General features: G+C 38.3%; 5 protein-coding genes and 1 pseudogene across 5 annotated transcripts in view; all 6 read left to right on the top strand.

The window, feature by feature from the left end:
* Positions 1-10,653: 10,653 nt before the first annotated feature.
* Positions 10,654-12,081, top strand: LOC104810588 (pectinesterase-like). The gene is made up of 3 exons (XM_010536935.1): positions 10,654-10,721; positions 11,573-11,592; positions 11,693-12,081. Exons 1-3 carry the CDS (start codon positions 10,654-10,656, stop codon positions 12,079-12,081), a joined length of 477 nt encoding a protein of 158 aa, XP_010535237.1.
* Positions 12,082-24,218: 12,137 nt separating this feature from the next.
* LOC104810395 (pectinesterase-like) lies at positions 24,219-27,131 on the top strand. The gene is made up of 3 exons (XM_010536683.1): positions 24,219-24,947; positions 25,272-25,740; positions 26,256-27,131. The coding sequence occupies exons 1-3, from the start codon at positions 24,342-24,344 to the stop codon at positions 26,948-26,950; spliced, it is 1,770 nt and encodes a 589-aa protein (XP_010534985.1). The 5' UTR covers positions 24,219-24,341; the 3' UTR covers positions 26,951-27,131.
* A 1,976-nt stretch (positions 27,132-29,107) lies between these two features.
* LOC104810587 (protein TAPETUM DETERMINANT 1-like) lies at positions 29,108-29,588 on the top strand. The gene is made up of 2 exons (XM_010536934.1): positions 29,108-29,162; positions 29,257-29,588. The coding sequence occupies exons 1-2, from the start codon at positions 29,108-29,110 to the stop codon at positions 29,586-29,588; spliced, it is 387 nt and encodes a 128-aa protein (XP_010535236.1).
* A 467-nt stretch (positions 29,589-30,055) lies between these two features.
* On the top strand, positions 30,056-30,536 carry LOC104810586 (protein TAPETUM DETERMINANT 1-like). The gene is made up of 2 exons (XM_010536933.1): positions 30,056-30,110; positions 30,205-30,536. Exons 1-2 carry the CDS (start codon positions 30,056-30,058, stop codon positions 30,534-30,536), a joined length of 387 nt encoding a protein of 128 aa, XP_010535235.1.
* Positions 30,537-43,779: 13,243 nt separating this feature from the next.
* LOC109116568 lies at positions 43,780-45,302 on the top strand (annotated as a pseudogene).
* A 17,511-nt stretch (positions 45,303-62,813) lies between these two features.
* LOC104810394 (pectinesterase-like) overlaps positions 62,814-63,477 on the top strand; it is a 4,142-nt gene continuing 3,478 nt past the window's right edge. The window contains exon 1 of the mRNA XM_010536682.2: positions 62,814-63,389. Within this exon, the coding sequence (XP_010534984.1) occupies positions 62,841-63,389 (549 nt within the window). The 5' untranslated portion in view covers positions 62,814-62,840. The remainder of the gene's footprint in view (positions 63,390-63,477) is intronic.

The following is a 63,477-nucleotide window of genomic DNA, read 5'->3' as shown; positions in this document are numbered from 1 at the left end:
CCCAGCCCCGACGGTACAGAATCGTGGTCCGTCTGTTCCATAGTCTTGAACGGACAGTCAACGTTATTATGCAGACCGTCCATTCTAGGTCTAGAACGGACGGTCCGCATGCAAATCCAGACCATCCGTTCCATGCTTCGGGTTTTTCGTAAATGAGACCAAAATTAGGGTTAAATCACCTTATAAGAAAGAGATTAAAAACCTTAATCAAGGAGGTGACTTTGGGAGCCGTCTGGAGCAGACTTTTGACAGATTTTTGGTGAGAACCAAAAAGGTCCAAGAGTTTCTAAGTCTCGTTTTCTCGAAGCATCATACCGAATAACTGATTCGGGTCCTAGCAGTTCCAACCGTTGGAATCCATCCCGATGTGTGGATATGTGTAGAGGGCGAGGTAATCTTCCTGCCTAAAGTGATTGAACGAATTCTTCAGTTGATACAGGCCCCGGATCGATTGAGGTAAGCATTCTAACGTTTCTACGATTCATACATGCATGATTCTAGGGTTCATATAAATTTTTGTTTTACATCCGCTGCGCAATCCCTAGAATCGATCTCTTAGGAATAGGATTCGTTCCATAGATCCCAGGAAACCCAAGACGATCGACTTTCGTCGATCCCTCGACTTTCGTCGGAATTTAAAACACAACTTACCTGACTTACATCACTTACCTGATGCACCGGAGTTAGTCACATGTCGCCCAGAATCTGATGAAGCTCCCGTCGATGACTCCTCAAGGCCTTGTCGCCTTGTCCCACCATCAATCATGCTTATCCAAACCTGAAAATACTCGGTAAACGTGTTAGAACGTTCACACCGATACAACCCGAACTGAATTCCGAACACGCGTCGCCTGACAAGCAAATGCCACCCTCGGTTGTATGACCCCCTAGATCGTCTAACTAACCCTCCCTTGTAAAGTCCGAGACCTCACCTGCTAGCAACCTGAGAATTATACCCGACGTCTACCCGTCTCGTTAGTCTATCCTGACTTCCCCCGAGACTAACCTGAATCATACTATCGAACCCGCTAGATACCTAGCCCAGGATCCCCATAGAGTCTACACTCTATGAGTATGCGACTTCTACCCTCAGACCCTAACCTGCCAACTAAGATTGTCCCACGGTTTTGTCCCATAAAAATGCTCCTAGTCCTCTATGAATGCTCCACCGAGAATGAGACACGTGAGTGCACGTGCTCCATCTCGAGAGGGAGTGTCTTAGCGCCAACCTACACCGACTCTACCCGGTGAAACCCGACACCTCCCAGCTCACACCATCTCCTGAGCATCCTACCCGAGGAAGCTCCACCTAAATGTGGAGACCTCACCTCCTGACCTACCACCGAGAACCGAAACGACTTCGGTTTACTCCTCCGAGGTCAACGCGTCCTTCTACCTCGAACTCTCCCTACCTCGTCATCCGGGATCTACAAAACCTCTATCTAGTATCCCTACCTACCCGCGGAACCACTCACTCCACCTAGTCCTTGGCCTTCTCCTGCAACCCGATTTCTCGGGTTTGCCCGAGACCTCTAGTCCTTCCACCATACCCCCTTTTGGGGTATACCGAGTTAGAATATCTAACTCCATCATCCTAAGACGATAAAACCCGAGTCTAAAAAACTGACTCTACACGGAAGAGACTTAACCGACCCTAGGAGTGATGTAACATGACAAAAGGGATGATACCGAACCATAGAGGACTTAACCCTAGGTATATTTCTACCTAGCCGTGCTTGACATTCTCTAACCCTAGTCTATCGGTCCTAAACCGAATCTTTGCCGCCGACGACACCACAAACCTCAGATCTCCTCTTTTCGAGTGCCGATCTCGACTCCGTTTGTGCCTCACACTTTGTGAAGCTCTGATACCACTTTGTGAAGTGTGTATCGAGTCCTCACCGGTTTCGCTCCGACTCTCGTACGTGCACGAATCGAAAGAACACAGAGGTTTTAACGAGTTCAGTTACCGAGATAAATCTCGGGCCTACATCTCGGTCGGACGGTACCGGCGAATCCACTAGAGGAGGAGAGAAGAGCCATCGGAACCAAGTACAGACGGCGCTCCACATACCGGAGACTCGCCTCAACAAGAACAGTCCCGAAATCACCAAGAAAAGACTCACCTGGCCTTTTCCGACGCTTACCTCCCTCGCCTTTGGCGAATCACCACCGATCTGAGCTTCGCCGTCGCCGGGAAGCATGCCCGCCTTCGAGATCCCCTTCGTCTTCTCCGTTCTCTCTCTCTCGCTCTCACCTCGAGCCACGCGCTCACGTGAAGAGTGACAAAACCGAATAGGGTATTAACTCTAAAACATGAAACACATCGTTTGGCCAAATGGGCCGCTTTTCTTTCTCCGCCAAATGGGCCGCTGGGCCGAGCGAGCCCTATTGGTTTAGTGCTCTATGATGTACTGTTTATGAGCTTTATTTAGATACATTTGATGTATTAATACTTTCTATGGTTTTATGAGAGTATTTGATTCATTGCATGTTCTTGCATACTAGATCTGTTATGAAATCCATGTATCATTATGAATGATACTAAACTCCCTAGTCTTGTGTCTTTATGGGAATGACGACATAATAAGACTAGTACGATGTGTGATTGATGATCATGGCGTTGATCATAGGTATTGGATACGGTCACGATCATAGGTATTCGTTGGAGAACAGAATATTGGATTGACCCGCATGAGATTGTCACATCGACTAGTGTCTTGACTTGAATCTCATATGGCGGTTCCATGATTGGATCCTAAGACCTGAGATATCTACAGAATCCAGCATGAGGAGTTGCGCGCTTTGAATACGTCAAACGTCCTGCGTAACAGGAGGACTATAAAGGTGTGTATCAGGCACGAAACAAATCATGTGCTGGATTGTAGATAGTCAAGACAGGATTTGTACCTCTCGTAAAAGAGAGAGATATCGCTGGGCCCCTCGTGTGAGCGAGACTGTAGAAATGTGTGGCCGCACTATAGACGAACGTCGTCTATTTCAGACAGTCGAACTTAGTGAACGAGAAAGCAGGCGAATCAGATAAGGTGGCTTGTCCATGCCTTATGTTCGACATATGATATCGTGATACAAAAGGATCATCAACCGGAATCATCTCTGACATTCGTAAGATCACGAACAAACTCTATTCGAGATAGGTAGTCAGTGTCTTGCTAGAGACCGCCTATGACTTGTATATCCGGAATAGAGATTTTGGATTATACTGCTATATCGAATGAGCCTACAGGGTCACACACGTAGGGAAGGACGAAACGCACGAGAAAACGACCGAAAAACCAAGACGGAAGGGTCTGGAACGGATGGACCAGAAGTCCAGAACGGACGGTCTGCCAGGTCCAGACCGTCCACGAATAGTCGCAGACCGTCCGTTCTAACACTTGGAACGAACTGTCCGCGTTGACAGCAGACCGTTCGTTCTGGCTTGTCTGGAACGGACGGTCCACGTGAGCAGACCGTCCGTTCTGGCTTGCTGGAACGAACGGTCCACGTGTAATTCTGGACTGTCCGTTCCGGGTTTCGGGTTTTTCGGAAATTAGAGTGAATTAGGGGTTAAATCACCTTATAAGAAGGAGATTAAAACCCTAATTGTTCAAGAGACTGAGAGAGCCGTCTGGTGTAGACTTTGTAGAGTTTTTGGTGAGATCCAAAAGATCCAAGAGTTTCTAAGTCTCGTTTTCTCGAAGCATCATACCGAATAGCAGATTCGGGTCCTAGCGAACAAGTTCCAATCGTTGGAATCCATCCCGAGGTGTGGATACGTATAGAGGGCGAGGTATTCTTCCTCCCTTTCGTGATCAGACGAATTCTTCAATTGATACAGGCCCCGGATCGATTGAGGTAAGCGTTCTAACGTTTCTACGATTCATAGAAGCATGGTTCTAGGGTTTATTAAATTTTTGTTTTACATCCGCTGCGCAAACCCTAAAATCGATTTCTTAGGAATAGGATTCGCTCTAGAGACCACAGGAATTCCAACAGTGGTATCAGAGCCTGGTTGCTCTGTTTTGATTTCGTAGAACCTAATCACGCACGTTTTAGGATTTGAGTTGTTTGAATCCATGTTTGTTTTGATTTCTATGCATGTTTGATGATTGAATCTAGTGTAGATTGCATGTTTCATGTTGCATAGAGTGAGGAGTTCGAATTTTGGGTGTACAGAAGAATTCAGATCAGTTTCGGGTCTGATCGGGGCCGAGAACGCCGGAGAACGTGATCTGATCACGTAGACGAACCCTAGACCGTCAAGTGAGGTGGTATGGCTACGACAATTACTCAAAGACCTCGGAATTGAGACAAGGTCGGCTACTCCGTTACACTGCGATAATCAAGCAGCAATTCACATTGCCGGCAACTCCGTATTTCACGAAAGGACAAAGCACATCGAAGTGGATTGTCACTTCATCCGAGAAAAAATCACACAAGGTATAATCTCACCAATCTTCACGAGGAGCCACGACCAACTTGCAGACATTCTCACTAAGGCGACAAGCTCCTTCGTACTCAACAAATGTCTCTCCAAGATTGGCCTTATCGAGTTTGGTTTGGTCGGCCAATCTTGAGGGGGAATGTTAGTAAACAAAGTGAGCAAAGGGAGATCGACGAAAACAACGTAATGATGTATGGTGGACAACAACATAACAGCAACACGTAAATAAGGCAAGGAGACAATTAGCAAGGAGACACGTACAGATTTGATACTCTTCCTTTTATTTGTATATAAAAATATTGCATTGCCATACTTAGTGTCGATACAATGTAGAATATATATCACTTGTAAATGTATGCAGCATATACGCGAATATACACAGCAACCCTTTTTTTTTCTATTCTTCGTCTTCATCATCTTTTCCCTTTCAGATGTATTGATCAGATTCCTCTGTTCTTACTCTGCATTATTTCATCTGTTGAATCATTCTCTTTAGATATAAAGTAGCACACTCAATTTCAAAAATTACCGTCTTTTTAATGTTTTATTTGTTTCTTACAAATTATAACCTAAACGAGACAACCATTCTAAAATTTTGTTATATAAATGATTTAATGTGCATATTGTCCTATATCCACCGGTTGAGATTGATAATTTGATCAACCATATCCATATATATGTAGATCCACGTAGAGCGTCTGTGTAGCATGGCACTGGCGATCCTCAAGAACGAGACGGAAACTGACATAGAAAACTCCGAGCTAAGTGATGGAACCAGCACGAGTTCCAAGATCATCAAGGAAGTTGTCGGCGATGTTGACGGAGATGGATGGCCGTTGTGGTTGTCCGAAGAGGACAGGTATATGAAAGATATTATCAAATATTTACGAGAATATAATTAGGTGGATGGCCAAGTGGTTTATGACCTATTATATTTACGAACATTGTACGTTGTATTTTAGGCTTTCTTTCTAGTTTATGGAGAAGAATATGGAGATAATTATATATATATATGACATTAGAAAATTCTAATAAAGACTCTTAATGAGACCAAATTAATTTTATTATAATCTTTCTTACTCCCTCAATAAATGTTTTGGAGAATATTTTTTGTTATTTAATAGATGTTTTGGACTTTTTAGGTGATATTTTAAAGAATTTTTCATATAGTTTGAACAAGTCCTCGAGGAAATTAATTAACTTTTTTTTTTGGTAAAAAATTAATTAATTTGGTCTTGAGTCAAAATTCTATCCCTGATGACAGGCTGCTCCTTGAGTCAGCAACAGTCACACCCAACGCGGTGGTGGCCCAAGACGGTACCGGAAAATAGCAAAGCGAAGTATGTGATAAAGATAAAGGCCGGAGCTTACAAGGAGTACATTGACGTGCCGTCGACCAAGCCGAGGTTAATGTTTGTCGGAGATAGCCGTTTGAATACTATCATCACCGGAACACAGGAGTAATAAAGGTGGATTTGACACCTTCGAATCTGCAACAGTCGGTACGTTCACAAAGATATTTCATCGTACTAATTTTATAATAAAGTATTTACTCTTTTTAATATGCATGGTTTTATACACAATATAAGCCAAATCGGGTGGTTCAGCCAGTGTTATAACTAAAGATCTATAGAGATAATAATTGTGGTAAAAGACAAGAATTTTGGCTGTAACCCTAATCGGCTAGAATGTTGCCGAGAGGTGGAAGAGAGAAGATGAGGAAAATAATTCTCTGCATACTTTTTCATTATTGATACTTTACACAATAAATAGAAAATATACATATGTATGCAAAAGGAAACAAATATACTAATTACATAAAAAATAAGTAATGATTAAATAATAGGAAAGACCAAGATATGAGACAATCACAATGATTTCGATGCGCTTATGTCTCGGTTGTGACCGTTCTTTGAGTTTCCGAGGTTGTTGTCAACATGTCCGAGTTTGCTTCTTCGTCAAGATTCCCCCTCAAGCTTGGTTTATGAAGATCCACAACACCAAGCTTGAAGAGAATGCTTTCATGGTTTCTCACATTTGGTGCCTTGGTGAGCAAGTCGGCTAATTGATCTCCGCTTCTAATGTATGGTGTTGTAATGATTCCTTGAGTGACCTTCTCCCGAATGAAATGACAGTCGATTTCGATATGTTTGGTCCTCTCATGGAATACTTGATTTGCTGCAATGTGGATAGCCGCTTGGTTATCACAATGCAACGGGATGGCATAGTCCGTGGCTATACCGAGATCTCCGAGAAGTCCTTTGAGCCAAACGAGTTCGCTTGCCGCCGTGGCCATTGCTCTATATTCTGCCTCCGCACTCGATCTTGCAACCACATTTTGTTTCTTGCTTTTCCATGTCACTAGGTTTCCTCCAATGAAGGTACAATATCCCGAGGTTGACTTCCTATCTTGTTGGTCTCCGGCCCAATCCGCATCGCAATATCCAATAATGTCCACTTGATTGTTCCGGTTCATCCAGATCCCTTTGCCGGGTGATCCCTTGAGATACTTTAGTATTCTTTCCACCATCCCCCAATGGCGTGTGGTAGGTGCATGCATGAATTGACTTACCTGTCCCACAGCAAAAGACAAGTCAGGTCTAGTAATTGTAAGGTATATAAGCTTACCTACAATCCTCCGATATCGTTCAGAATCTTCAAGTGGTTCCCCCTCTTGTTGGTACTTGTAGCTCACTTCTATGGGCGTCTTTGCCGGTTTAGCTCCAAGTTTTCCTGCACTACTCAAAAGATCAAGTGTGTACTTTCTTTGGGATAAAAATAACCCATCAAGTGATCGAGTTACCTCTATTCCGAGAAAGTACCTTAATTCACCCAAATCTTTAATATCAAATGAGTTATGAAGAATATATTTTGTTTTTACTATCCCTTGTGAATCATTACTTGTGATGATTATATCATCCACATAAACAAGTAAAACGATTATACCTTTTTCGCTCCGTGATGTGAAGAGAGAATGGTCACTCTCGCTTCGGTAAAATCCATGAGTAGTCAATGCATCATAAAGTTTGGCGTACCATTGTCTTGGTGACTGTTTTAAGCCATATAACGCCTTCTTGAGCCTGCATACTTTGTTCTCCCCAAGTGAACCATGAAATCCCGGGGGCAAGGTCATGTAGATCTCTTCCTCTAAGTCTCCTTGGAGGAAGGCATTCTTTACATCCATCTGCCAAAGTTCCCAATTAAGGTTAGTTGCAATGGAAAGTATAACTCTTACCGTGGGGAGTTTGGCAACCGGCGCAAATGTGTCTGTATAATCCTCTCCGTAGGTTTGAGTGTAGCCTTTTGCTACTAATCGAGCCTTGTATCGTTCTACATCTCCATTACTCCGGTATTTGACTTTGTATATCCATCGACATCCCACCGGCTTTTTATTTTCCGGTAGAGCAACTATGTCCCAAGTACCATTTCTTTCCAAAGCCTTTATTTCCTCTTGCATGGCCTCTCTCCATTCCTTCTTTGCATTTGCATCTTCGAATGTTTGAGGTTCACATTCCTGATCTAACTTGCTAAGGAAGACACGATGATTAATAGGCAAGTGAGTAATAGAGCAGAACTGTTGTATAGGGTGAGTTACCGCATATCCATTGAAGTTCTCCCTTAATTTATACGTCGGTTTCCTCGTCCTTGAACTTCTGCGCAGCGGTGGTGTGCTCATTGTGTCATTAGAAGTCTGCGACACATATGGAAGTGCATCGTCTTCTCCATGTTCAGAGAAAATGCGTTCCTCTTGCCCGGTCAGGTGGTTATGGACCTCCTCATCTGACATCTCAATCTCCTGCCTGTCATCATTGTTTAAGTCGAAGGGAATTTCGAGGGTACCTGTTTGTCTTACGTCGGGATCTTCAGTCTGATTTAGTTCGAGTGTTGTTGGAGTAGTTTCGGCTTGTGTTGTAGGAGTATCTTCGGTCTCAAGTAAGTCTTTTAGTGTGTGTGAGTAGTTCGGTGTCGAGCTTGCTAAATCTTCAAACTCCTTCCAGCTTTTCTTTTCGAAATAACTAACCTCTTCCATGAACTTCACATCTCTCGACACAAACAACCTTCTTGTTTCCGGTTGATAGCATTTGTACCCCTTTTTCTTAGTTGAATATCCGAGAAAAACACACTTGATGCTCTTTGGATCCAACTTGTTTCTGTTATCCTCTGGGACAAATACATAGCACAAACAACCGAATACACGTAAGAAATCAAGAGAAGGTTGAGTGTCGTTGAGTACCTCGAAGGGAGATTTGTCGTTGAGAATCTTGGTGGGTAGTCGGTTGATCAAATAACAAGACGTCATAACTGCATCACACCAAAAACGTTTAGGCACGTGATGATGAAACATCATAGCTCTCGCCACTTCCATAAGATGACGGTTCTTCCTTTCCGCTACTCCGTTTTGTTGCGGAGTGTAAGCACATGATGATTGATGCTCAATGCCGTGCTTGGACATATAATCTTGAAATCGAGAATTTATATATTCTCCCCCATTGTCTGAGCGAAGGCACTTGAGCTTTGCATCGTATTGGGTGATGATGTACGCATGAAACCTGAGAAAAGCATCAAACACATCTCCTTTTGATTTCAAAAGGGTTAGCCATGTATATGTCGACTTTTCGTCGATAAATGTCACGAAATACTTATAATTCTCTCGAGAAGTACACGGTGCAGTCCACACATCTGAATGAACCAAATCAAAACAATTCTTATAAATAGAGTTTGAACGAGGAAATACATTCCGACAATGCTTGCCCAAGATGCATGCCTCACAACTCTTATGATCAAATGCAACATGTGGTAGTAAAAGTTTTAAAGCAGTAAAATGCGGATGACCTAGTCTAGCATGCCAAATGGAATTGAGAGCCGTTTCTTCAACTTCATAATTGCTATCTAAAATGTAAAGACCATTAGCAGCTTTTCCTTTGGCGATGATGCGTCCGGTCTTAATATCCTGAAAATACACTCCGTTAGGACCAAAAACAGCTTTACAATCAAGGTCTTTAGCTGCTTTATACACGGACAAAAGATTGTTAGTGAACTCAGGAACATACAAAGCATCTGTTTCTTTATCACATAATTTTAATTTGCCCGTGCCTTTAATAGGAACATTATGACCATTTGCAACCGAAATAGACCCATGAGCATGTTTAATATTTGACAATAATGCCGGGTTATAGATCATGTGGCTCGTTGCACCCGAGTCGACAATCAACTCATTATTAGCAAAGAAGTTAAGAAAAGACGTACCAAAGTCTTTAGAAGCAATCATCTTCGAGATGTTTGAAGTGAGACTGTGGATCATCTTTTCCATGTCAGTTTTTGTGACATATTCGGTTGCTTGCAATGCATTATCGGTGGGTAGTTTACTGTCATCCTCCACAGAATCAGGCGGATGTTCACCTGCAAAATGAGCTCTCTCGGAGTGTGGAGCAGAGGAAGCAAACCTGTGAGGCTTAAGTTGCGGGTGAAGGACCCAACATCTGTCCTTGGTGTGTCCTTTCTTCCGGCAGTAGTCACAGGTAAGGTTTCGTCTGTCTCCGACATGCCTGTTGTGGCCAGCCCTTGCCGCAATTTCCCCGTGTCCCCGAGGGAGAGAAGCCGCGGCGTGAGCAAGCTCACTCGGACCAGAAAAAAGGTGTTGCCCGCCTTCATCTTTTTTAATTCGTGCACATACCTCAGTGAACGGTGGGATCGTGGCTTCACGGAGGATAGCTTGAATGAGATGCTTGTAATTGCCATTGAGTGCAAAAAGTAAGGCAAATGTTTTGTCTTGTTCGTGGTTCTCCTTCTCTTTTGTATCCGTCGGCGGCGGACGTAGCTCACATAACTCGGACCAAAGGGCCGTGAATTCACCGAGGAGAACGTTGAACGATTTCTCCTCTTGTCGTAGAGAATATATTCTTCGTTTGACTTCATAAATGCGGCTCACATTGGATGTGTTCCCAAAAACATCCTGCAAAGTATCCCACAAAAGCTTGGCAGACTCGATGTGGTTGAAAGACGCCATGATTGTACTGTCAAACGAGCTTTGCAATACTGTAATGACCGTATGGTCTTCTTGCAGCCATTTGGAATCCGCCTCGGAGAGCGGTGTAGTTGCAGTTTCGATGATTTCTTTGGCAATGGTGACATGATTCCACCAACCTTTGCTCTTAAGGAACATCTTGGCCGATCTCGACCAGCTCATGTAATTATCGCCGTTTAACATGACGGGAATCAACCTGAGAGATGAAGAATCCATGGGGAGTTTCTCGACAAAGATGTCGGATATGAGGTAATGAATAAAGAAGAAGAAACAGGGTACGTAGGATCAAAAAGTGTGATGGATTATGGATCAGTCAGGCTCTGATACCATGTGGTAAAAGACAAGAATTTTGGCTGTAACCCTAATCGGCTAGAATGTTGCCGAGAGGTGGAAGAGAGAAGATGAGGAAAATAATTCTCTGCATACTTTTTCATTATTGATACTTTACACAATAAATAGAAAATATACATATGTATGCAAAAGGAAACAAATATACTAATTACATAAAAAATAAGTAATGATTAAATAATAGGAAAGACCAAGATATGAGACAATCACAATGATTTCGATGCGCTTATGTCTCGGTTGTGACCGTTCTTTGAGTTTCCGAGGTTGTTGTCAACATGTCCGAGTTTGCTTCTTCGTCAAGAATAATGATATATATATATATATATATATATATATATGCTTTTGAAAAAAACTGAAATGCTAATTAATATGAACGAACTTTGATGATATCTGAACATCCGGATTAACTTACTTCATTGCTTGTTTGTTCATAGCCACATAGCAATAGCATATGTCCTTTTGCCAAACATCCATATGTTTTGTCTTTTTTTGATCGTTTCTTGTAAGTTGTTTCATAGGAACATTTTTATCATCGGCGCGTAATTGTGTGGTTCGTGCCTTACCCACTTTTGTCGAGACCACAAATATCTCACCTCCAATCAACACATGCATTGTTGCCCTATTTTTTTATTTTTGTATTTTTTTAATTTCAATTTTTTTTTCTCATCTGATATTCACGTGGATTTTATGTTTAGGATATAATTTTACGTGTTCAAAATTCCGATAGTTTTTTTTTTTTGCGTGTGCAAAAGGTACGACATATCTCATATGTGTATAATTTTACGTACGTAGTAGTGACATGGGTTACAGATTTTATATAAACATGTGTAGCTCAATATAACAATGCAAGTGTTTCTCTTTTTTCGGTACAGCCGTGACGGGCGACCACTTCCTGGCTCAAGACATCACGTTTGAGAACACGGCCGGTGCCGTGAACGAGCAGGCAGTGGCTCTCCGGGTAGGTGCCCAAAAATCAGCCTTCTACCATTGCGGCTTCTCGGCCTACCAAGACACTCTCTACGTCCACTCCAAACGGCAGTTCTTCCGCAACTGTTTCGTGGCCGGCACGGTCGATTTCATCTTCGGCAACTCGGCCGTAGTCCTCCAGAACTGCGACATCGAAGCACGCATACCTGGCAAGGGTAAGCAGAACATGGTTACGGCCCAAGGTCGGATCGACAAGAACCAGGACACAGGGATCGTTATCCAGAAGTATTGTCGGATGAAGTTATCAACGCCACGTCTGATCTCTGGCCCGTGATGGATGAGTACCCATCGTATCTGGGCCGTCCATGGATGGAATACTCACGGACGGTCGTGATGCAATCTTCCATCTCGGAGGTTGTTAGATATGTGATTCAAGAGCAGTTTCAATCGGTTATTTGGAAGTTTTTAATTCTGCAGTTAAGGTTGGGAAGTTTCTATCGGTTACTAAATTATCTCTATAAATATGTGTATTGATAGTTTTTAGAAATTATTGCAGAATTATTTTCTGTAATCAATTGGGTCGGTTTCAAAGCATTGTTGAGAGGAAACCGAGTTATATGGGGTTTGTTTGTGTATTTGTGTATGTATTTATGTTGTGTAATAAAGAAAGAGTGTTTAACTTTGTGAAAAGTTATCAGAGGTGATCAATCCCGAAGGTTGGCACCCGTGGAACTCGAGTAACTTCTATTTGGACACTCTTGACTTATAGAGAGTATTCGAACAGAGGACCAGGGGCAAACACGAAATATAGAGTTAAGTGGAAGGGTTTCAAGGTAATTACAGACCCCAAAGAGGCTGAGCCGTACACCGCCGACGAGTTCATCGACGGAAGTAGCTGGGTACCGGAAACTGGTTTTCCTTATCAACCCGGTCTCTGATCTATGGCATGTTGAACCGGTTAATTATGTGTTATACGTCTCTATGGGTTTGAGCTGTGCATGTATATTTACGTATGGCGATCTACATGAACCTGAGACCACGTGGTCCTCGAAATAAATAAAAGCTTGTATCGTTTTTTTTATAATATCAATTATTTCGTTGTACCATTACTGTTAAAAAGATTGCACATGTATGTTATAATATATATAAGTTTTCTGTCACATGTTTTTTTTTTATTGGATTTCGTCACATGTTTGTAACATATAAAATCTATTGTAAAATTGTGGGCAATAAAAATCAAAATCTTTGACAAAAAAAAACATATAAAATCTAACATGCTTAACTAGAACTCAATTCAATTAGAACATCTTGGTCCGTCGAGCAGTTGAATATATCTCTATTAATACTAAAATTCTCACATGTGTTTTTATTTTTTATTATTGTTTCTAAGTTGTCTTTAAGACTATTTTATCCATGGAGCATGTTATGTGGTTCATGCATGGCATGTCTGTTAGCGAAGATACAAGTGACAGACCAACTGAAGACACATGGACGACAGACGAAGATAACCATGCAAGCCTATACACGTAAACATGTCTCTCCTCAATATCAGGAATGAATTGGCTTCAGTTTTGGACGACAACCGTTGGAGTTATTGGCTAAATGATTCTCTTCCTATTTTGAATTATTTTAGCTTCCTTTTCTTTGTACAGACAATATTTCTTTCCTTGCTCTGTTTTCTCCAGAATTGTACATATATGTAATATGTTGTATTATAGAAATACATACAGAATTCTTCATTATTTTTTTGTGATTCAAAGCCTCGGTACTATACTTACCGAGAGAGAGAATTCGAACCCTAAATTTCACATGGTATCAGAGCAGCCGATATCCTTGATCTAAACTTCCTCTTTCTTCTGCGTTGGCTGTTCTTTGCTCCTTCAATCTTCGCCGATTTTTTTTTTTTTTTTTTCAGTTTCACTACACCATGGAAAACTCGTCCCTGAGACTTATTCCCGCTGTCTTGAATGGAGACAACTACCTGAGTTGGTCTCGCTCTGCCAGAATGTTTCTCAAGAGCAAAGGATGGTGGAATCACATCCTTCATACCAAGGAGATTGTCGAATCGGCCACCACCGCTCTTAGTGCCGACGACTCGAAATGGCTCCAGGAGGATCATACCATCGTCACAATCCTCCAAAGCTCCTTCGACAGCTCGATTTTGGCTTCATTTAATCACATCGAGTCGGCTAAACTCCTTTGGGATACCCTGAACGATGTATATGGTAATAACAATTGAAAGGCTTATTCTCATTAGGTAAAGTGTCGTTTACATATATACACAGCAAGAGGGAGCAATGACAGATTCGCATAACAACCGGATCCTACAATTATGGAAGTTTCTTAATATGCAAGATATTGTGGTCTAACACGCCCCCTCAAGATGGAACACCGGAGGTGACGCCAATCTTGACACAGAGATCGTGGAACGACGTCCGAGGTAGCGGCTTCGTGAGAGCGTCGGCTAATTGGTCTTTCGAGCTGACGTGAAGAACACGTAAAGTACCGGACTCCACTTGTCCTCGAACGAAAAGGTAGTCGAGAGCTAAATGCTTCATCCGTGAGTGAAAGACGGGATTTGCGCTAAGATATGTAGCTCCGATGTTGTCGCAGTATATAGTTGGAACCGTCGGCAACGTGAAACCAAGCTCGGAGAGTAAAGAGACTAACCAGCGGATTTCGGCAGAAGTGTTGGCAACTGATCGGTATTCAGCCTCCGTCGAAGATCGCGAGTGACCGGGAAGTTTCTTTGAAGACCATGAGATAGGGTGTTTCCCAAGATACACAACGTACGCCCCCGTCGATTTGAGATCCCCAGGATCTCCCGCCCAATCGGCATCGCTGAATGCATGTAATGTCATGGGATTCGCAGCGGAGAGGAAAATGCCCGTGTCGCGAGTGCCGGACAGGTACCGTAAAACCCGTTTTGCTGCAGCCCAATGAACATCGGTCGGAGAATGCATAAACTGAGATAACTTGTTGACCGAGAAGCTAATATCGGGACGTGTGAGAGCCAAATATTGAAGACTGCCCACAATTGCCCGAAATTCTGTGCCGTCCGAGAGAGGAGAACCATCCGTGAGGCGGAGCCGAGAGGAGGACGCCATCGGAGTGGCAACTGGTTTGGACTCATTCATCTCGGTTTGATGCAAAAGGTCGGCAATGTATTTTCGTTGACAGAGAAACAACCCTTTCGCAGAATGTGTTGCTTCAATGCCAAGAAAACACGATAATGGCCCAAGATCCTTGATTGAGAATCGTTCCGCAAGGCTAGCAATGAATGTCTCAATCTGATCAGCTATGTTGCCCGTGACAATCAAGTCATCAACATATACTAATACGAGGATGCAGACCTTTCCGTGGCGAAGGATGAACAAAGAAGTATCGGCCATGGAGTTTACAAAGCCCTTATCAAGGAGGAAACCACGGAGCTCGGAATACCATGCCCTCGGAGCTTGTCGAAGTCCGTATATAGCTTTGTTGAGCTTACACACAAATGATGGTCGGTCCTTGTCAACAAATCCTGGAGGTTGAGACATGTACACTTCATCGGTGAGTCGCCCTTGTAAGAAAGCATTGTTGACGTAACCGCAAGACTGAGTACGAGTCGTATGGTCGGCGGCTTCACCACCGGGCTGAATGTCTCATGAAAGTCTACGCCCGGTCGTTGGTGAAACCCCTTAGCTACAAGTCGTGCTTTGTAGCGATCAAGAGAGCAATCCGGTTTGGTTTTGGTGTGGAACACCCATTTACAACCGACTATGTTCATCGTCGAATTAGACGGAACCAAATCCCAAGTGTTGTTGCGAACAAGTGCGTTAAATTCCTCACTCATAGCCAACCTCCAATGAGCTACACACAAGGCCTGTGCAACAGTGGTTGGTTCCCTGTCAACATTCAGTAGAGAAACCGTTAGCGTGAGTTTTTCAATCGTTTGGTGATGCGGTTCTTTCCCCGAGTGACCATCGGATGCTTGTTGATGGCAGGGATTTCCAGTTCTGCAGCTGGAGCTGGCGGCGTCGGTGATGCAGACTCCGATGTGGTGGGGATTTCCGGTATTGTTACAGATGAAGGAGAGTTGCCGGGGTTGTCGATCGTCATCGGGTGTCTAGTGGGCGGAGCGTATGAGTGAGCCGGCATGACTTGGTTTTGTGACGAAGATGGTTCGGGGGGAGATGATGTTGGTCGACTCAAGAATTTGGCTATGTCCGAAAAGGGATGTATATTTTCGTGGAACACTACATGTCTTGAGACATATAGTCGGTTGGTGTTGATGTCAAGGCATAGAAATGCACTTTGGGATGAAGAGTATCCAAGGAAGACACACGGGTTTGATTTCGGAGCAAGTTTGTGGGGAGAATAAGGACGGAGCCATGGATAGCACAAGCAACCGAAGCAACGTAGTTTCTCATAATTAGGTGTAGACCCGAACAGTGAGAAGAAAGGAGACTTCATAGACAAAACGGGAGTGGGTAAACGGTTTATGAGATATGTTGCGGTTGTGAGTGCAAACGACCAGAAGGATAACGGGAGAGATGCATGATGGAGCAAAGAAAGACCGGTTTCGACAATGTGTCGATGTTTTCGTTCAGATATACCATTGTGTTCGGGAGTATGCGGAGGAGTTGTGTAATGTGAAATACCGTGAGAGGAAAGAAATGATTTGAGGGCTATGAATTCGCCCCCATTGTCGGTGTAAAGAGAGATGATCTTGGTGGAAAAACGGTTTTCCACAAGATTTTTGAAAGAAACAAAGGTCTCGTGAACGTGAGATTTTTGTTTGAGAGGATATAGCCATGAGTAACGAGTAAAATGATCAACAAATAGTACGTAATATTTGAATCCATCCGTGGATATAATCGGTGATGTCCAAACATCGGAAAATATAAGTTCTAGTGGGCGAGATGAGGAGACGGTTGAATCATGAAATGGAAGTTTGTGGCTTTTATTTCTCAAACACGAATCACAAAACGAAAACGTAGAATCCCGACACAATGGCAATTTGAACGAAGACACAACACTTTGAAGAATTTGAAGAGAAGGGTGACCTAGACGCGAATGCCACTCGGACAAAGTGGACTTTTGACTCGATAAAACAATAGGACGCGAGGTTGAGGAGAATTTCGGCCACTCATAAACGCCACCACTATTTTTTCCTTTGAGAATCGACGCCCCCGTGCTTAGATCCTTCACCTGAAAAGAATGCGGGAAAAATTCCACCGAAACATCATTAGTCTTGCATAATTGAGAGACCGAGACTAGATTCTTCTTCATGGAAGGCACACATAACACATTTGCAAATGATAAGGAGCGAGTAGGATATGTGAGAGATAAAGAACCAGTGTGAGAGATTGGGAGTCCCGATCCATCGCCGATAACGACGTCATCACCACCGTGGTATGGATGATGAAGTGATAAATTGTTGAAGTCAGAGGTAATGTGATGAGAGGCTCCACTGTCCAACAACCAAGGGGACGAGTCATACGTTGGTAGGACCGTATGGTGGGCTCGAGGTTGCCATTGTTGCGGCGACTGCTGCCATGGAGTCACGGCCGGCGGTGCATTGCCACCGGATTCAGAAACCGAGATGAGCCGGTATTGATGACAACGTTGAGCGCTGTGGCCGAAGACACCGCAAGCTTGGCATTTCCCTTGGTAACCCCTTGATGAGCCCGAGCCGATCCGATTCCATGACTGTCCGCGGTAAGGTGCCTGACCACGACCGGTTTGGCGAGGTCGGGAGTGAACCGTATTGGCTGTGACAGGAAAAGGAGCCGAGAGAGTACCAATAGTTTTTGCAGCGGATAGTTTTGCTTCATGATGAAGTAACTTCTCATGGAATTCTTCGATAGACACCGCAACGTCTTGGCTTGTATAACATCAACAACCGGTTTGTACTCTTCCGGTAGTCCATTGATGAGTGCATCGAGAACGTCTTCATGGTCAAGAGGTTTGCCAAGGATTGCTAATTCGTCAGCTTTGTTAGTGACATACCGGATGTATTCGTCGATAGTTTGCGTGCCTTTCACGCAACGCCGGATTTGGTCTCGTAGTTGCAGGAGATGTCCTCTCGAGGGTTTACCATAGATGTTGGCAATGGTTTTCCATGCCTCACGAACAGATGTGGACCTCGCGACCAACGGCTGTAGGTTGAGAGAAATCGTGCCAAGGAGTGCGCTAAATAATAGCCGATCTTGTTGCTTGAACTCAGAGAACGCAGGGTTGTCAATGGTTATGCCAGCATTGGTGATCTTGGCGGGAGGAATGGTTTCATCATCGGAGATGAAACAATCAAGCTTGTGGCCTTCAAGGAGAGAGCGGATCTGGAGACTCCATGTGATATAATTGGTGGAGATCAACTTTGTGACATTGATCATGTTCACCGTGAGCAGCGTTTTGGACGGATTACTTGCGTCGAAGGTTGCGGTGGCAGCATCAGGAGCAGTATTTGTGGTGGTGGCCATGATAATCGTCGAAGGGTTGATCGCCGGTGACGGAGACGATCGTTGGGTTCAGAAAAGAGAAAGAAAAAAACAAAAAAGTGTGGCGGCTAGGGTTGTCGTGTGACTATAGCTCTGATACCATAATAACAATTGAAAGGCTTATTCTCATTAGGTAAAGTGTCGTTTACATATATACACAGCAAGAGGGAGCAATGACAGATTCGCATAACAACCGGATCCTACAATTATGGAAGTTTCTTAATATGCAAGATATTGTGGTCTAACATATGGCAATGCCACCAATATCAACCGGATATATGAAGTGAAGCACAAGATTTATTCCCTTCGACAAGAAGAGAAATCATTCAATACCCTGCTGGGAGAATTCACAGCCCTATGGGCTGAATTTCGGGAACTTCGCACAGCTCCTACTGATGCAACAGAGATTGCATACCAAGAGCAAGACAAGATTTTTGCCTTATTATTTGCCCTGAATGGCTCTTATCAAGTGCTGGTCCAATCGATCCTCCGAGAAACTAAACTTCCCTCCTTCAACGAAGTTTGTGCTCGGATTAAGAAGGAGGAAGGGGGAAAGTCGTTATTCCCTCGTCCGAGTGATCTTACCCATAGCGCAAGAATTATTCCTGCAAATCGTGAAGAGATCGCTCAGAAAGCCATCGCATACAAGCCATCAGGAGACCGCCGACCGAGTACCTGCGAACACTGCAAAAGGAAAGGTCATATGAAGGATAAATGTTGGGTTCTCTATCCTCATCTCAAACCGCAGCGGTTCTCGAGTCCTCGTCCGCCTTCCTTTGACAGAGCCAAGCTCGCCGGTACATCTTATGTTGAAGCCTCGGAAGGAGACATGATTGTGCCATCCGAGAGAGCATGGAAGGCATCTAATGATATTTATGTTACTAAGCAAGATATGGAGGCCATGATGCAAAACTTCACGTCCAATATATCGAAGATAATAGCTTCCAAGGAACCTGGTAACATGTCTCTCACATCTATCACTAAAAATGATTTAATTGTGGATTCGGGTGCCACATCTCATATGATATTTAATCCAAAACTTTTATCTAATGTTCAGCATGCTAGAGGGGAAATTTCTGTCGCTAATGGCCAAACGTGTCTGTTAAAGGAATTGGGAAATTAAAACTTTGCGATAAGGAAATTGATGCATTGTATGTTCCTGATTTTACTAACAATCTTCTGTCCGTTTATCGAACAGCTAAGGATCTAAATTGTCAAGCGATTTTTGGTCCTAACGGCTTATACTTTCAGGATATTAAGACTGGAAACATCATTGCTACGGGGCGAGCTACAAATGGGCTTTACCTCCTAGACACGCATTCTGACGTTCGAGATGTTGCCTTTAGTTCTATTTGGCATGCTAGATTAGGTCACCCGCATTTTCAAGCTTTGAAACTCATTTTACCAAACGTTACACTTGATAATAAAGATTGTGAGTCATGCATTTTGGGCAAACATTGCAGAAGTGTATTTCCGCAATCAAACACTATTTATAATACATGTTTTGAGTTGGTTCATTCTGATGTTTGGACAGCGCCGTGTCATTCACGAGAAAACTACAAGTATTTTGTTACTTTTATCGATGAGAAATCGAAATATACGTGGCTAACTCTCTTGAGCTCGAAAGAACAAGTGTTTGAGTCTTTTGTCAGGTTTCACTCATATGTCAAGACACAATATGGAGCCATTCTCAAATGTCTTCGCACAGATAATGGAGGGGAGTATCTCAATGCTCGTTTCAAGAACTATTTTGATACTCATGGGATTGAGCATCAATCCTCATGTGCTTACACTCCCCAACAAAACGGGGTAGCGGAGAGAAAGAATCGGCATCTCATGGAGGTCGCTAGAACCTTAATGTTTCACCGTCATGTGCCTAAAAGATTTTGGTGTGATGCGGTGATGACGGCGTGTTATTTAATCAACCGAATTCCAACCAAAATCTTAGCCGACAAGTCACCGTTTGAGGTATTAAACCGAACTCCTCCATCAATTGATTTTCTAAAGGTATTCGGGTGTGTGTGTTACGTCTTTGTTCCAGAAAACAAACGCAACAAACTGGACCCCAAGAGCATCAAGTGCATATTTCTAGGATACTCAACAAAGCAAAAGGGTTTTAAATGTTATCAACCCGAAACGCATCGCCTCTTTATATTAAGAGACGTACAATTTATGGAGCAGGTTGGATACTTTGAGAAAAATGAATGGAAAGAACTAGAAGATCTGACCAATACATCGCCGGATTACTCAAACACTCTGAGAGAACTACTCACGGACGATACCTCACGACGACCACCGAATGAACAACCTGCCGAAAATCCTGGCGATGAAGTAGCGACACCTCATCCCACCGAAACAGGTAACTCTAGTGGAATCCATGATGATGTTGAAGTTTCTAATTCTGTAGATGCAGGAGAACATGTCCACGTGCCCATTCATGCAATGGGACCAATGGTGGAAGAAGAAGAAAATCAGATGAGTGCTCCTTATCCAAGACAAAACCTGAAACTTCACCAACAAGTAACTGTGCCTACACTTCGAAGAAGCTCACGGACCAAGAAACCATCGTACAAAGTGAGGGAAAATCAACTTGGTTGTATGGTAACGCATCCCATCCAATCTTTCTGTTCAAACATGCATTTATCCACTAATCATCGAGCTTTCCTAAGAAAATAGATCAGGAAGAGGAACCTCATACTTTCGAAGAAGCCAACAGCCAAGAAAGATGGCGAAGAGCGATGGAAGAAGAGATTTCAGCATTACAAAAGAATGAAACTTGGGAGATCGTGACGATACCTCAAAACAAGAAGCCGGTGGGATGCAAATGGGTATACAAAATCAAGTACCGAAGCAACGGTGATATTGAAATATACAAGGCTAGATTAGTAGCAAAGGGATATACACAAACATATGGCGAGGATTACACAGACACATTTGCACCTGTCGCCAAATTACCCACGGTAAGAGTAATACTTACGATTGCTACGAATCTTAATTGGGATCTTTGGCAAATGGATGTTAGGAATGCTTTCCTCCAAGGAGACTTAGAGGAGGAAATATATATGAATTTGCCTCCGGGATTCCAACCTTCTCTCGGCCCCGACAAGGTATGCAAGCTCAAGAAAGCATTATATGGACTCAAGCAATCCCCGAGACAATGGTATGCCAAACTCCATGACGCATTGACAAACCACAATTTTACGAGAAGTGAAAGTGATCATTCACTATTTATATCACACACTACGAGAGGTATGATCGTTCTACTTGTCTACGTAGATGATATAATCCTAACCGGTAATGATGTGCAAGGTATTATGGAAACAAAACAATTACTTCAATCATCTTTTGATATTAAGGATTTGGGAGAGCTAAAGTACTTTCTTGGGATAGAAGTAACTCGTTCGCATGACGGACTATTTCTATCCCAACGAAAGTATGCACTTGATCTTTTGAGCAATTCAGGACAACTTGGAGCCAAGCCAGCGACAACACCGATTGAAGCAAATTACAAGTATCAACCGGAGGGAGAACCACTCGAAGACTCCGAACAATATCGGAGAACCGTAGGTAAGCTCATTTATTTGACAATTACTAGACCTGACTTATCCTTTGCTGTGGGACAGGTAAGTCAATTCATGCACGCACCTACTACTCAACATTGGAGAATGGTGGAAAGAATTCTAAAGTATCTTAAAGGATCTCCGGGCAAAGGAATTTGGATGAATCGGAACAACCATGTCAATGTCGTTGGATATTGTGATGCGGATTGGGCCGGGGATCAACAAGATCGAAAATCAACAACCGGATACTGCACGTTCATTGGAGGCAATCTAACGACGTGGAAAAGCAAGAAGCAAAATGTGGTAGCAAGGTCAAGTGCCGAGGCGGAGTATCGAGCGATGGCAACGACGGCGAGTGAACTCGTATGGCTTAAAGCTTTACTCGAAGACCTCGGGATTTCAATCGACAAACCAATACCCCTACATTGTGATAATCAAGCGGCGATACACATTGCGGCGAATCCGGTTTTCCATGAGGGGACGAAGCACATAGAAATAGATTGTCACTTTGTTCGGGAGAAAGTCACCCAAGGAGTCATCACCACACCATACACAAAAAGTGCGGAACAATTAGCCGATATGTTTACGAAGGCCCCTAATGTCAAAGGTTATGAAACTATACTCTCCAAGATTGGTCTCGTGGATGTTCACCGACCAATCTTGCGGGGGGATGTTAGCGAAGATACAAGTGACAGACTAACTGAAGACACATGGACGACAGACGAAGATAACCATGCAAGCCTATACACGTAAACATGTCTCTCCTCAATATCAGGAATGAATTGGCTTCAGTTTTGGACGACAACCGTTGGAGTTATTGGCTAAATGATTCTCTTCCTATTTTGAATTATTTTAGCTTCCTTTTCTTTGTACAGACAATATTTCTTTCCTTGCTCTGTTTTCTCCAGAATTGTACATATATGTAATATGTTGTATTATAGAAATACATACAGAATTCTTCATTATTTTCTTGTGATTCAAAGCCTCGGTACTATACTTACCGAGAGAGAGAATTCGAACCCTAAATTTCACAATGTCCACGTCCACCATTGTAAAGGACTCAATTATTTCATCCTCCGTCACCATCGTTGCTTTTTATTTTTTCCATTTTTGCGGGTTTTCTTTGTATTTCTTTTCTTAAATCCCATCGTTCCATTTTCACGAACAATATTCATCGCTGAATGGTATCTCATTACTTCATCTAGGAACACGTAATTTTGCCCATATGTTCATGGGAGTCCCGTTTAGAGTTACCTCTATTTTATAAATATTATAACACTCTTTTTGGATACTAATTCAATCACATTTCATAAAAAAAAAACTTGACCTAGAATTAACAACACGTCTTATGATTCTTTTTTTAATAGAAAGTGTGCTAGTCTCATATGTAAATACAAACCATGTGTAGAATTTTGTATAATTTGTGTGTTTGTAGCTGTAGAAATAAAGGAGAAGAGCTTTGGAAACGGTTTGGGAAATAAGATTGTTTCTATTTCAACATTAATATTTTTAAATATATTTTAGTTATTTAAATTTTATTTTTTTTAATTAGGTATTTAGCTCTCGTGGTCTATGGTGTGTTGGGGGTGAGCCAAATAACTTTTGACTCGCAAACGGGTCGGGACGATCGAGGCGGGTCCGGCCCAACACCTTTTACACCCCTATATGATTCTCTTGCCTCGAGAGGTGTATATTGATTATGAGAAAACAAATAGGTAAAACCTCTAAAAAACCTTCAATTTGTAAAAATATATACAAATAAACCTTCAAATGAAAAACTATCATTCAATCTCCAAACTTGTAACTTGTCACTGAATAAAACCTCGAACTTGTAAATTATTGCTCTAATAAACCTTTGACCAGTTTGACCGTAATTTCAGGCGATCGGAAATCTACGTATTGACGGATTGCTGATGTCACCTTATACACGTTATCAATTTCAATTTAAAAAATGACATCAGCAATCCGTCAATATGTGGATTTCCGATCGTTTGAAATTGTGGTCAAACCGGTCAAAGGTTTATTAGAACAATAGTTTGCAAGTTCGAGGTTTTATTCAGTGATAAGTTACAAGTTCGGGGATTGAATGACAGTTTTTCAAGTTGAAGGTTTATTTGTACATATTTTTGCAAGTTGGAGGTTTTTTTAGGGGTTTTACCCAAACAAATATATTGATTTGGAATGATTATTAAAAAACACAAAATTAACCATAAACCCTTCCATCGTAGGTATGACCGGTTCCTTCCCGTAAGTATCAACCATTATTTCACGTTATATCGTCACCATATCGTCACTTGTCTGGCTTGTGCCCGTACGGTAAACCCACTCTTACGTAGCGCACAGTAATATATAATATATAACATATATAGTCCAACGACTACGATTTTTTTAAAAAAATTTCGTATAAATAAGTAGAATTCATGTGGACCTAGAAATTGAAATTCCAGTTACATTTGCATGAAAAAAAAACGTGAGCAATGTTTCTTTTTGGGACCTTTAGTTTCAATTTCAACTATAAAATGAAATCTTTGTTCCTGTAGTAACCAGTCTGCATGAAACTCCACAAGCACAAAACAAAATGTCAGAAATCAACAAAAAACTCATACCATTATCCACAGCCGCCGCCACATTGCTCCTCTTCTTCGCGTTCGTCGGAATATCCCCCGGAATATTCGCCGGAACCTTCGGAAACGGCGGGGAAAAAACCGATATCGGTGTCCCAAGCCGTGTTGAGGGCCATGTGTAATTCGACACCGGACCCGGATCTCTGCTTCTCCGTCGTCTCTTCAGCCTCCTCCGGCGGCTATAAGCTGACGTCGCAGAAGGACGTTATCGCTGCGATTCTGAACGCGGCAGTCGCGGCCGCCAGACGCAGTTACGTGGACGTGGAGAGCGTTATTATGGCGAGGTCAGATATTCCGGCGAAGACAGAGGTTGCGGTTAATGTCTGTCTGGAGACAATCGAGTTAGGGTTAGAGGATCTCCGTGACGCGGCGGAGGCTTTCCGGTTGTACCCTACGAAGGAAAATCTCCAGCGACAGGCTCACGATCTCAATATACTAATAAGCTCAGCCATGACTTATCAAGAGACTTGTCTTGACGGTTTCTCCGGTGACCCCTTCGATAAGTTGGTTCGCGAAATCTTCTCGGACAGTTTGGTACGTTTCTTTTTTTTTTTTGGATTAGTTAACTGTTTTCATACAAATATGAAACGAATACGTAACCTTTTACCAGAAAATGGGTCACTATCCATATTGGGTCCCGACACACTAATCGTTGATTGTTACAGTTGGATGCTGACGTAAAAACTTGCCGTGCTATTATTCAAAATTTCAAATAACCATTCTCAAAACTTTTTTACGTTGTGGGTATTCGGTTATACACACAAATCTCCAAAAATATCTTAGAAAATGATTTGGTATCTTAGTGATGATATCTATAATCTAACCGTTGAGATGGTTTAACGATACATGTGTTCTTAGATTAAAGTAGAGCGCTTGTCAAGCATCATACTCCACATGATCAAGAGCATGACGGAAACCGACATAGCCAACTTCGAGCCAAAGTCCAGAACCTCCACCACTCCCGATCTGATCAAAGAGGTGACGGAGACAGCCGCCGAGGTGGTCGGAGACGGGTGGCCGTGGTGGCTGTCGGAAAAGGACAGGCGGTTTCTCGAGTCTTCAGAAATAAAACCCGACGCGGTGGTTGCGGCCGACGGGAGCGGGGATTTCACGATGGTGGCGGAAGCGGTGGAGGCTGCGCCGAATAACAGCAAGGTGAGGTATGTGATAAAGATAAAGGCCGGAGTTTACAGAGAGATCGTTAGGGTTCCGTCGAAAAAGAAGATGTTAATGCTCGTCGGAGATGGCCGCTTAAATACGATCATCACCGGAAATTTGAGCGTCGGCGGTACACCAAACATGAGCACCTTCAATTCTGCAACAGTTGGTATGTTCCTTTTTTTTTCAATCTATTAGCAAATATTTGGAATCTCCTAAGTTTGGGTGGACAGTTTGGTTAATAATTGAATAAACGAGCCAATGCGAACTGATTAATTTATAATCGTAAGTGAAACAAAACCATACCTTAATCTATTCAATTATCGTATAAATCGAGTTGAAGTCTTCTAAGTTTTGTGACATCGTCGTAAACAACGGGTTCATATAATAAACTTACAGCCACTATTTTTTTCGTAGAGTTTTAATTTTTAATTTTTCATATTAAAAATATAAGATGTCCATAATTCTAAAATGAAATAACTTAAATTGACATGGTTTATAATAAATGCCCAATTTGATATTCTTAGTCCACAACAATAACCTCTAACCACAAAAATCGAATAATTAAGAACACGTGGAATTTTGTCATCGACTTTGTTATAAATTTACGCAGTAGGACAAATATGATTACCATTTTTTTTCTTAATTCTTGTTAGAAAATTATTTGATTACATAATACTGCAGTCGTGACGGGCGACCACTTCCTGGCTCGAGACATCACGTTCGAGAACACGGCCGGTCCAGCGAACGCCCAGGCCGTGGCCATACGGTTAGGTGCCGACCACTCCGCCTTCTACCGTTGCGGCTTCTCGGCCTATCAGGACACTCTCTACGTCCACTCCAAACGACAGTTCTTCCGCAACTGCTTCGTGGCCGGCACGGTCGACTTCATCTTCGGAAACTCGGCCGTCGTCCTCCAGAACTGCGACATCGACGCGCGCATACCTGGCCGAGGTAAACAGAACATGGTCACGGCCCAAGGTCGGACCGACAAGAACCAGGACACAGGGATCGTTATCCAGAACTGTCGGATCAATGCCACGTCGGATCTCTGGCCCGTGATGGATGAGTACCCATCGTATCTGGGCCGTCCGTGGCAGGAATACTCACGGACGGTCGTGATGCAATCTTCCATATCGGAGGTGATCAATCCCAAAGGCTGGCGCCCGTGGAACTCGAGTAACTTCTATTTGGACACTCTCACTTATAGAGAGTATTCGAACAGAGGACCAGGGGCAAACACGAAATATAGGGTTAAGTGGAAGGGCTTTAAGGTAATTACAGATCCCAAGGAGGCTGAGCCGTACACCGCCGACGAGTTCATCGACGGAAGTAGCTGGGTACCGGAAACCGGTTTTCCTTATCAACCCGGTCTCTGATCGATGATACTATACCTATACATACATGCAACGATATATATATATATATATATATATATTTGTCCTATATATTGTGTGGTGATGGTGTTGTGAGTAGTTCAATATCTCCATATGTTTGTTCGAGGGAGCTTGAGACCTCGTTGTCTTGGTAATAAATAAAAAGCTTGTGTCGTTTCCTTTTGTGGCATATAGTTATAAGAGAAATGTTTTTCTTGTATGCTCATTAATAATAATACATGAAAACTTAATTAATCACAAAAACGTCATCATATAGTAATGTCATGCGCATGTATATTTTCTGAATGAATTTTGATACCAACTATTCATCAATATTCACCACTTAAATCCGATGGACCGGAAGGATATAGAATATGAATCTCTCTCTCTCTCTCTCTCTCTCTCTCTCTCTCTCTCTCTCTCTCTCTCATATCGTTCACAAAGAGGCGAGTCTACGTGGGAATTGATATAGTAGAATATATATATATATTCACGAGCATAAAACTAACTAGTCGTATTCGAGTGGGCCAAGAGAATATAATCTCTCTCTTTCTTTTTTTTTTTATCAAACTACGCACGTGGATAATGTGAGATCTTCGGCTTGTGGTCACTACTAATGCTTTATTTGAAATTATATCTCTAACCTCACTGTCAATAATTGTTGACAGTTACATTTTGATAAAATGTATAATCTAACAACGCAATGATTTTGTATCCATATTATATGATATATCTCATGGTTGTTACCAGCATTGGTCAACCATCCACATATATATGCTACGAGAAAAAAAAAAAATCATAGTTGCAGTAACAAATATAGAATATTGAAATAAATCCCAACTGCGAATTGGGTTTGGTTGTTAATGTTGCTGCAGTGAGTCCAAATCCAATCTTTCGTGAAAGTCCAATGGGCCGAGAAACCAAGAATGGGAAATCCAATAAGCAATTGAATGGGCCGAAAGGCCCAAATCGAGAAGAAACCCTATAACGAGGTGTATTCTGTTTGTTTCCCATTATAATGTTCTTTTTTCCCCTTATTTGCACAGTCCAGTTGATGAATTTTTAACATATATATACGGAAACTAAAATTCTAGTGTAGATTTATTTTAGAGAAAATCTTAAAAAAAACATTTGAACTTTTCAATTTTGTCAAAAAAACTAAATTTTGATTTTGTAAAATAAAAATTAAACCTTTTAAATTTGTAAAAAAAACACACACTTAATTCTTCGACTATTATTAAAATAAACAAATAAACTGATATGACATAAAGACATCAAATTATTATAATTAGTTTTTTCTTACAATTATATATATTTCATATATTTTTTGTGAATCAGTTAAAAAGTTTAGTATTTATTTATAATCGCATAAAAGTTTATATATTTTTTTGGATCATTTAAAAAGTTTAGTGTTTTTTAAACTCACTTAAAATTTAATGTTTATTTAACAAAAATAAAAATTTAGTGTTTTCCGTCAAAATTGTAAAGTTCACTGTTTTGTTTTTATTTTCCTTTATTTTATCAAAATTGTAAATATATACCTAAATCTAATAAAGTGTCTGATACACAAAACAAAATGTATAATTTTTGGGTCTACAAAAAATGGGTAAACTGAATGTACCAGACACCATATATTGAATTCATCTTATATGATATTTTTTAAAAGCGTTTTCAGTTATAGAAAAATTCCTAAACTTTATCGGAAATTTTAGTTTTGGATTCCTGTCAATAATCTTTTTGACGCGTATTATTTAATCATGATTATAATAAGATCTAAGCTTACAAAAACGCAAAATGGAAATAACTCAACGTTGAAAATTTTCCAAAACTGTTTAAGGTCATTATGTATTGGTATATTGACATATCTATAAATATATTAATATGTTAATATCCCACAATATAAATATGTAAATATAAATATATCTAAATATTCTATATTTTATACATATTTATGAATATGTCTGTAAAACATTAGGAAACTTTCTTCACTGAATTTCACGAATAGGTTATAAATAACCGAACTTATCAAAACTTTCTTTGATAACTCTGATTTGCTAGCCGAGAAAGAGAGAATCCATCAGCTTCTATTGTCTGTTCGATTCCACCGAGTGGAAATCCCTGAGTCACTCGCGAACGAGTCATCTGAGCAGACAACTAATGATGACCTCCGTGGTTTTATGTTTCCTCATCGCCATCCCCGTCGTCTTCTCCACAGGTAAGAAATCACAGTACATCATCGTGTCGTCATCATGTGGATTCAACTTTTGAATATTTGATCACTGAATCCTTTTTTTTTTTGGAAAAAAAAGGAGCAGGGAAAGTGATGGAGGGAGGAGGAAGGTGCAGGAAGAACAACATAGTGATAAGCCAAGAGAGCACTCAGCCATTGCCGAATGGAATTCCGACATTCAGAGTGGAAATAACTAACCAGTGCGTGACGGGCTGCTCCATTTCGGACATCCACTTGAACTGCGGCTGGTTCAGTTCCGCGACCCTCATCCGACCTAACGTCTTCAAACGTCTCAGTTATAACGACTGTCTAGTCAACGGCGGTCAACCCTTAGAATTCGGCCACACTGTGTCCTTTCAGTACGCCACCTCTTTCCTCTTCCCTCTCTCTGTGTCCTCCGTCCAGTGTTGATTCCTCTCCGATCTATATTATTATTAGGGAGAATCCTCGTAAAATACTTGTATTTTTCCTTATCTCAATTTATTTTTAATTACTGAATAATACCTGTACAATTGGTTTTTTTCCAAATAAATCATATATTTTTAAATTATTGGCAAAAAAATACCTACCGTCACGTAGACAAACGGAAATCCTACGTGGCGACGAAATTCTTAACCTCTCTTCTAATCATCGCGCCATGTCATCGCCACATCAAAAATTAAATAAAAAATAAATAAAAAAATAAATTACTTAATAATAATAATTACTGAATTTCACGAATAGGTTATAAATAACCGAACTTATCAAAACTTTCTTTGATAACTCTGATTTGCTAGCCGAGAAAGAGAGAATCCATCAGCTTCTATTGTCTGTTCGATTCCACCGAGTGGAAATCCCTGAGTCACTCGCGAACGAGTCATCTGAGCAGACAACTAATGATGACCTCCGTGGTTTTATGTTTCCTCATCGCCATCCCCGTCGTCTTCTCCACAGGTAAGAAATCACAGTACATCATCGTGTCGTCATCATGTGGATTCAACTTTTGAATATTTGATCACTGAATCCTTTTTTTTTTTGGAAAAAAAAGGAGCAGGGAAAGTGATGGAGGGAGGAGGAAGGTGCAGGAAGAACAACATAGTGATAAGCCAAGAGAGCACTCAGCCATTGCCGAATGGAATTCCGACATTCAGAGTGGAAATAACTAACCAGTGCGTGACGGGCTGCTCCATTTCGGACATCCACTTGAACTGCGGCTGGTTCAGTTCCGCGACCCTCATCCGACCTAACGTCTTCAAACGTCTCAGTTATAACGACTGTCTAGTCAACGGCGGTCAACCCTTAGAATTCGGCCACACTGTGTCCTTTCAGTACGCCACCTCTTTCCTCTTCCCTCTCTCTGTGTCCTCCGTCCAGTGTTGATTCCTCTCCGATCTATATTATTATTAGGGAGAATCCTCGTAAAATACTTGTATTTTTCCTTATCTCAATTTATTTTTAATTACTGAATAATACCTGTACAATTGGTTTTTTTCCAAATAAATCATATATTTTTAAATTATTGGCAAAAAAATACCTACCGTCACGTAGACAAACGGAAATCCTACGTGGCGACGAAATTCTTAACCTCTCTTCTAATCATCGCGCCATGTCATCGCCACATCAAAAATTAAATAAAAAATAAATAAAAAAATAAATTACTTAATAATAATAATTAATTAATTAAATAAAAATCATAAAATAAATAATAAATATATATATACACATACACATATATACATATATATATACATATAAACACACATATATATACCATATATAAATATATATATATATATACATACACATAAATATACATATATATGAATAATAAAATAAACATATACATACACATATACATATACACATACACATATATATATACACATATATATACATATGTATATAAATTATATATATATATATATATACATATCAATACACATACACATATATATAAACGTACATATATATATACATATACATATATATACATTCGCATATATATACATATACATTATACATATATATACATATATACATATGTATGCACATATATATAGTTCACAAGGTCCTTTATCTCGAACTCAGAACCAAGTACATGTTTCAGTCTCTTAATATCGACCTTATCTTTAGAAGCTATTAGCATGTCATCAACATAAAATAGAAGATAAATGTTGATTCCCTTTTCAGACTCTTTCACATATACGCATGGATCATAACTGTTTCTCTTGTACCCTTGTCCCTGTATGAAACTATTAAACCGCTTATTCCACTTTCTAGGTGATTGTTTTAGACCATGTAAAGATTTCTTGAGTAGACACACTAAATTCTCCTTCCCTTTCTCTATGAACCCTTCTGATTGATTCATAAAATCTGTTCACCTAAGTTTCCATGTAAGAAAGCTGTCTTGACATCCATTTGTTCCAGTTCCATATAGCAAAACTCGGATTGATATGCAAATATATATACATATGTATATATGTATATATATATATAATGTATATGTATATATATGCGAATGTATATATATGTATATGTATATATATATATGTACGTTTATATATATGTGTATGTGTATTGATATGTATATATATATATATATGTGTGGATGTGTATATTTATATATGGTATATATGTGTGTGTGTGTTTATATGTATGTATATATATGTATATATGTGTATGTATATATATATTTATATACGTATGTATATATGTATATATGGATATATATGTGTATGTGTATATATATATATTTATTATTTATTTTATGATTTTTATTTATTTATTTAATTATTATTATTAATTAATTTATTAATTATTAATTATTTATTTTTTTATTTAATTTCTGACGTGGCGATGACATGGCGCGATGATTAGGAGAAAGGTTGAGAATTTCGCCGCCACGTAGGATTTCCGTTTGTCTATGTGGTGGTTATTTGACGGTAGGTATTTTTTGGCCAATAATTTAAAAGTATATGATTTATTTGGAGAAAACTACTAATTGTACAGGTATTATTCAGTAATTAAAAAAGTACAGGTATTAAATTGAGACCAGAGAAAAGTATAGGTATTTTACAGCGATTCTCTCTTATTATTATGAGAAAGGCCCCGATCGAGGAGAAACCTAGAACGACGACGAGTATTGTCTAGGTTAACCGATCAAAATCAAATAATTGTAATCCAATCCATAACTTTTCCAAAATAGACAAAATTGAAACTTAATCGAACAAACCGAAAAAGGTAATTTTTTTTTTAAAATCAACTATTTTCTTAATAAACTTCAAACTCAAATAAAATGAATCGAAAAAATATTGAATTAAATTTAATTTTGAAAGCCAAAAAGCTTTATTTAAAAAAAATCAAAATAAAAGAAATTAAATATAATCAAATCGAACCTGAATTAAACCGAAAGAACAAAGACTAATTGTATATCTCAATGCTCTTATTGCAAAACAGTCTTTCAATATTGCGGTATATTTAGGAGTATCAAAACAAGCGAGTTGAGACGTGAATTTTTTGCCTCATTTAAAAACGAGCCTGGTGAGTTATAACGACTGTCTAGTCAACGGCGGTCAACCCTTGGGATTCGGCCACTGTCTCTCTTTTCAGTACGCCAACACTTCCCAGTTCCCTCTCTCTGTCTCCTCCGTCCACTGCTGATTCCTCTCCTCTCCCTTTAGTTTTTTATTTTTTAACACAATAATAATTATTATTATTATTCAACATTGTAATCAGGCGTGGATCTAGGTTAGGAGCTGTAGGGGCACCCCCCACTCTAATTCAAAAAAGTAAGTAATTTTTAGGCAATTTTTTTAAAATTATGAAAAAAATTACCCTATGCCTCCATAAAAATAGCATTTGATTCTATAAAATGATATATATAAAATCAATGTCTCCATTTATATTTTTTTCTAAGTCCGCCACTGATTGTAGTGGGAAGCCGGTTATAATTATCGTGAGAACAGGTTGTACCGATGACCCTGAGATTGCGATCACCGGCCGAACCCAGAGAGCGAATGTGGATCGAAGAGAAAAACAGTAGACGAGATAGTGTTTAGCGAGTTCAGTTACCAAGTTTTAACCCGGGCTTATGTCTCGGAGAAGGAAATGGGTTGATTGCCAAGAGTTGTATTCGAACAGATATACAGAAGCGATCTAAGCTTCAAGAACCAAAAACAAGAATGAAAACTATCAAAGAAGAGATAAGACAATGATTGATATCGAATACCCAAATCTGATCCACCTTTAATGTTGAGCTCACAGACATTCTTCTACAGAAAGACCGTTATGCCCCTCTTTACTTTTCCTTTAGCATGTGCGACGTCGTTCCTCTTAGCCTTGAACCCTCTGGCGCCTTTAGAGGGTTTCAACCTCATTCTCCCATGATTCAACCTGAGCTTGCAAGACATCAAATCTCCACCTTGTCCGCAATACAAACATACAACACATTCCTACTCTTGGCCAAACCTACCATCAACCCTCTCTTGCCACCTAACCGGAATTACTCCCCTGTTAGGTGAAGTAATTTTAACATTTTTCTAAATTTATCAACAACAACAGTTTTTGTGAGTCTATCAGAACGATTATCTTCAGTATGAACTTTAGAGACTTTTATTATACCTCGAGCTATTATGTCCCTAATGAAATGCAGCCTAAAATCTATATGTTTTGTTCTTTCATGATACGCATCGAGTTTTGTTTAAAACCTAGTTCTGTCAGTTGCCCTTTTAACCATATACCTTCCTTTATTGCTTCAGTTAGGGCTATATATTCAGCCTCTGTTGTTAATAAGGCTACTACATGTTGCAAGGCTGACTTCCAACTCATCACAATGCCTCATACCAAGAACACATATCCTGAAATAGACCTCCTTTTATCTAAATCAGCAGCGTAATCTGAATCACAAAAACCTTTCACTTCTATGCTTGAACCTTTCTCGTAACTTAGACTCAGCTTCGATGTGCCCCTGATGTACCTAAGTACCCATTTTACAGCTTCTCAGTATTCCCTTTTAGGGTTACTAATAAATCTGCTAATTATTCTTATTGGATAAGCCAAGTCCGATCTTGTACCTATCATTCCATACGTTATACTTCCTACATATGGTACAGTCTCCTTGAAGCTCACATCTGACTCATCAGTATTGTTATTCGAACTTAGCCTAAAATATGCAGCTAAAGGAGTATTGACAGGTTTAACATCCTCCATGTTAAAAGCTCCTAAAACTTTCTGTAAGTATTCTGCTTGAGATAAAACCAAGGTTTCTTTTGCTCGATCCCTTCTTATATTCATTCCTAAGATCTTCTTTGCGGATCCAAGGTCCTTTATCTCGAACTCAGAACCAAGTACATGTTTCAGTCTCTTAATGTCGACCTTATCTTTAGAAGCTATTAGCATGTCATCAACATAAAGTAGAATATAAATGTTGATTCCCTTTTCAGACTCTTTCACACTGTGTCCTTTCAGTACGCCACCTCTTTCCTCTTCCCTCTCTCTGTGTCCTCCGTCCAGTGTTGATTCCTCTCCGATCTATATTATTATTAGGGAGAATCCTCGTAAAATACTTGTATTTTTCCTTATCTCAATTTATTTTTAATTACTGAATAATACCTGTACAATTGGTTTTTTTCCAAATAAATCATATATTTTTAAATTATTGGCAAAAAAATACCTACCGTCACGTAGACAAACGGAAATCCTACGTGGCGACGAAATTCTTAACCTCTCTTCTAATCATCGCGCCATGTCATCGCCACATCAAAAATTAAATAAAAAATAAATAAAAAAATAAATTACTTAATAATAATAATTAATTAATTAAATAAAAATCATAAAATAAATAATAAATATATATATACACATACACATATATACATATATATATACATATAAACACACATATATATACCATATATAAATATATATATATATATACATACACATAAATATACATATATATGAATAATAAAATAAACATATACATACACATATACATATACACATACACATATATATATACACATATATATACATATGTATATAAATATATATATATATATATATACATATCAATACACATACACATATATATAAACGTACATATATATATACATATACATATATATACATTCGCATATATATACATATACATTATACATATATATACATATATACATATGTATGCACATATATATAGTTCACAAGGTCCTTTATCTCGAACTCAGAACCAAGTACATGTTTCAGTCTCTTAATGTCGACCTTATCTTTAGAAGCTATTAGCATGTCATCAACATAAAGTAGAAGATAAATGTTGATTCCCTTTTCAGACTCTTTCACATATACGCATGGATCATAACTGTTTCTCTTGTACCCTTGTCCCTGTATGAAACTATTAAACCGCTTATTCCACTTTCTAGGTGATTGTTTTAGACCATGTAAAGATTTCTTGAGTAGACACACTAAATTCTCCTTCCCTTTCTCTATGAACCCTTCTGATTGATTCATAAAATCTGTTCACCTAAGCTTCCATGTAAGAAAGCTGTCTTGACATCCATTTGTTCCAGTTCCATATAGCAAAACTCGGATTGATACATGTTTAACCATTGGGGAGAAGATTTCAGTGTAGTCTATTCCCTCTACTTGTGTGAACTCTTTTGCCACTAATCTGACCTTGTACCTAGGTTCTTCTACATCTGGAATTCCTTCCTTTCTTTTCAGGACTCATTTGCAACCAACTATCCTTTTATTTTTTGGTTTCCTAGTCAGTTCCCAAGTCTGATTTTTCTTAAGGGATTCCATTTCCTCAACCATTGCTTTCCTCCACAATGGCCAGTTCTTGCTCCTTTGAGCCTCCTTGTATGATCTAGGTTCATCAATTTCTAAGTCATCAGCTGATGTGACAGCAAAAACCACTGTATCTTTTTCTTGATATCTAGTTGGCGGCATTATAATCTTCCTTGGTTTGTCCCGTGCAAGCTGATAGTCTGTGAGTCCTTGTGAACTATCAGTCTGCTCAGGAGTTGTTACAGGATTCTGATCTTCATCAGAAACTCTCTTCTTCTTCTTCATGTATCTGTTATCTTTTGGAATCAAGGTTGTCAGCTCCACCTCGAACCTTAGTCTATCTTATTACCTCATCATGATTAACCAAGATAGGTATATGTGCTATCTCAGGTACTGATCTGGGTTAGTGTTGTTCTGCTCAGTTTCTTGCACTTGTCCTAGATCCTTGTAGACTTTGGTTTCATCAAATATTACGTTTCTGCTTATAACTGACTTTTTTTCATCAATGATCCAGACTTTATACCCTTTTAATCCATGTGGATATTCTATGAATATCCCTTTCTTTGCTCTAGGAGAAAGTTTTCCTTGATCCGAGTGACCATAGGCTAAACATCCAAACTTTCTCAGATGTTGGTACCCTGTTTTAGTTCCTGACCATTTCTGATTTGAAATTTCTAGACTTGTAGCTGTAGAAGGGGGCCTATTTATCAGATAGACGCTTGTTGACGCAGTTGTTGCCCAGAAATCCTGTGACAGACCTGATTCTGCAAATTAGCAGGTTTTCTCCATTATAGATTATAGTCCTATTCATTCTCTCAGCAACTCCATTTTGAAGTATATGCACAAGTCTTATGCCTTAGAATTCCATGGCTTTTACAGAAACTATCAAACCTTTGGTTGCAGTACTCAAGACCGTTATATGTTCTTAATGTTTTCAACTTCTGTCATGTGTGATTTTCCACCAAATTCTTCTACTCTACAAACTTTTCAAATGCTTCATCTTTGGTTTTTAGGAAGTAAACCCAGACTTTTTTAGAAACGTCATCAATAAAGCTGATGAAATACTAGTTTTTGGACATAGATGGAGTCACATTTTGTGACCCCACAGGTATGAATGAACATGCTCTAAGATTCTTTCAGAAGTGTGTTTTCCCGTCCCAAAGGTTAGTCTACGGGATTTTCTGAAAACACAATTCTCACAGAATCTTAAAGATGATATTTCTAAACCTATGATCAGACCTCTTTTGGTCAGTACATCTATGCCCTTTTGGCTCACATGTCCTAACCTAGAATGTCAGAGTTCGGTTTCATTCTGTTCTACCTGAGAGTGATAACTTTCCCTGTTAATATTTTGCCCTTAAAGACATATAGACCATCTGATAGGTTCCCTTTCAACATTACCCTACATCCCCTCAAGACTTTTAAACACCCTTCCTGAGACACATACCAAAGACCTTGACTTTCCAGAGAATTTAGTGAAATCAACACTACAAAAAAAAGGCCAAATTCCAACGGATTTTTCCAACGGATGCGTCCATTGGAAAATTTCCAACGGATTTCCAACGGCCTTCCGCTGGAATAATTCCAACGATTTTCTAACGGACTTCCCATGGATATCTAACGGATGCATCCGTTAGAAATCCGTTAGAAATTTCCAACAACAACTCAACGGATATCAGAGTTGGAAATTTTCCACGCAAATTCCAACGGCATGCCGTTGGAAATAACGTTTGACAATTTCCAACGATCACCTGTTGGAAATATCCGAACGTTATGAAACGTGGCAAAAATTCCAACGGATATCCGTTGGAAACATAACGTTCGAATTATTCCAACGGATATCCGTTGAAAAGTTTAACGGTCGACGAAATTTCAACAGATTTCTAATGGATGTCCGTTGAAATATTTGTCTATTTAAATCATCCGGCCATTTTTCTCCCAAACCACTCTCTAAATCATTCTTCTACTATCCTTACACCAAAAATTTCTCCTAAAAATGACATCTTCAACAAATCTGAATATTCGTTCGTCCCGGCAGTGGATATATGAAAGAGTTGATTCGATTACAAAAGAGGTAACGCAAGAATTCATTACCGGTTTGGAACAATTTATGAATTTTGCTTCCATCCAGCCGTTGTGTTAAGAACGTGGACAAATGCTATGTCCATGTACAAGTTGTCGCAATTTTAGTAAACATCTATTTCGAAGGGGATTTGTGGAAGATTATTATATTTGGCTATTTCATGGAGAAGAAGTTCGGACAATCACAACGGGACAACATGTGTCGGCCGAGCAGAGGTATGATGTAGATGAAGATGTAAGAAATCCTTATGTTGAAATGGTGATAGATGATTTTCCTGGGGCATTGGTTGATCAAAACTCATCACAAGATCAGGAGGAGCCAAACGTCGAAACAAAACGGTTTTTCGACATGTTGGATATGGCAAATCATCCTATCTATGAAGGATGTAAAGAAGGTCAATCACGTTTATCTCTCGCATCAAGATTGATGAGTATGAAAACGGATTACAATGTCACCGAAAATTGCATGGATTTATTTTGTCAAACGTTGCGTGAATATTTACTTGAAAATAACAAAGCTCCAGAATCGTATTATGATACGATGGCTATGTTGAAGAATTTGGGAATGCCTTATGAAAAGATTGATGTTTGCAAAAATGGTTGCATGTTGTATTGGGGTGAAGAAAAAGAATTGGTTAAGTGTAAATTTTGTGGGACTAATAGATACCGTCCGAGTAAGAATCTACGGAGACAAACTCCGTATAAAAAGATGTTCTATATGCCGGTATCATACAGATTGAAGCGTTTGTATGAATCACAACAAATGGCTTCGCATATGAGATGGCATGCCTTGCATTCTATCATTGATGGAGAAATGCAACATCCATCGGATGCTTTGGCATGGAAAAACTTCAACATGGTATTTCCTCAATTTGCTGTTGAGCCTAGGAATGTGTATCTTTGTTTGTGTACTGATGGATTTAGTCTGTACGGACAGTCTGGCATACAGTATTCATTATGGCCCGTGATACTTTCTCCGTATAACTTACCACCTGAGATGTGCATGAAAAGAGAATTTATGTTTTTGACATTGTTGATTCCTGGGCCAGAACATCCGAAGAAGAGTTTTGATGTGTATTTACAGCCGCTCATTAAGGAGTTGAAGGATTTGTGGGACATTGGAGTCCCTGCTTACGACGTAAGTGTGAAACAAAATTTTACACTGAGAGTGGTTCTTCTTTGGACGATCAGTGATTTTCCGGCGTATGGAATGCTATCGGGATGGAGCACACATGGAAGACTTGCATGTCCGTTTTGCATGGAGGAAACTGAAGCGTTTCAGTTGAGACATGGGAGAAAGTCGTGCTGGTTTGACTGTCATTGCAGATTTCTTCCAAGGAATCATCCATTGAGACAAAATCGTACGCTTTTTACCAAAGGTAAAATCGTTACTGAGGAAGGTCCTGTTATGCAAACCGGAGAGCAAATTTATTCTGAGCGAATAGTGGATATTTAGATGATTTGCAAGCTTCTGTGCAATGTGGAGGGAATTTTGGGTACAAGAAGTGCAAATGATTTGGTGATTGGCATAACTAGTATAAGCGTAGTATTTTTTGGGATTTGCCTTACTGGAGTTCGCTAATGCTTCGACCAATCTGAATGTTATGTATATAGAGAAAAACTTTTTTGATAACATCATCAACACCGTTCTGAATGTGCCAGGGAGAAGTAAAGACAACATCAACTCGAGGAAGGACTTGAAAGATATATGCAAGAGAAAAGAGTTGGAGTTGACACGTGATGGTCACACACCTGTGCCGATATTCAGACTCACAAGACCAGGTAAAACGTCTTGTTTAAATGGTTAAAAGAAGAGGTTAAATTCCCTGATGGATATGCATCCAAATTGGCGCGATGCGTTGATACTGATTCATTAAAGCTTATGGGAATGAAGAGTCATTATTGCCATGTATTCATGCAAAGACTCATTCCTATTGCATTTGCGGAACTATTGAAACCCAGTGTCCACGGAGCGTTATGCGATATCAGCACATTCTTTCGAGATATATGTGCAAGATCTCTGAGAAGAAGTAACCTAGAGGTTTTGAAAGGCAACATCCCCGAGATACTTTGCGCCTTGGAAAAGGTATTTCCACCTTCATTTTTTGATGTGATGGAACATTTACCTATTCATTTACCAGATGAGGCGATATACGGTGGTCCAGTACAGTTTAGATAAATGTATCCATTTGAGCGATTTTTTTTTTCATATGAAGAAGAAGGCAAAAAACAAAGCAGTAGTGGAAGGATATATCGTCAAACAGTATTTGTTAGAGGAGATCTCCTACTTCACTTCTTTCTATTTTGAATCTCATATCCAGACGAAGAAAAGGAGGGCTACCAACGAAGACGATAGAAGTTATCTCTACCAATATGATTCATGTTTCGGACTTATTCCCGAAAGTTTTCAACCTACTGAACGACTCGGAGGCAAGTCTGAAGAATATTGGTTAACTGTACAAGAGTACAATCACATCGTCACATATATATTGTTGAACTGTGAAGAACTTAAGTCATATGAAAGGTACACATTTTTAATCTCAAATGACTTTAGAAATTAATTAATTACATATTTATATTTTTCCTAATAACATGTTTTTTAAGACTTTTTGACGAGGATGTCTTGACAACATATCATAATCTAAATGGAGAGGAATTTGAAGGAATGAAGTGCTCTATGATGTACTGTTATGTGAGCTTTACTTAGATACATTTGATGTATTGACACTTTCTATAGTTTATGGATGAGTGTTTGATTCATTACGTATTGTGCATGCTTTAATATGTTATGAAATCCATGTATTGTTATGAACAATACTAAACTCCCTAGTCATGTATCATTGTGGGAATAATGATATAACAAGACTAGTATGATATGTGATTGATGATCATATAGATGATCATAGATATTGGATATGATCACAGTCATAGGTATTCGTTGGAGAATGGAATACTAGATGACCCACATGAAATTGTCACATGGACTAGCGTTATGACTTGAATCTCATATGTCGGTTCCATGATTGGATCCTAAGACCTGAGATATCTACGGAATCCAACATGAGGAGTTGCGTGCTTTGAATACGTCAAACGTCCCGCGTAACAGGAGGACTATAAAGGCGTGTATCAGGTACGAAACGAATCATGTGTTGGATTATAGATAGTCAAGATGGGATTTGTACCTCTCGTAAAAGAGAGAGATATAGTTGGGCCCCTCGTGTGAGCGAGACTGTAGAAATGTGTGGCCGCACTATAGACGAACGTCGTCTATTTCAGACAGTCGAACTCAGTGAACGAGAAAGCAGTCGAATCAGATAAGTTGGCTTGTCCATGCCTTATATTCGACATATGATATCGTGATACAAAAGGATCATCAATCGGAATCATCACTGGCGTTCGTAAGATCACGAACAAACTCTATTCGAGATAGGTAGTCATAATGTCTTGCTAGAGACCGCCTATGACTTGTATATCCGGAATAGAGATTTCGGGTTATACTGCTATATCGGATGACCTACAGGGTCACACACACAGGAAATGACAAATGCGCGAGAAGAGACGAGAAAATCCCGGTGGAACGGAGGCCAGACCGACCGGTCTAGAAGGTCTAGACCGATCGGTCCAGACACGTTGACCGGTCGGTCCGGAGATAAACGTGTGACTGTCACACGGTTCGGAAATTGTTCCAGACCGATCGGTCCAGACATTAAAAAGCTCCAGACCGATCGGTCCAGGCCTGGACCGATCGGTCCAGACGTCGGGATTTCCTAAACTCGCTCTAATTAGGGTTTTAAGTGGGATAAACTTATGGGAACGCCTCCTAACTCTCTGGACACGATTTTCAGACCCTATGGAGAGGTTTTGAGAGTGAATCCTTTCCGCCGTGTGGTTTTGATAGTGATTTCCTAAACTCGCTCTAATTAGGGTTTTAAGCGTGATTTCCTAAACTCGCTCTAATTAGGGTTTTAAGCGTTCTTCAGTCCTAGCAGACAAGTTCCAACCGTTGGAATCCTTTCCGCCGTGTGGATACGTGTAGAGGGCAAGGTATTCTTCCTGCCTACAGTGATCAGACGAACACATCAATTGATACAGGCCCCGGATCGATTGAGGTAAGCATTCTAACGTTTCTACAAGATCATGCATGATAGGTTTTAGGGTTTCATCAAAATTTTGTTTTACATCCGCTGCGCAAACCCTAGAACTGATCTCTTAGGAATTAGATTCGCTCTTAAGATCCCAGGAAAACCCAACACATTATGCATCTTGGCTTCGAGACTACGTAAGTACTATATATATATATATGCATGTATGTGTTTTTTTATTAGTCATATCGAAGTAATTAAATATTTAATATATCATATCGATTTAATTTTATGCGTAGATTCGGTCATACAGTGATAGAATTCCGGCATAGATCAGAGATATATCACATGGACCTGGGAGAAAAGTCATTTGTTGGCCGATAATGTTCACTCGATGATACACGTTTCACACTTACGATCATGGAAAACATAAATCTACGTTCAATTACGGAGTTTGTATAAAAAAACGGGTCATCTGAAGATCTTGGTTTCTTTGGAGTTATTCGGCAAATTTTCCAACTCCAGTATCCAGGATTAGTCGAGTTGAAAATAATCATATTCAGATATGCTTGGTTTGATATAACGTCGGGACGCAGCTCACGAAAAAATCGATGGGGAGGTGTTGACATAAACTCGAAACGTTCATATGCAAATTACGATCCTTTTATACTTTCAGATCAGGTATGCTTCATTCCATATCCGAAACATTCCGCGACATCGGTGAAACAAAAACGGGAAGATCAATGGTCGGCTGTTTTGAAGATTAACCCACAAAGATTAATCGTGGATTCGTCGACAACACAATATCTCGATAAGCCAATGCAAGAGCAATTCGAAGATCCGGTTCTTCCCATCTGACTAGATGATTACGACGATACACTTGCACTTCCTTACATAGACGACGAGTTACTTAATGATTCGTCAAACGTACAAGACGATATCGACAAATTCGTTTCGGACCATGATACAACTCCGGATGATGAAAGTGATGAAGATTCTATGTAGACTTATTTCTTTTTATTGTTTTCGTATTTATTTGTATTTTAAGAATATTTTCATATTTATTCGTATTTATTTTTAAAAAAATTGTTACATTCCAATGAACATCCGTTGGAATCGAATCGCATAATTCGAATGGTCACAACAATTATACGGATGCCCGTTGGAATGAATGCGCAGCTATCGAATCGACACCAGTATTACAACGGATGTATGTTGGAAATTTCCAACGGACACCCTTGTAATGGGTGAAACATTGAATCCGTTTGACATTTTCCAACGGATGTCCGTTAGAATAATTGTTTACAACGGGCATCCATTGGAAAAACTAAAACATTAAATCCGTTCGACGCACCTGGTGTCTATCGCGTCAATCCAGATATATTCCAACGGATGCCCGTTGGAATATATTATTCTAGCGGGCATCCGTTGGAAAATCTCAAAGGACATTAAATGCGCGCAAGATTTCCAACGGATGCCCGTTGGATATCCGTTGGAAAGTTCGATTAGAAAATCCGAGCTCGCCCACTCTTCCTCCTCAATCAATCTCCCAAGAAAAAAAAATCCTCTCATAAAAAAAATCGGCAAAAAAAAAAGAAAATCACAAAATGGTAATTTTTTTTCAACTCTTTAATGTTTGTTTATGTTTTATTTTGTATGAATTACTAACTATTGTTTTTTTTCAGTTTTGTAGGCGATTTTCGGGATCCGGTGGATTGTTGGGGGTTCTTCTAGAGCACCGCCACCGCTGCCGCCACCACCTTCTCGTCTTCCGGAACCGGTGGACGCACCCCCCTATTCCCAAAGATAGATATAACTCTGGAGGAGGTAGAGAAAATTTTAAATTCCTTCGAAACTCACGAGGTCCCGCTAATTGATCCCGAACTTGACGGAACGTTATGGTAATTTTTAAATTAATTTATTTAAATAATTATTTTAATTATATTATTAACTAATTAAAATAATAAAATGTTATTATTAAGTTTGGGGTTAACGATAAAGAGTTGAGAAAAAAATTTACGGCAATAATAACGTCTAATTTTCCTCAACTCTACTACTGTTGGACGGTGGTACCGTACAACATCAAACGTTATTAGTGGCCCTCGTTCATCATAAATTATTTTTTTTAAAATTCATTTAAATAAAATAATTTATCACTAACTCTAATTTTTTTTTATAAAGCAATCTTTTCGGTGGAAAAAAAAGTACACCGATAAAGTTTACAAAAAGTTCAACCAGTTCGGCATGCAGCGGTTGAAACAAATGATGAACAATGTTAAACGCCGTCATCAACTGCATGGACTGCCACCGGAGTGGGCAACAAATGACTTGTACCAGCAGCTTATTGCGCATTGGAACTCAGACCATTTCAAGAACAAGAGTTCTAAGGCGAAACAAAGTCGTTTTGCCCAAAAAATCGAGGGTGATGGTCCTCATCGTCATACCTCAGACAAAAAATCGAGGGTGATGGTCCTCATCGTCATATCTCCGTTGTTAAATTATTCAATAAGCGGCAAAAAGAGATGAAATTATTTAAAATTTAATTTTTCATTTATTTTTAAAATTTTAATTTTTATTGCGTTAATAATTTTATAAATATATATATATATATATATTAGGAGAAAGAAATGGGAAGGACGCCATCCATTGTAGAGTTGGTCGCTTGGACACACAAAAAGTCCGATGGATCATATGTCGATCCTCGTGCTGAACGCGTTGTAAGCACGGTGACTCAGATACTTACCCAACTCTCGCAAAATATTGGCGACTCAGCGGGTTCTTCATCCAGTCTCTCTGCATCAGACCAAGATCATTGCTATATAGAGGTAAAAAATAATTCTTTTTTAAATATTTAATTTTAATACTTTAATTTTATTTTAAATATTTTATCATTTTTCAGTCGGTCTCTCCAAAATAGGGCCGCATCTATGGATTAGGAGGATTGCAGCGAGATTTAATTGATGATTTCGGTGCTGTAATTCCTCCTGGCATGCAGAGTGATCTCGAACAACAACGGCGGATCGAGACACTCGAACAATAGCTTGCGGCGACAAGGCAACAAGTGAGTAACCTCGAACAAATTGTTGAGCTTATGCGAGGTGATCGGTCACTCCACAACACGCCGCCAAGCTCGGGAGCAGAAACGACGGCACGTAATCTCGTGAGCAGCGAAGACGAAGAAACTCGTAATGCCAATTAATTTATATTTTCTGAAATATTTAAATTTTCTGTAATATTTGAACAATTTTTTTATTTTAATTTTTTAATTTTAATTTTTTTTTATTATATATATATTTTTTTTATTAATATATAATATATATATAAATATATATAATATTAATAAAAAATAAATAAATATTTTAAAAAAATATTATTTTATTTTTAAATATTATTTTATTAATTTTTTTTCCTTTTCCAACGGATATCCGTTGGAACCCCTATAAATTCCAACGGATATCCGTCACAAATAGCGTTGCAAATGTCCAATGCAGATTTCCAACGGATATCCGTTATAATTGTCCAACGGATTGCCGTTGTAAATACCATTGTAAATTTTCGACGATGATTCCAACAGATATCCATGGCAAACACCGTTGTAAATCCGTTAGAAATTTTCTAACGGATATTCTAACGTACCCCTTCGGAAATTAGCCACGGATTTGCCGTTGGAATTATACGACGGACTCATCCGTTGAAATTATACAACGGAAAAAACCGTTGGAAATCCGTTGAAATATTCCAACGGATTGTTGCGTTGGAATTCCGTTTGGAAATTGCCACGGATTTCCAACGGAATCGATTTTCTAACGACGTTTTTTCAACAGATTTATCCATTGGAAATCCGTTGAAAAAATCGATTTCCAACGGATTTTCGACCTTTTCCAATGGATCTGCCGGTTGGAATTTTATTTTAAATATTTTATCATTTTTCAGTCGGTCTCTCCAAAATAGGGCCGCATCTATGGATTAGGAGGATTGCAGCGAGATTTAATTGATGATTTCGGTGCTGTAATTCCTCCTGGCATGCAGAGTGATCTCGAACAACAACGGCGGATCGAGACACTCGAACAATAGCTTGCGGCGACAAGGCAACAAGTGAGTAACCTCGAACAAATTGTTGAGCTTATGCGAGGTGATCGGTCACTCCACAACACGCCGCCAAGCTCGGAAGCAGAAACGACGGCACGTAATCTCGTGAGCAGCGAAGACGAAGAAACTCGTAATGCCAATTAATTTATATTTTCTGAAATATTTAAATTTTCTGTAATATTTGAACAATTTTTTAATTTTAATTTTTTTTATTATATATATATTTATTAATATATAATATATATATAAATATATATAATATTAATAAAAAAATAAAAAAATATTTAAAAAAAATATTATTTTATTTTTAAATATTATTTTATTAATTTTTTTTCCTTTTCCAACGGATATCCGTTGGAACCCCTATAAATTCCAACGGATATCCGTCACAAATAGCGTTGCAAATGTCCAATGCAGATTTCCAACGGATATCCGTTATAATTGTCCAACGGATTGCCGTTGTAAATACCATTGTAAATTTTCGACGATGATTCCAACAGATATCCATGGCAAACACCGTTGTAAATCCGTTAGAAATTTTCTAACGGATATTCTAACGTACCCCTTCGGAAATTAGCCACGGATTTGCCGTTGGAATTATACGACGGACTCATCCGTTGAAATTATACAACGGAAAAAACCGTTGGAAATCCGTTGAAATATTCCAACGGATTGTTGCGTTGGAATTCCGTTTGGAAATTGCCACGGATTTCCAACGGAATCGATTTTCTAACGACGTTTTTTCAACAGATTTATCCATTGGAAATCCGTTGAAAAAATCGATTTCCAACGGATTTTCGACCTTTTCCAATGGATCTGCCGGTTGGAATTTTATTTTAAATATTTTATCATTTTTCAGTCGGTCTCTCCAAAATAGGGCCGCATCTATGGATTAGGAGGATTGCAGCGAGATTTAATTGATGATTTCGGTGCTGTAATTCCTCCTGGCATGCAGAGTGATCTCGAACAACAACGGCGGATCGAGACACTCGAACAATAGCTTGCGGCGACAAGGCAACAAGTGAGTAACCTCGAACAAATTGTTGAGCTTATGCGAGGTGATCGGTCACTCCACAACACGCCGCCAAGCTCGGAAGCAGAAACGACGGCACGTAATCTCGTGAGCAGCGAAGACGAAGAAACTCGTAATGCCAATTAATTTATATTTTCTGAAATATTTAAATTTTCTGTAATATTTGAACAATTTTTTTATTTTAATTTTTTAATTTTAATTTTTTTTTATTATATATATATTTTTTTTATTAATATATAATATATATATAAATATATATAATATTAATAAAAAATAAATAAATATTTTAAAAAAATATTATTTTATTTTTAAATATTATTTTATTAATTTTTTTTCCTTTTCCAACGGATATCCGTTGGAACCCCTATAAATTCCAACGGATATCCGTCACAAATAGCGTTGCAAATGTCCAATGCAGATTTCCAACGGATATCCGTTATAATTGTCCAACGGATTGCCGTTGTAAATACCATTGTAAATTTCCGACGATGATTCCAACAGATATCCATGGCAAACACCGTTGTAAATCCGTTAGAAATTTTCTAACGGATATTCTAACGTACCCCTTCGGAAATTAGCCACGGATTTGCCGTTGGAATTATACGACGGACTCATCCGTTGAAATTATACAACGGAAAAAACCGTTGGAAATCCGTTGAAATATTCCAACGGATTGTTGCGTTGGAATTCCGTTTGGAAATTGCCACGGATTTCCAACGGAATCGATTTTCTAACGACGTTTTTTCAACAGATTTATCCATTGGAAATCCGTTGAAAAAATCGATTTCCAACGGATTTTCGACCTTTTCCAATGGATCTGCCGGTTGGAATTTTATTTTAAATATTTTATCATTTTTCAGTCGGTCTCTCCAAAATAGGGCCGCATCTATGGATTAGGAGGATTGCAGCGAGATTTAATTGATGATTTCGGTGCTGTAATTCCTCCTGGCATGCAGAGTGATCTCGAACAACAACGGCGGATCGAGACACTCGAACAATAGCTTGCGGCGACAAGGCAACAAGTGAGTAACCTCGAACAAATTGTTGAGCTTATGCGAGGTGATCGGTCACTCCACAACACGCCGCCAAGCTCGGAAGCAGAAACGACGGCACGTAATCTCGTGAGCAGCGAAGACGAAGAAACTCGTAATGCCAATTAATTTATATTTTCTGAAATATTTAAATTTTCTGTAATATTTGAACAATTTTTTTATTTTAATTTTTTAATTTTAATTTTTTTTTATTATATATATATTTTTTTTATTAATATATAATATATATATAAATATATATAATATTAATAAAAAATAAATAAATATTTTAAAAAAATATTATTTTATTTTTAAATATTATTTTATTAATTTTTTTTCCTTTTCCAACGGATATCCGTTGGAACCCCTATAAATTCCAACGGATATCCGTCACAAATAGCGTTGCAAATGTCCAATGCAGATTTCCAACGGATATCCGTTATAATTGTCCAACGGATTGCCGTTGTAAATACCATTGTAAATTTCCGACGATGATTCCAACAGATATCCATGGCAAACACCGTTGTAAATCCGTTAGAAATTTTCTAACGGATATTCTAACGTACCCCTTCGGAAATTAGCCACGGATTTGCCGTTGGAATTATACGACGGACTCATCCGTTGAAATTATACAACGGAAAAAACCGTTGGAAATCCGTTGAAATATTCCAACGGATTGTTGCGTTGGAATTCCGTTTGGAAATTGCCACGGATTTCCAACGGAATCGATTTTCTAACGACGTTTTTTCAACAGATTTATCCATTGGAAATCCGTTGAAAAAATCGATTTCCAACGGATTTTCGACCTTTTCCAATGGATCTGCCGGTTGGAATTTTATTTTAAATATTTTATCATTTTTCAGTCGGTCTCTCCAAAATAGGGCCGCATCTATGGATTAGGAGGATTGCAGCGAGATTTAATTGATGATTTCGGTGCTGTAATTCCTCCTGGCATGCAGAGTGATCTCGAACAACAACGGCGGATCGAGACACTCGAACAATAGCTTGCGGCGACAAGGCAACAAGTGAGTAACCTCGAACAAATTGTTGAGCTTATGCGAGGTGATCGGTCACTCCACAACACGCCGCCAAGCTCGGAAGCAGAAACGACGGCACGTAATCTCGTGAGCAGCGAAGACGAAGAAACTCGTAATGCCAATTAATTTATATTTTCTGAAATATTTAAATTTTCTGTAATATTTGAACAATTTTTTTATTTTAATTTTTTAATTTTAATTTTTTTTTATTATATATATATTTTTTTTATTAATATATAATATATATATAAATATATATAATATTAATAAAAAATAAATAAATATTTTAAAAAAATATTATTTTATTTTTAAATATTATTTTATTAATTTTTTTTCCTTTTCCAACGGATATCCGTTGGAACCCCTATAAATTCCAACGGATATCCGTCACAAATAGCGTTGCAAATGTCCAATGCAGATTTCCAACGGATATCCGTTATAATTGTCCAACGGATTGCCGTTGTAAATACCATTGTAAATTTTCGACGATGATTCCAACAGATATCCATGGCAAACACCGTTGTAAATCCGTTAGAAATTTTCTAACGGATATTCTAACGTACCCCTTCGGAAATTAGCCACGGATTTGCCGTTGGAATTATACGACGGACTCATCCGTTGAAATTATACAACGGAAAAAACCGTTGGAAATCCGTTGAAATATTCCAACGGATTGTTGCGTTGGAATTCCGTTTGGAAATTGCCACGGATTTCCAACGGAATCGATTTTCTAACGACGTTTTTTCAACAGATTTATCCATTGGAAATCCGTTGGAAAAATCGATTTCCAACGGATTTTCGACCTTTTCCAATGGATCTGCCGGTTGGAATTTTATTTTAAATATTTTATCATTTTTCAGTCGGTCTCTCCAAAATAGGGCCGCATCTATGGATTAGGAGGATTGCAGCGAGATTTAATTGATGATTTCGGTGCTGTAATTCCTCCTGGCATGCAGAGTGATCTCGAACAACAACGGCGGATCGAGACACTCGAACAATAGCTTGCGGCGACAAGGCAACAAGTGAGTAACCTCGAACAAATTGTTGAGCTTATGCGAGGTGATCGGTCACTCCACAACACGCCGCCAAGCTCGGAAGCAGAAACGACGGCACGTAATCTCGTGAGCAGCGAAGACGAAGAAACTCGTAATGCCAATTAATTTATATTTTCTGAAATATTTAAATTTTCTGTAATATTTGAACAATTTTTTTATTTTAATTTTTTAATTTTAATTTTTTTTTATTATATATATATTTTTTTTATTAATATATAATATATATATAAATATATATAATATTAATAAAAAATAAATAAATATTTTAAAAAAATATTATTTTATTTTTAAATATTATTTTATTAATTTTTTTTCCTTTTCCAACGGATATCCGTTGGAACCCCTATAAATTCCAACGGATATCCGTCACAAATAGCGTTGCAAATGTCCAATGCAGATTTCCAACGGATATCCGTTATAATTGTCCAACGGATTGCCGTTGTAAATACCATTGTAAATTTCCGACGATGATTCCAACAGATATCCATGGCAAACACCGTTGTAAATCCGTTAGAAATTTTCTAACGGATATTCTAACGTACCCCTTCGGAAATTAGCCACGGATTTGCCGTTGGAATTATACGACGGACTCATCCGTTGAAATTATACAACGGAAAAAACCGTTGGAAATCCGTTGAAATATTCCAACGGATTGTTGCGTTGGAATTCCGTTTGGAAATTGCCACGGATTTCCAACGGAATCGATTTTCTAACGACGTTTTTTCAACAGATTTATCCATTGGAAATCCGTTGAAAAAATCGATTTCCAACGGATTTTCGACCTTTTCCAATGGATCTGCCGGTTGGAATTTTATTTTAAATATTTTATCATTTTTCAGTCGGTCTCTCCAAAATAGGGCCGCATCTATGGATTAGGAGGATTGCAGCGAGATTTAATTGATGATTTCGGTGCTGTAATTCCTCCTGGCATGCAGAGTGATCTCGAACAACAACGGCGGATCGAGACACTCGAACAATAGCTTGCGGCGACAAGGCAACAAGTGAGTAACCTCGAACAAATTGTTGAGCTTATGCGAGGTGATCGGTCACTCCACAACACGCCGCCAAGCTCGGAAGCAGAAACGACGGCACGTAATCTCGTGAGCAGCGAAGACGAAGAAACTCGTAATGCCAATTAATTTATATTTTCTGAAATATTTAAATTTTCTGTAATATTTGAACAATTTTTTTATTTTAATTTTTTAATTTTAATTTTTTTTTATTATATATATATTTTTTTTATTAATATATAATATATATATAAATATATATAATATTAATAAAAAATAAATAAATATTTTAAAAAAATATTATTTTATTTTTAAATATTATTTTATTAATTTTTTTTCCTTTTCCAACGGATATCCGTTGGAACCCCTATAAATTCCAACGGATATCCGTCACAAATAGCGTTGCAAATGTCCAATGCAGATTTCCAACGGATATCCGTTATAATTGTCCAACGGATTGCCGTTGTAAATACCATTGTAAATTTCCGACGATGATTCCAACAGATATCCATGGCAAACACCGTTGTAAATCCGTTAGAAATTTTCTAACGGATATTCTAACGTACCCCTTCGGAAATTAGCCACGGATTTGCCGTTGGAATTATACGACGGACTCATCCGTTGAAATTATACAACGGAAAAAACCGTTGGAAATCCGTTGAAATATTCCAACGGATTGTTGCGTTGGAATTCCGTTTGGAAATTGCCACGGATTTCCAACGGAATCGATTTTCTAACGACGTTTTTTCAACAGATTTATCCATTGGAAATCCGTTGAAAAAATCGATTTCCAACGGATTTTCGACCTTTTCCAATGGATCTGCCGGTTGGAATTTTATTTTAAATATTTTATCATTTTTCAGTCGGTCTCTCCAAAATAGGGCCGCATCTATGGATTAGGAGGATTGCAGCGAGATTTAATTGATGATTTCGGTGCTGTAATTCCTCCTGGCATGCAGAGTGATCTCGAACAACAACGGCGGATCGAGACACTCGAACAATAGCTTGCGGCGACAAGGCAACAAGTGAGTAACCTCGAACAAATTGTTGAGCTTATGCGAGGTGATCGGTCACTCCACAACACGCCGCCAAGCTCGGAAGCAGAAACGACGGCACGTAATCTCGTGAGCAGCGAAGACGAAGAAACTCGTAATGCCAATTAATTTATATTTTCTGAAATATTTAAATTTTCTGTAATATTTGAACAATTTTTTTATTTTAATTTTTTAATTTTAATTTTTTTTTATTATATATATATTTTTTTTATTAATATATAATATATATATAAATATATATAATATTAATAAAAAATAAATAAATATTTTAAAAAAATATTATTTTATTTTTAAATATTATTTTATTAATTTTTTTTCCTTTTCCAACGGATATCCGTTGGAACCCCTATAAATTCCAACGGATATCCGTCACAAATAGCGTTGCAAATGTCCAATGCAGATTTCCAACGGATATCCGTTATAATTGTCCAACGGATTGCCGTTGTAAATACCATTGTAAATTTCCGACGATGATTCCAACAGATATCCATGGCAAACACCGTTGTAAATCCGTTAGAAATTTTCTAACGGATATTCTAACGTACCCCTTCGGAAATTAGCCACGGATTTGCCGTTGGAATTATACGACGGACTCATCCGTTGAAATTATACAACGGAAAAAACCGTTGGAAATCCGTTGAAATATTCCAACGGATTGTTGCGTTGGAATTCCGTTTGGAAATTGCCACGGATTTCCAACGGAATCGATTTTCTAACGACGTTTTTTCAACAGATTTATCCATTGGAAATCCGTTGAAAAAATCGATTTCCAACGGATTTTCGACCTTTTCCAATGGATCTGCCGGTTGGAATTTTATTTTAAATATTTTATCATTTTTCAGTCGGTCTCTCCAAAATAGGGCCGCATCTATGGATTAGGAGGATTGCAGCGAGATTTGATTGATGATTTCGGTGCTGTAATTCCTCCTGGCATGCAGAGTGATCTCGAACAACAACGGCGGATCGAGACACTCGAACAATAGCTTGCGGCGACAAGGCAACAAGTGAGTAACCTCGAACAAATTGTTGAGCTTATGCGAGGTGATCGGTCACTCCACAACACGCCGCCAAGCTCGGAAGCAGAAACGACGGCACGTAATCTCGTGAGCAGCGAAGACGAAGAAACTCGTAATGCCAATTAATTTATATTTTCTGAAATATTTAAATTTTCTGTAATATTTGAACAATTTTTTTATTTTAATTTTTTAATTTTAATTTTTTTTTATTATATATATATTTTTTTTATTAATATATAATATATATATAAATATATATAATATTAATAAAAAATAAATAAATATTTTAAAAAAATATTATTTTATTTTTAAATATTATTTTATTAATTTTTTTTCCTTTTCCAACGGATATCCGTTGGAACCCCTATAAATTCCAACGGATATCCGTCACAAATAGCGTTGCAAATGTCCAATGCAGATTTCCAACGGATATCCGTTATAATTGTCCAACGGATTGCCGTTGTAAATACCATTGTAAATTTCCGACGATGATTCCAACAGATATCCATGGCAAACACCGTTGTAAATCCGTTAGAAATTTTCTAACGGATATTCTAACGTACCCCTTCGGAAATTAGCCACGGATTTGCCGTTGGAATTATACGACGGACTCATCCGTTGAAATTATACAACGGAAAAAACCGTTGGAAATCCGTTGAAATATTCCAACGGATTGTTGCGTTGGAATTCCGTTTGGAAATTGCCACGGATTTCCAACGGAATCGATTTTCTAACGACGTTTTTTCAACAGATTTATCCATTGGAAATCCGTTGAAAAAATCGATTTCCAACGGATTTTCGACCTTTTCCAATGGATCTGCCGGTTGGAATTTTATTTTAAATATTTTATCATTTTTCAGTCGGTCTCTCCAAAATAGGGCCGCATCTATGGATTAGGAGGATTGCAGCGAGATTTAATTGATGATTTCGGTGCTGTAATTCCTCCTGGCATGCAGAGTGATCTCGAACAACAACGGCGGATCGAGACACTCGAACAATAGCTTGCGGCGACAAGGCAACAAGTGAGTAACCTCGAACAAATTGTTGAGCTTATGCGAGGTGATCGGTCACTCCACAACACGCCGCCAAGCTCGGAAGCAGAAACGACGGCACGTAATCTCGTGAGCAGCGAAGACGAAGAAACTCGTAATGCCAATTAATTTATATTTTCTGAAATATTTAAATTTTCTGTAATATTTGAACAATTTTTTTATTTTAATTTTTTAATTTTAATTTTTTTTTATTATATATATATTTTTTTTATTAATATATAATATATATATAAATATATATAATATTAATAAAAAATAAATAAATATTTTAAAAAAATATTATTTTATTTTTAAATATTATTTTATTAATTTTTTTTCCTTTTCCAACGGATATCCGTTGGAACCCCTATAAATTCCAACGGATATCCGTCACAAATAGCGTTGCAAATGTCCAATGCAGATTTCCAACGGATATCCGTTATAATTGTCCAACGGATTGCCGTTGTAAATACCATTGTAAATTTCCGACGATGATTCCAACAGATATCCATGGCAAACACCGTTGTAAATCCGTTAGAAATTTTCTAACGGATATTATAACGTACCCCGTCGGAAATTAGCCACGGATTTGCCGTTGGAATTATACGACGGACTCATCCGTTGGAAATCCGTTGAAATTATACAACGGAAAAAACCGTTGGAAATCCGTTGAAATATTCCAACGGATTGTTGCGTTGGAATTCCATTTGGAAATTGCCACGGATTTCCAACGGAATCGATTTTCTAACGACGTTTTTTCAACAGATTTATCCATTGGAAATCCGTTGGAAAAATCGATTTCCAACGGATTTTCGACCTTTTCCAATGGATCTGCCGGTTGGAATTTTGGGTTTTTTTGTAGTGCAAGTTTCTTTTAAGTTTAGGAACGTGCCTGACTTGAGTAAGTAGAATTTTGCTTCCATTGTGTGCGTGAAGTTGAATAATTCTGACTCCTTGGATTGTGCATGTAGCATCGTTTCCCATTCTTACTCTTCCACCATCTGTCATCCTCATCTCTTTGAACCAGTCTTTTCTAGGAGACATGCGGAAGGTGAATCTGGAGTCGAAGATCCAGTCTTCTTCAACATCCTTGCTTGCTACCATTAGAACTTTAGAGTAGTCCTTATAGTTATCCTTGGATTCTGCTTTTCCACCTTTGGCCACTGCTGCTTCACCTCTGTCTTCTTGAGGTATTCCCTTATATTTCTTTCTAGTAGGAGACACGTGGAAGGCGCAACCGGAGTCGAGGATCCAGTCTTCTTCAACATCCTTGCCTGCTACCATCAGAATTTCTTCAGAGTAGTCCTAGTAGTTATCCTTGGATTCTGCTTTTCCACTTTTGGCCACTACTGCTTCACCTCCGTCTTCTTGAGGTATTCTCTTATCTTTCTTTCTAGTAGGAGACATGTGGAAGGTGCAACCGAAGTCGAGAATCTAGTCTTCTTCAACATCCTTGCCTGCTACCATCAGAACTTCATAGTAGTCCTGGCTTGGATTTTACTTTTCCACTTTTGGCCACTGCTGCTTCACCTCCGTCTTCTTGAGGTATTCCCTTATCTTTCTTTCTAGTAGGAGACATGTGGAAGGCACAACCGGAGTCGAGGATCTAGTCTTCTTCAACATCCTTGTCTGCTACCATTAGAACTTCAGAGTAGTCCTGACTTGGATTCTGCTATTCCCCTTGTGGCCACTGCTGCATCACCTCCATCTTCTTGAGGTATTCCCTTATATGTCTTTCCCTGCACTCCTTTTTGTAATGCCCAGTCTTTTCACAGTACTAGCAGTCTCCTTTTCCTTTTGATTTCGATCTTGACTTGGTTCTTCTCTTCTTACTCGGGCCTTCACGATGTTCTGCCCTTCCTCTTACTGCTAACCCTTCTCCAGCTGATTTTACTACTTTTCCCTGTGCTAACAGCTCCAACTCTTTAGACCTTGCTCAGCTTTGACTTCCTCTGCAGTAATGGTCGATCTTCAGTACTTTACTTCTCTGAGATGCTTGATAACTCCTATTTTTCTCTATATTTTTATGAGAGTTTGTCTAGGTTTTACAGGATAATCACATGCATTCATAGGTATTATAGGCACTCTAGGACACAAAACCTAGTTGCGCTTTAGTTTTGCAGAGTTACAAGTTTCAGAGATGATTAGACTAAAACATGAGCACTTTTGGAGCTTTAGAGATGAAGTTCAGAAGAGACATGCATTACGAGCTTAATAACTTTCTCCACAGAAGTCCAAATGATGCGAGCTTTATATCATTGGAAAGAGGATTTAAATAGTTCATACAGACGCCAAAATCACTCAAATCCGATATCAGAGCAGAAAGTTATAGACAAAATCGTGAAGCCTAAAATTTCAGAGGTCTAAACTGGACCGGTTTAATCTAAACCGAACCAAACAAAAAGAAAACCTTAATTCCGCGATTTTTTAGAGTTCTAATGGGAAAAAGACTTTTGGGAGCCACCTTTGGGTTATAAAAAAAGCCTAGACACATCCTAGAACAGAAGAGAAGACTTAGAGACAGACTTTGGAGAGCTTTTGGTGAGAGAAGAATACGAGTTCACGGGATTTTGGAAAGAAGAAAGAAGATTCGATCGTGGAGACCAGACTACACATTTACATGAGCTTTTCTCTCCTTTTTTTTATCTCTTTTTCTCTGTGCTTTCTATTGTTTTCCATGAGCCGTGAGTAGATGCATGACTGTGGGTTAAGGATTCGTTTGTTTTTGGGTATGTTTGAACCCTAACTTGGTTGCGATTTGGATTTGTTTTGGTTATCGATTTATGCTTTATGACAATTAGTGGGTGCTGACCCCTTGATCAACTGTTTTAGAATATGAACTACATAGAAATATGAGTTTGGTTTCGGATCAAAACCGATAGAATAAATCATATTATTCACATAGAAATATGGTTTGGTCGATCTAGAATTGATGATAGCATTCTTCATGCATCTAGTTTGATAAATCACATAGGGATATGGATTTAGATAACTTTAAATAGTGAGTTATATGTCGGGAGGTGATTTCTCTATCTTTGTTGCTTGATAATTCCCGAATACAAATTCAATATCGTGATTCTCACATGTTTAGCATATACCCATCTACTCGAATACGATCTCGACACCCACGGTCATCCTTGCTTGCTAGTTTACACATTTTTATTGCCTTCCTTCCTTATTTTCTATTCATTCCATATACTTCCATAATCATTATTCGTTTGCTTGTTTTTAGATTTAGTTTCAATTAGATTTAGATTTAGCTACCGATCCTTGCGTTCGACCCCGTGGTACAACGATCCGTATCCTTGTGTTAACTTGTGAATCGGGTTATAAATTCTATAATCACACACGTATCACTACTCATAGGGAGATTGTAGTCAGTTTAGTAGATATACTGCTTGGTATTCTTCATCCACCTTCACTTGAAGATTCTGCAAATCCGAGAGGAGTTTCTGAAATACGTTTAGATTCTCTTCAATGGATTTGGTCTCTTCCATCTTAGACCCAGAAATTCTCTGCACAAAATACATGTTTGGAAGTGTCTGTTCCAGGTGTTACTTCTCCAATAGATTCCACAACCCACAACCCAAAGGTTGTTTGTTCTTGGATTACTTGTCTGAGAATTCAATCTGAAAGGCACAATACTATCAGGTTCCTTGTGCGTCTACTCCGTTCAGCTTTCTTCTGAAAGTCCTGAATGATTATGTCTTTATCCTCAATTCTGGAAACTGAATCAGTGGAGATAGCAGACACTGAAGCTAGAGTATATGTAGTCTCAGTCTGGGTCAGGTTATCTTTGTAGGAGTCATTGCATCTAAATCTTGAGCTATGGTTTTCTCTAGGGGTGGGCGAACGGTCGGTTACGGTTATTTCAGATTCAGTTATTTCGGGTTATTAAAACTCATAACTAAACGGTTAATTAATTTTATTTGGTTCGATTTCGGTTCGGTTCGGCTCAGTTTTGTCTATTTAAAACTATAACCAAACTATAACCAAATAAAGATTCGGTTCGGTTCAATTATAATATTTAAGAAAAATAACATATAAATACTTAAATTTTTACAAAAAATTTATATAAATACTTGAACTATAAAATCTCCATATAAATACCTGAATTTTTAAAAATCTTATATAAATATCTAAACTTTAAAAAAAATTCCAAATTTTATATATTTTTCAAATAAAAATAGGTGATATTATTCACGTATTTTGGATTTATTTGGGAGTTTTTCATAAGTATAGGTATTTATATAGGATTTTAGAAAATTTTAAATACTTATATGAAAATTGTTGGTTTAGTGCTCTATGATGTACTGATTATGAGCTTTGTTCAGATACATTCGATGTATTGATACTTTCTATGTGGTTTTATGAGAGTATTTTATTCATTACATGTTCTTGCATGCTAGATCTGTTATGAAATCCATGTATCATTATGAATGATACTAAACTCCCTAGTCTTATGTCGTTATGGGAATAACGACATAATAAGACTAGTATGATGTGTGATTGATGATCACATAGATGATCATAAGTATTGGATACGATCACAATCATAGGTATTCGTTGGAGAACGGAATACTGGAATGACCCGCATGAGATTGTCACATGGACTAGCGTCATGACTTGAATCTCATATGACGGTTCCATGATCGGATCCTAAGACCTGAGATATCTACAGAATCCAACATGAGGAGTTGCGTGCTTTGATTACGTCAAACGTCCTGCGTAACAGGAGGACTATAAAGGCGTATATCAGGTACGAAACGAATCATGTACTGGATTGTAGATAGTCAAGACGGAATTTGTACCTCTCGTAAAAGAGAGAGATATCGCTGGGCCCCTCGTGTGAGCGAGACTGTAGAAATGCGTGGCCGCACTATAGACGAACGTCGTCTATTTCAGACAGTCAAACTCAGTTAACGAGAAAGCAGTCAAATCAGATAAGGTGGCTTGTCCATGCCTTATGTTCGACATATGATATCGCGATACAAAAGGATCATCAGCCGGAATCATCACTGGCGTTCGTATGATCACGAACAAACTCTATTCGAGATAGGTAGTCATAGTGTCTTGCTAGAGACCGCCTATGACTTGTATACCCGAAATAGGGATTTCAGGTTATACTGCTATGTCGAATGAGCCTACAGGGTCACACACGCAGGGAAGGACAAATGCACGAGAGAAAACGACGAAAAACCGAGACGGAAGGGGCTGGAACGGACGGACCAGAAAGTCCAGAACGGACGGTCCGCCCGAACCAGACCGGACGGTCCACGTGAGCGGAACGTCCGTTCCACGTGCTGGAACGGACGGTCCGCGTGTATCTCTGGACCGTCCGTTCCGGGCTTCAGTTTTTCCGAAATTAAACCGAATTAGGGTTAAATCACTTTATAAGAAAGAGATTAAAACCCTAATTAAGAAGAGACGAAGAACAGCCGACTTTTGCAGAAAAGTGTGAGTTTTTGGAGATCCAAAAACGAGTTCTAAGTCTCGAGATTTCTCGGTGCACATATCGAATAGAGATTCGGGTCCTAGCAGACAAGTTCCAATCGTTGGAATCCATCCCGAGGTGTGGATACGTGTAGAGGGCGAGGTAATCTTCCTCCCTAAGTGATCGGACGAATTCTTCAGTTGATACAGGCCCCGGATCGATTGAGGTAAGCGTTCTAACGTTTCTACGATTTATTAGAAGCATGGTTCTAGGGTTTATTAAATTTTGTTTTATATCCGCTGCGCAAACCCTAGAATCGATCTCTTAGGAATATGATTCGCTCATGAGATCCCAGGAAAACCCAACAAAAATTTTATAGTTCAGGTATTTATGTATATTTTTGTAAAAGTTGGGGTATTTATATGCGATTTTTTCTAATATTTAAAAAATAAATTCATTTATAATTAAAAATATTCAAATAAAATACAATATAAAATATTATCGTAATTATTTTAACATATAAAATAATAATATCTAAATTCATATTTTGATATAAAACTATTAAATAAATAAAGATAATTTTTTCTAATGTTTATATCACAAATTTTAAAAACAATAATAACAATGATAAATTACGTTTAAAATATAATAAAATAATGATTAAATTAAGTATATAAACATTCATATATGTATGTAGATATATATAAATGGAGATATATAAACGATTCGATTCGGGTTCGGTTAATTTGGTTTATAAAAAATTATAACCAAACGGTTAATAATTTTTAATCGATTCGGTTCGGTTAGGATTCAGTTATTTTGGGTTTTGAAAAATCATAACCAATCGGTATGGTTATTTGACTATGTTTGGTTAATAACCGAAATACTTTTATTCGGCTCGGTTCGGTTAATAACCAAATTAACCGAACCGAATGCCACCCCTAATTTCCTCCATTTTCCAGGTTGCAGGATCATCGTAGAGAGTATCCAGCAAACCCATTACCTCTAACCCGATTTGTACATTTTCTTTCCATAGTACACAATTGTTAAAATCAAATTGATTTTGATTTAAAAACCGAAATACTTTAAATTTTTTTAAAATCAAAATAATCAAACTCAAATATAATCAAATCGAACCCGAGCTAAACGGAAATAACCAAGACTAATTGTTATCTCAATTATCTTACTGCAAAGTAGTCTTTGAATATTGTTTTCGGACCTAAGGATTATTGTGGTATATAAAGGGCATAAGCGTCGGTGATAATTACATCTGAAATTTTCCTATAAATATCAAATTAAAATTTATTTATAAATATATAAAATAAAATTGTTAAAAGTAAATTAAATCGTCAAAATATTCTAAATACATATATTTTTTCCATATAAATATATGAATTATTTTAAAAAATTATAAATAGATAGATTTGTAAAATATTACCGAAATAACGATGATATTAAAATATATTTGATTTACAAAAACTTTCGACTGTATAGGTTAATAATTGTCTGATGACGTTATCTTTAAAATATAAAATCTGCTACTATTATTTAACTGTGTTATTGTTTGTAATACTTTTGACCAAAACCTAGTAATATGTTAAAAATTAATATGTTTATAATTTCACTTATTTCTGTGAGATTTTTTATACATATATATAAAATCTGCCAAAAGGAATATTATTTTTTATATATTTGATTTTTCATCACGGATACCAAACATAAAATTCATTTGCAGTGGCACAAATAAACACATGGTTGCCCAAAATTTTAGAATTAAACCACAAAAAATCCAGATAATTTCCGAAGTTATACAATATATTTCCGAAAAATAATAGTTATAAAATTTTCTCTATTTCTTAAACGATTAAGTTTCGGTATCAATTCATTTTGTATAATACAACTTATATTTACTATTGCATTAAAATTTTATTTTTATAATAAATATTATAAGTACTAGCATTTATGAGAAAAAGATAAGAAGCGAATTTGAGCCACAAAATACCAATTTTGTACGCATATATATATATATATATATATATATATATATATGCGCATATGTATTATGACGATAAAGACAAATGAGATACTAAGTATCTTTCCCTCTTCATGTTTTTTTTACCAAAAAAAAAAAAGTATCTTTCCCTTGGATATGATACATAATCGTATCTTCCTTCTTAATTCTGCGATGGCATCTTATTCGATAGTAACATTCCTTTCCCATCACCATATAAAATCTTTTTTTCAACACATTTATGAACTAGTTTTTGTCTTTAATTTATATTATTTTATTATTTTTTATATTTTGATATTCAAATAAATTATAATTTATTAAATAATAAATCATAAACTTGTGTTTATTAAATGGTGACATAAATCATTAAATCTTTATAAATGTCTAAATAAATTAGAAACTTTTAATACTATATATTTATAAAAAAATATAATAGTGAATTATGTCACAATTCAAATACAAATTCTTGATTTATCTTATCACATAATAAAAAAAATCGATTTTAATTTTTATAAATCTATTTTTTTCATTACCGTTAACATTATGATCAATCTTTTTTTCGCCAAAAACAAAAACAAACCAGTCTTTTTTTATAAAGTTTTATAACCCCCATAATTCGAGGTACATCTTAGTAGTATATTTAATAATATTCTATAGGAAACTCGAAACCATAAACTTCAACCATATTGAAACGAGTGAATTTGATTTGAGTTACCTCTCCTGCATAATCTTGTTTGTACCAAAGAAGTACATTATGTCCCATTCTAAAATGGGCCTAGGAATAATCCAAATTTATTCAAATAAAAACCAAAATTAAAAGTCGTGAAAAAAATACTATTCTTTATAATTTTGTTTTTTTTTTACCATATATTTCCAACAATATAATCCCTACCTTTCTCCTATAGCCACAAAGCCTGCATGAGCAAAATAATACAATGGCAAGCCAAACGAACAAGAATCTCTTATTCTTGTTTGGTTTTCTCGTTATTACCGCCATCTCCGTCGCCGGAGAATCCAAACCGAACAAAAACACGACGTTGTCTGCTTCCTCCAAGGCTGTCGTAAGATCCTCATGCAGCTCGACGCCATTACCGGACCTCTGTTACTTCGCCGTCGCCTCCATTGCCGGCCAGAACATCACTTCTCAGAAAGACGTTATCAAGGCGTTGTTGGATGTAACCGCTTACGCCGTTAAAGAAAGTTATTCTACCGTTAAGGGTCTCCTTATAACGGGGATAGGTTTGTCTCCGAGGGCGAATACCGCCGTTAACGATTGTGTGGAGAATATAGAGGTGACCCTCGAAGATCTCCAAGGAGCCGCGGCGAAGTTGTTGTCGTACCCTAACGGTGGAACTGGCCGGAACCATGCCGGAGATCTCAAGACCCTTGTCAGCTCTGCCATTACCAACCAAGAAAGTTGTCTCGAGGGTTTCTCTTATGATATCGCCGATATGGTGATTCGCAGTATCATTTATACCGGCGAGGTACGTAGACATGGATATGCACACATAATGTCAAAAGGGTCTTTTAATTTGGATTGATTCCTTAAATATATATATATATATATATATA

The sequence above is a fragment of the Tarenaya hassleriana genome, unplaced genomic scaffold (assembly GCF_000463585.1).
Source record: "Tarenaya hassleriana unplaced genomic scaffold, ASM46358v1 Cleome18, whole genome shotgun sequence".
NCBI lineage: Eukaryota > Viridiplantae > Streptophyta > Magnoliopsida > Brassicales > Cleomaceae > Tarenaya > Tarenaya hassleriana.
The sequence above is the reverse complement of the archived record's forward strand: the minus strand, read 5'-3'. Positions and strand labels throughout refer to the sequence as shown.

Bases quoted from the DNA above. Each gene is read 5' to 3' on its own strand.
- LOC104810586 (XM_010536933.1), top strand. From the start codon at position 30,056: ATGACCTCCGTGGTTTTATGTTTCCTCATCGCCATCCCCGTCGTCTTC. The intron at 30,111-30,204 runs GTAAGAAATCAC...TGGAAAAAAAAG, and splicing joins CCCCGTCGTCTTCTCCACAG to GAGCAGGGAAAGTGATGGAG.
- LOC104810588 (XM_010536935.1), top strand. From the start codon at position 10,654: ATGACGGGAATCAACCTGAGAGATGAAGAATCCATGGGGAGTTTCTCG. The intron at 10,722-11,572 runs GTAATGAATAAA...CGTGTGCAAAAG, and splicing joins ACAAAGATGTCGGATATGAG to GTACGACATATCTCATATGT. The intron at 11,593-11,692 runs GTATAATTTTAC...TTTTCGGTACAG, and splicing joins GTACGACATATCTCATATGT to CCGTGACGGGCGACCACTTC.
- LOC104810395 (XM_010536683.1), top strand. From the start codon at position 24,342: ATGAAACTCCACAAGCACAAAACAAAATGTCAGAAATCAACAAAAAAC. The intron at 24,948-25,271 runs GTACGTTTCTTT...ATGTGTTCTTAG, and splicing joins AAATCTTCTCGGACAGTTTG to ATTAAAGTAGAGCGCTTGTC. The intron at 25,741-26,255 runs GTATGTTCCTTT...ATAATACTGCAG, and splicing joins CTTCAATTCTGCAACAGTTG to TCGTGACGGGCGACCACTTC.
- LOC104810587 (XM_010536934.1), top strand. From the start codon at position 29,108: ATGACCTCCGTGGTTTTATGTTTCCTCATCGCCATCCCCGTCGTCTTC. The intron at 29,163-29,256 runs GTAAGAAATCAC...TGGAAAAAAAAG, and splicing joins CCCCGTCGTCTTCTCCACAG to GAGCAGGGAAAGTGATGGAG.